The 72,089-nt window shown below is 37.5% G+C and overlaps 3 protein-coding genes and 5 pseudogenes across 3 annotated transcripts; all 8 read left to right on the forward strand.

Annotated features, from left to right (window-relative positions):
* Positions 1–218: 218 nt before the first annotated feature.
* OR51V1 (olfactory receptor family 51 subfamily V member 1) lies at positions 219–1,163 on the forward strand. Its single transcript, NM_001390577.1, has one exon. The coding sequence runs from the start codon at positions 219–221 to the stop codon at positions 1,161–1,163; it is 945 nt and encodes a 314-aa protein (NP_001377506.1).
* A 12,346-nt stretch (positions 1,164–13,509) lies between these two features.
* On the forward strand, positions 13,510–14,469 carry OR52Z1 (olfactory receptor family 52 subfamily Z member 1). Its single transcript, NM_001390580.1, has one exon. It carries the CDS (start codon positions 13,510–13,512, stop codon positions 14,467–14,469), a length of 960 nt encoding a protein of 319 aa, NP_001377509.1.
* On the forward strand, positions 18,508–19,389 carry OR51A61P (olfactory receptor family 51 subfamily A member 61, pseudogene; annotated as a pseudogene).
* Positions 25,849–26,787, forward strand: OR52A1C (olfactory receptor family 52 subfamily A member 1C). The gene has a single exon (NM_001389959.1). It carries the CDS (start codon positions 25,849–25,851, stop codon positions 26,785–26,787), a length of 939 nt encoding a protein of 312 aa, NP_001376888.1.
* Positions 33,161–33,893, forward strand: OR52A35P (olfactory receptor family 52 subfamily A member 35, pseudogene; annotated as a pseudogene).
* On the forward strand, positions 44,942–45,842 carry OR52A25BP (olfactory receptor family 52 subfamily A member 25B, pseudogene; annotated as a pseudogene).
* Positions 55,486–56,378, forward strand: OR52A27BP (olfactory receptor family 52 subfamily A member 27B, pseudogene; annotated as a pseudogene).
* OR52A5EP (olfactory receptor family 52 subfamily A member 5E, pseudogene) lies at positions 70,144–71,123 on the forward strand (annotated as a pseudogene).

The following is a 72,089-nucleotide window of genomic DNA, read 5'->3' on the forward strand; positions in this document are numbered from 1 at the left end:
CCAGTGGATGAATAATGACACTTAAGTGACATCAGGAGACCACCATTCTCTTCCAGCCGACAGATAATATGCCTCTAAAGGACAGAGTTGCTTGACCACATTATGTAAAGTTAGTTAACTTTTAGCATAATTTTGTTTACTTAGAAATTCTACCTCATCTGAGCATTCTCATTGAAAAATACTTTCTGGCTGCCTCGAAAAATTATCTCAGATCCAGAATGATAGCTTTAGTAAGCCCCAGCACTAATTCCTCCTCCTTCCTTCTCACTGGATTTTCTGGTCTGGAGCAGCAATATCCCTGGATTTCTGTTCCCTTCTCCACCATTTATGCTGTTGTTCTTTTGGGTAACTGCCTGGTGCTGTATGTAATCTGGACTGAACCTAGCCTGCATCAACCCATGTTCTACTTCCTGGCCATGCTGGCTATCACTGATTTATGTATGGGACTGTCCACAGTGAACACAGTGCTAGGGATCCTGTTGGGGTTAATTCAAAAGATCAGCCTGGATTCCTGCATTACCCAGGCCTATTTCATCCATGGTCTGTCCTTCATGGAATCCTCTGTTCTCCTAACTATGGCCTTTGACCGGTACATTGCAATTTGCAATCCACTGCGTTATTCCTCTATCCTGACTAATTCCAGAATTATCAAAATCGGGCTCACCATTTTAGGTAGGAGTTTCTTCTTTATTACACCCCCTATTATCTGTTTGAAATACTTCCATTACTGCCGTCCCCACATCCTCTCTCACTCATTCTGCCTGCACCAAGACCTTCTCCGCCTAGCCTGCTCAGACATTCGATTCAATAGCTACTACGCCCTGATGCTGGTTATTTGCACACTATTGTTGGATGCTGTACTTATCCTCTTCTCCTATGTCCTGATTCTTAAGTCAGTTCTGGCAATTGCTTCTCGGGAGGAACGGCATAAGTCATTTCAGACGTGCATCTCCCATGTTTGTGCTGTCCTCGTGTTCTACATTCCTATCATTAGCCTTACAATGGTGCACCGATTTGGCAAGCATCTCTCCCCAGTGGTCCATGTCCTTATGGGCAACATCTACATCCTTTTTCCACCTCTGATGAACCCTATCATCTATAGTGTCAAGATCCAGCAGATTCGTAGCAGAATGCTCAGACTCTTTTCTCTAAAAATATGTTGAGATATTACAGTGTTCAAAAACCAAAATAGCAACAATAAAAATAAACAAGTAAATATCAGTACAAAAATACAGGAATTAAGACTTTAGCCCTGAACCCATGATCCTTGATTTTAAAACACACTTTAAATGTAGATAATCACCTCAAACAAGTTCCATCCTAGCCTATGACTTGGAAGTCAGCTGTTTTTAGGGATGGAGGTAGGAAATTCTATCTGAAGCATTCCATGGATTTCTTCTAAATTTGTGTAAACAAGACAGACATAGATAATGCCATAATTGTGACCATATTCAAAAATGTATAAACCTATTTAACATGCCCAGAATGGCTTTTTGAGCACTTTTTTGCATGGAAACAAAGTCAGATTCAAAAACTTGGTCTTTAAGTTTCAAAAGTGGGTTACTTGAAGCATTTTCGATTATCTGAGATCCAGTTACTTAATCTTTAAAATGGGGGAAATACCAACGGACAGAAATTTTGTAAAGATTGTCTGGACCAGAATTGTCCACTAGTATTTTTCATAGTGAATAGAGGGGGAGGAGATGGAAGCAGTGACAGATTTTCTCTTCTTGGGCCCTAAAATTACTGCAGATGGTGATGGCAGCCATGAAATTAGAAAACAGTTGCTTCTTGGCAGGAAAGCTATAACAAAATGTAGACAGTGTGTTAAAAAGCAAGGACATCACTTTGCCAACAAAGGTCTGCATAGTCAAGGCTATGGTCTTTCCGGTAGCCATGTACGGCTGTGAGAGCTGGACCATAAAGAAGGCAGAGTACCAAAGAATCAATGCTTTCAAACTGTGGTGCTGGAGAAGACTCTTGGAATGCAAGGGGATGAAACCAGTCAACCTAAAAGGAAATCAACTCTGAATACTCTTTGGAAGGACTGATGCTGAAGCTGAAGTTCCAATAATTTGACCACCTGCTTCGAACTGTTGACTCATTGGAAAAGACCCTGATGCTGGGAAAGATTGAAGGCAGGAGGAGAAGAGGGCAACAGAGGATGAAATGGTTGGATAACATCACCGATGCAATGGACATAAACGTGGGCCAAATCTGGGAGATAGTGAAGGACAGGGAAGTCTGGCATGCCACAGTTTATGGGGCAGTGAAGAGTCAGACATGACTTAGTGACTAAACAGCAACAATAATTTTTCTAAAATGATAAAGACGTTCTCTAAAATAGAGTAATAAATACAAACGTAGACTGCTAGCTGCATATGGCTACTGAACACTTGAAATGTAGGTAGTACAACTGGGCAACTACATTTTCAACTCTGTTTTATTGTGGTTAATGTGCTTAATCACTTAGTTGTGTCTGATTGTTCAACCCTTAGGACTGTAGCCCACCAGGCTCCTCAGTCCATGGAATTCTCCAGGCAAGAATACTGGAATGGGTTGCTAATCCCTCCTCCAGGAGATCTTCTTGACCCAGGGATTGAACCATGTTTCTTGTGTCTCCTGGATTGCAGGTGGCTCTTTACCTGCTGAGAGAAAGCTCCATTTTATTGTGTTTTATATATATTTAAATGTTAAAAGGCCATTATATTGGACAATGCAGTGGCTACTGCATTAAACAGTGTAGATCTAGAATGTAAAGAGGGCATATAGCAAAATATGACTTTGGATTTAACTTGTACCATATCTAATTTAAATTGTTTTATATATATATATATATTTATTATTTTATTTTATTTTTTAACTTTACAATATTGTATTGGTTTTGCCATATATCAACATGAATTCGCCACGGGTATACACGTGTTCCCCATCCTGAACCCTCCTCCCTCCTCCCTCCCTGTACCATCCCTCTGGGTCGTCCCAGTGCACCAGCCCCAAATATCCAGTATCGTGCATCGAACCTGGACTGGCAACTTGTTTCGTATATGATACTATACATGTTTCAATGCCATTCTCCCAAATCATCCCACCCTTTCCCTGTCCCACAGAGTCCAAAAGACTGTTCTATACATCAGTGGCTCTTTTGCTGTCTCGTATACGGGGTTATTGTTACCATCTTTCTAAATTCCAAGCATATATGTGTTAGTATACTGTATTGGTGTTTTTCTTTCTAGCTCACTTGTTATTTTTATATGCAGACTTACTTGTTACATTTTATATGCAGACTTCACTGCCTTTGGGTTAGAAGCTGATTTTGCTTTGAATCTTCAAATCTAAAGAGGTGAATGTGAAACTGTCTGTTTACCACTGATTCTGAGTTCAAATGTAAATTAACACAGGTTCCCTTCTAAATAATTTAGTTCTGTTTTCAAAAGAAGGAACACAAGAATCACTTAGATATCTGTGCAGAGACAAAGAGGACGATTAGTTCAATAATTCTATAGTCTCTTAGGAGGGATCAGAGCTATTATTCCATAGAATCTAGAAACCTAGCTTCCAAGGACTAAAAAACCTGTTATCTATGAATTCAGCAGCCCCTCCCTGGGGCTGTTGTCAGTCTGGTAGCCTGAAGAGCCAATGAGAAACAATTACCTTTTAGGAGTTGACATAACTTTATTATAAAGCCTAAAAGATATAATCCAGCTTGGGTAAGAAATACTTCTAAAACAGTGAGTTAAAAAAAAAAAAAATAGGTTCTCTTCTTTTTTCCTTTTGTTATAGGTAGACTGCCATGTCATTGCACTGCTCCCTAAAGTGAAATCATAACAAATCATGAGAAAGCTAAAAGAGCTGGAGTATGGTGACAGAAGTAGGGTGCAGGAAATTAGAAAGTCTCAGCTCAGCTGGTATTCATTTAGTTCTCCTATCAAAAAGTTAAGGTCCAGAATGGGAGAGATCAGTGATTCTTACAAGTGACAGAACATGGCCAAGGATTCAAAATGTGATTTTAGTAAAAAATAATCTGCTATAATAAATCCATAATCAGATACTCACTGTACACTGTACCTCCTAATTTTCCTAAAATGACCTTACTGTTAAATATACAAAGGGTTTTCTACAGGAGGCTATGTTTCTGTTCCCTGGGATCTTTGTGACCATTACTTGAAAAAGGAAAAAAATCTGATAGAGTAACAAATAGAAACTTCCAGAGGAGGAAAATGAAAATGCATCATTTTCTAGAATGTTTCTGATTAAAACTTTAAAAATAATACCAACTCAACCAAGAGCTCTTTTGCAGTGGGAATTTATATCTTAAAACTTTTCTACTAAAAGTGTGGTTTCTAATCCTGTAGCCTCAGCACCATCTGGGAGCTCATAAGAAATGTGGAATCTTGGGCTCTAGTCTTCCTACTTGGAGAAGGCAATGGCACCCCACTCCAGTACTCTTGCCTGGAAAACGCCATGGACAGAGGAGCCTGGTGGGCTGCAGTTCATAGGGTTAAGTCAGACATGACTGAGCAACTTCACTTTCACTTTTCACTTTCATGCATTGGAGAAGGAAATGGCAACCCACTCCAGTGTTCTTGCCTGGAGAATCCCAGGGACGGGGGACCCTGGTGGGCTGCAGTCCGTGGGGTCACACAGAGTCGGACACGACTGAAGTGACTTAGCAGCAGCAATAGCAGTAGCAGTCTTCCTACTGAATCAGAATCTCTATGAGTGCTTGCTTTTGTCTCTTAAAATATGGCTTTATTTGATGAGTTTGGATATATATCAGACACCAATGACACTATCACCACAGTCAAGGTAATAGACATGTCTGTCACCTCCAAAAGTTTCTTTGTATCTTTTGTGTGTTTATTTGTTCATTTTGTTATAAGAACACAATATGAGATTTACCTTCTTAGGCATAAAACAGCATGTTGTAAAACTGCAAACATTAAATATGTGCAGTTTTTGTATAGCAATTATACCTCAATAAAACTGTAAAAAAATGGATTTATTTAAATTTTAGCTGTCCTAACTTCCCCCAGAATCCTATAATGACTTTATTAATTTCTTTGGGAAATGTCCTCTGGTTCTTCTGGTATGCTGTCTTCCTCTTTTCAGTGGGTCGATAAACCTCATTATGTCAGATTACAGTTTGTTTCTGGTGTTTTTTACATTTTCATATATGATATCAAGCCATGTTTTGTTCAATCTTTAAGTTTTATGTATTTATTTCTACCAAATAACATACCAATTATTCCCCATGCTGTATGAACACACTACTATAAATTTGAAAAACTATTAATCAAATATATTTTATATGTGCATTACTTAATAAATGCATTTTTCTTTAGCTGTGATCTTCATTCTCCACCTATTACCATGTCAGTCTATCTTATCTTGCTACTGAAAAACAGCCACCAATGTATTTCATTACATTTTTCTCCCCTGATAACTTTCCCTCATTCAAATCTGAGTACTCAAGGAAAGACAAGTGAAGTGAAACTCACTCAGTCGTGTCTGACTCCTTGTGACCCCATGGACTATGTAGTCCATGGAAATCTCCAGGCTAGAATACCGGAGTGGGTAGCTGTTCCCTTTCCAGGGGACCTTCCCAGCCCAGGGATTGAACCCAGTTCTGCATTGCAGGCAGATTCTTTACCAGCTGAGCCACCAAGGAAGCCCTCATATTGCTTATAAGTGAGCAGTTATGGAGGATCAAAGGCTCAGACTCTCCTCTAGCAGCTTCCTTTGCTTAAGCAAAAAAGAAAAAAGGGAAAGGAACACTCTCATACAGAGGTGGATGTAACCAGAGTGAACCCCACCATTCTGGATGTGAGGCCACTTGGAAATACAAGCAAGCCCGAGTGTCTCAGAGCCCTGCGTTGCTTGGGACAGGACACAGTTAGTTAACATCTAGGAGCAGTGCCAGGAAAACCTGCATTCAAGGAAAGAGAAATAGTGCATAATTTATGTTTGACAATAAATTATCCATACATACATCTGCTTATTATTATGTAACTGTTACAAACAAGGATATAGATCAATATTCATTGATTTAGGGATTCTTAAATCCCAAATTGATTTCTTAATTTAAATCTATGATTTCTTCTGTGAAAAAATAAGATGGTAAATAAGACATGTAGTATCTCCCAACTGGGATAACATGCTTGGATAAAGTTTTCATGTCTCTAAGCACAGACAAAGGGGTAAAATGTCTCCATCCTGATCACATTGGATATCATCGGAAGGAGGAAAAACAGATGACTAACATTTGCTTTTTGATTTGTTATAATGAGCATGCATCACTCTTTTAATTAAACAAAATCTAACAAAACATACTAAATTAAAAAAAGACAAAATAAAGGATTGAAATTTGTTCTTTATAATATAGGCAATTGCACTGGTCCCTATGCTAGTTTGTCTATGTAAAGCCTAAATTTTACGATGTATTTGAAAAAGCACAAACCTCCTTAAGCCTTACAGATAGTCCTTGTATATTTTTCCTCAGAACAAGTTACCTAATAACCTTAAGTTCCTTATCGTAGCAAATCTAAGAGATACTACATTAGTGATTCTTCCCAGATAAAGATCCTCAGGAAAGTGATTTACAAAGAACAAGCGGACAGAATAGTTGCTCAGTAAACGTATTCTTCAATGTGTCAGAACAAATTACTTTGAGAAAAGTTCAAGGCTTCTGAATTACTGCTCCCAATCACTGAGAAATGATACATCCTACTAAGGAAAAGGAAATAGTTATGCTTTTTTGTCTAATACAAACTCCCAGCAGCATTGTCTTAAGAATGAAAAGAAGGAAGGTATCCAGTTATGTCCAAATTAGCTGTCCCAAGTAAGGACTATCTGGGGTTCCTTTCTAACCGTTCCCTTTTTAGGTCCTATAGGAAATTGAAAGCTTAATGAGAATTCTCTCACTTTCTAACTGAGGAACTAGCATTCAGGACTCTATTTTGCCTATCAAACAGCTCCCCAGAATCAGTTTTGAACGTCTTAAATGCTAAAACAGATTTAGGGCTAAAATCCCCATCAGTTCAATATCAACATACGGAAAGCTTAAGCCCAACGAATTTCTATCACTACCTTAGTTACAAAACCATGAACCCTTATCTGTCTCTTGAAATCCACAGAATTTTGATACTTGAAGCTTTTGGCTGCACGACTTGATCTAAAGTGATGGCAAAATCTGACATGAACTGATGTAAGGATATTTATCATCTTTATTTATTCTGCATAGCTAAATATTCATAGGCTCTTTGAAATAATGTCAATCTATTGAATTATGAAGAAATCATCAAGATCCCAGTGATATGATTATGTAACATCAAGAATATGATCTTGTAACTTTTCTAAACTCTGGAAAATTATTTTCTAAAACCCACGGCCCCAAGAGTTCAGGTAACAGACTATAGATACCTGCGTGTGAGTGCTCAGTCGCTCATCGTGTCCGACTCTTTGTGACTCCATGGACTTGAGCCCACCAGCCTCCTCTGTCCATGGGATTTTCTAGGCAAGAATATGGAATGCATTGCCATTTCCTTCTTCAGAGGATCTTCCTGACCCAGGGATCAAATCTGCTTCTTCACCTCTCCTGCATTGCAGGCGAATTCTTTACCACTGAACCATCAGGGAAGCCACATAGATATCTAGGAGAGATTGAACACACTGAAGGTCATTAATAATGATTAATTCATCTGTGTAGGATATTAGTAGAGCTGGATTTTAAACTAGTAAAGGCTCACTGCTATTTTGAGATTATATATCTCTGAAATCATTACTTAAGAAAAGCTTTTGGTCCAAAAATGCATAACTTTTCAAGTAAATGGGACAACTAGATCTATATATTTCCAAAATTTGGAAATATTAAAATAAATTATCAATAGAGCCTATAGCCTCCTCCTCTGGATTATAGTCTTTATTCTTCTGGTCACCACCAGATACTCAGATGCAGAGGCCAATTCTTATGGTCACCTAATTCCTCACTCCTCTTCCTCAATATCTTTTCCTTTAACATGCTTTGGTTCCCTTAATTGGTTTTCCAAGGGCAAGTGGGCAGATAAGTACTGTTCTTTTTTTACATCCAAACCGTCAAGGAGAAACTATTCCGTTAACTGTCATTTATGGTTTCAAAATCTTTTTATGGAAAGTATTTGAAATACAGGGAACATTGAGTGTCTGTCCTTCCAAACAGCATTTACACTTGTGTAATAACATATTTTCAAGCACAAACTGGAATCAAGATTGCCAGGAAAAATATCAATAATCTCACATATGCAGATGGCACCACCCTTATGCCAGAAAGTGAAGAACTAAAGAGCCTCTTGATGAAAGTGAGAGAAGAGCGTGAAAAAGCTGACTTAAAGCTCAACATTCAGAAAACTATGATCATGGCATCTGGTCCCATCATTCCATGGCAAATAGATGGGGAAACAATGCAAACAGTGAGAAATTTTATTTTTGGGCGGCTCAAAATCACTGCAGATGGTGACTGCAGTCATGAAATTAAAAGACGCTTGTGCCTTGGAAGAAAAGCTATTACCAACCCAGACAGCATACTAAAAAGCAGAGACATTACTTTGCCTACAAAGGTCCATCTAGTCAAAGCTATGGTTTTTCCAATAGTCACGTATGGCTGTGAGAGTTGGACTATAAAGAAAGCTGAGCACCGAAGAACTGATGCTTTTGAACTGTGGTGTTGGGGAAGACTCCTGAGAGACCCTTGGACTGAAAGGAGCTCAAACTAGTCAATCCTAAAGGAAATAAGTCCTGAATTTTCATTGGAAGGACAGATGCTGAAGCTAAAACTCCAATACTGTTGCCTCCTAAAGCAAAGAACTGACTTATTAGAAAAGACCCTGATGCCAGGATAGATTGGAGGTGGGAGGAGAAAGGGATGACAGAGGATGAGATCGTTGGATGGTATTTCCAACTCAAAGGACAAGTTTGAGTAAGCTCTGGGAGTTGGTGATGGACAGGGAAGCCTGTCTTGCTGCAGTCCATTGGTTCTTAAAGAGTTGGACACAACTGAGTGACTGAACTGAATGACTGAATAAGATATAGCCTCTCTTAGCCAGTGAGTACAAAATGTCTAGGTAACTTATTAGATGATTCAGGTGCTAGCTTAGCATTGATTGTCCAATTAAAGTCAGCTAATGGTCAGGCATCATATCTATAGGAAATTTACACTTATATAGGTAAAAAATTTTTCCCAGAAGTCCTTGCTAAGTATCAGCATATAATGGTATTGGAAAGATCCACTTGAAGAAGGTAATGAGAAAACATCTTCCTCCACAAATATCTTTTATCTGCATGAAGTCAGTTTTGAGTCCCATCTATCAAGGAATTGTTTTCACCTCTTCTTTCCTCCATCTGGATCCCTCAAAGGGTGAAAGGGATCTCTGCAGTAGCTGAATAGTATTTCTGGACCTGTGATGCTGGCAGATTCTCTGTGATGCTGACAAGTCTTACCATGCGACCAATGAAAGAGGGATGAAGCCAAAGAGCCTTCAATTTTCAAGGTAAATAAGATGACAAAATCCAATTTTAAATGCCTTCTCGAAAGTGTATAGTTCTTCAATATGTGGCATTGACAACTCAAAATTTCAGATGCCTCCATGGAGACAAGATATCATTGCTGTGGTCTGAGTCTCTGATACATAAAGGAAACTCGGATATTTAGCAGTATGTATTAACTAGGGTGTCCAGGAGTTCTTGCCAGAGCAAAAGCCACACAAATTGTAAAGCAAGAGAAAATAAGAGGGCTTCTCCCTGAGGGTTATGTACTAGAGCCAGCTCCAAATTATCTCTGTGACAGGAGTTAAATTCAGTCCCCCGGGGGTGATGATCTTGGGTCTGAGATATGCTTAGAAGGAAATATAAATAGACAGTTCCAGATTTCCTATTTAGATTTGGGGCAACTCAACTAGTTAAATATCTTCAGGAGCTTAGAAAGTATAGGTAAGTAAACTGAGTAATGTTTAGTCAAAACATGTAGAAAAAGATTGAAGGGAAAAAAAGCCAGCAAACTGCAGAAACAGCTCATTCTTTCCAGAACTTAAATATCTTGCATTTCTTTTAACTCTGACCTATGAAATATTAGACATTAATTGTATGTGACCTGCAATTGCAGTTTCTTTGTGTGTGTGTGTGTGTGTGTGTGTGTGTGTTTTATTAAATGGGCACTCTGCAAAGAGCAGAAATATATATTTTTTCTTTTAAAATCTGTTGATGTCATTTTTCTTTGATATGAAGATTTGAATGTTGTGTTTAGAAGATTAAGCTTATATTCCAAAAGTTAAAAACAAGGTTCACTAGTTAAACAAGCTTAGTAATTAACTATAATGTATATATGCACATGCATGTAAATATATGCATAGATTTTTCCATAGAATTTAGTGAATATGTAATATATGTCAGGTTCTGGACTAGGCAGATTAATAAACTGAAAGAGAGATTGTAACTGCCTTCTGTATGTAACAAAGATGTTGCATCAGCGATGGAACAAGAATAAGACTCCATTTCTAAGCCCAAGTGTTCATGACTATGCTGAACGACCTTCACCTTACAAAAGTAAAATGCCAGATTTGGAGTGAAAATTATCAATTGAGACCATATGTCTAGTATAAGAAAATAAGTCTTGGTCTTTCTGGGTACCTTAAACCAGTTGAGTAGCTGTTTAGTGGATCATAAGACTGAAGTCTAGAAAATTAAGCTTCTTCAAAGTAACAATTGTCTTGGTCTTAATGATAATAATTTTGCATGTGCCCTAGTTACATGTTTTGAGGATAAAAATATATCTGAGTTATATATCAACTACCATAAAATACTAGCTACAGAATTTATTCACATTTCTAAAATTGAAGTATAGTTGATTTACAATGCTGTATTATTTTCAAATGGACTGTGAAGTGATTCAGTTTTATATACATATACATATATATTTCCTATTCTTTTCCATCATAGGTTATTATAAGATGTTGAGTATAGTTCCCTGTCCTACACAGTAGGTCTTTTTGGTTTATCTATTTTATATATAGTATTCTGTATATGTTATTCCCAAACTACTAATTTATCTCTCCCCACTCCCCCTCCCCCCACCCCTGCCCTTCATTCCCCTTAGGTAATCATAAATTTTCTGAGTCTGTGATTGACTCATATTTTAATTGATGTTTATTTGTAGATATCTTACTAAACTTCAAATTAAGTAACTTGTTTAATAGTCATGTAGTTGGAATATGACTTCACCAGTACTTGAATACAATTCTATGTGGCCCTAGAACTACACTGTTTCCATTAACCACATGCTGTCTGTGTGCACATGTTCAGGCCCAGTCAGACTATGCCATCAGTAATATTACAGAGTAATACCCTGATCCCCAGACCTACAAATTAATAACTGCAGGTTATAAGACTACAGTTAAAGCAGAGCATGGATGTCCCCAAAGATCACCAGGGCAGTTAGAAGAAAGGAAAATTTGTTTTCCTTCCTTCCCATCTTCATTTCAGTGTTTCCTTCAATCACATTCCTCTTCTCTCCCCCATCTCTAATGTCCTGATGAAGCCCAACTCTAAACCCCTACCCTATAACTATACTTCACTCATATACAGGGCTCTGGCATAGATATGTGCCAGACACACTTCAAAATTAACCTTTACTCTCACTCTCTGAAATATATAAATCTATCTTAAAAGAAATTTCAAGCAGTTAATTTTGGCTATATGTTAAATGGTGGAATAATTGGTTTATTAAATTAAAAAGTAGATCCACAGACATAAGAATCTCAATTTTATTCCAGCATTTTTAAAAAATCACATATCAGTTAAGAAAAGGCCTAATGGGGATGACTATTTGAGTATTTTATCTTCTAAGTTGTAACTCAAGAAACAGGGGTCTGAACATTCTAATCAGTCAGTCACAAAGTTGCTCAGTCATGTCCGACTCTTTGTGACCCCATGGATTGTAGCCAGCTAGGCTCCTCTGTCCTTGGGATTCTCCACGCAATGGAGTGGGTAGCCATTCCCTTCTCCAGGGGATCTTCCCAACCCAGGGATTGAACCGAGGTCTCCCACATTGCAGGCGGATTCTTTACCATCTGAGCCACCAGGGAAGTCCAATAGTTTAAATTGGAACATTCCAATAGTATAAAGCAATAGGTCAGGATATGCAACACTTAATAAACAATAAACATAGTAAAGCATACTGTTCAATGATTAATATACTGAACTGCAGTAGAATCAAGGAGTGAAGAGGAATCTGTTTCTAAAGCTCACATGCCTTCTCGGAAAATAAGAAATTTTACTAACTTTGATTTGAGAATAGGGACTAGGGAAGAGTGTAATCCGCTTATTTTATACATGTGTCTATAACTGTACTTGCAGCTACAGGTTTATGTGTATACACACACAAACACACACACATACTGTGTCTCCCAGCCTGCCTTTTGACTCAGCATCTTCGTTGTTTCTATCGACCCTCCTTTGGAACTAAAGAAAATTTTGATCAATCAATAAATAAGTCAATAAACAAATCAAATAAATTTGATCAATAAACAAATAAGTCCTTCTCTTTTTCTGAAGAACTGTGGACTCTTGCTTTATAATGTGAAATCATTGTGGTTTGCTGCTGTGGTGATATTTAGAAATACAAAATATATAGTCTAATTTTCAAACAGTGATAGAAGTGAGATAGAATATATTTTTTCCTTTACCAAATGCTAGGCAAGTCCATCTAAGAAGCCAACTCAGTCTGGCATTGTACATAGTTTGAGTTTTCAATGTGCATCCTGCAATTTTAAGAAATGTATTGAAGGATCAGGATCACTCTGATTCACTTGTGTATCCTCAGTGCCTGGCATAGGGCTTAGCATCAAGCTGTTGGTTCGTTAATGTTGAAGAGGGCATATACCTTGAAACCTATTTTGTCAAACTCTAGTTCCTTCCCTCCTCCATAAGCTGTATACTTCAATTTAACATCTGTCTATTTTACTCAGAGACATGATCAGTGAATATTTTGATAACATGTTTTTGTAACTAGTTTTATTTTGATAGATTGTGTTAGATGGTGTTTTAGTTCAAAGCTTTCAAATTCACTTTGGCTGATTTTAAATCCAGTGGGACCTAGAGCAAGAGTCTAAAAGCTTTGGAAATTTTTTTTTTCCATCTTATAGGGATAACAACAGCCATGTTATGGATTATCATAAAGGTATTTTCAACAGGTTAAGGTGAAAACTTAATAAGTTAATATATGTAAAGTATTATGACACATATTACACTTTTACTAAATATTAACTGATATCTTTTTCAAGATACAAGATTCAGTTATTCCATGGAGGGAATCAAGAGTGCAATTTTAGGCTAGTTAATCTATCTTGCTGTCCTTTCATAATAACAGATGAGAAAAGAAATCTGATCAGACATCACAGGGACTAAAGTGGTGCACATGAACCTGAGCTCAGCCCTATGGTCTTTCCCTGAAGGTCCTGGGTCTGGAATAAGCAGTCACAGATGGCTCCTTCCTCTTACAATTACACCAGTCCTCAGGATATGTGGTACTTCCTAATTGGAATCCCAGGACTAGAAGATGTGCACACCTGGATCTCCATCCCCATCTGTGTTATGTACATTGTTGCTCTTGTAGGTAACCTCTTCTTGATCTTCCTAATTGTGACTGAGCAGCATCTCCATGAGCCCATGTATCTCTTCCTTTCCATGTTGGCTTTAGCAGATGTCCTGCTCGCCACATCCACAGCCCCCAAGATGCTGGCCATCTTCTGGTTCCACTCCACGAGTATATCCTTTGGTAGCTGTGTATCCCAGATGTTCTTCATACATTTCATCTTTGTGGCAGAATCTGCTATTCTCCTGGCCATGGCATTTGACCGCTATGTGGCCATCTGTTATCCACTGAGATACACTGCGATCTTAACCTCCTCAGCCATTGGGAAGATTGGCATAGCAGCTGTGGTCAGGAGCTTTATCGTATGTTTTCCATTCGTCTTTCTGGTACATCGACTTTTATACTGTGGGAGAAACATCATTCCCCATTCCTACTGTGAGCACATGGGCATTGCCAGATTGGCTTGTGACAATATCAATATCAACGTCATTTATGGCTTGACTGTGGCCCTGCTGTCTACAGGACTGGATATAATGCTCATCATTATGTCCTACACAATGATCCTTTGCACAGTGTTTCAGATACCTTCCTGGACTGGGAGATTTAAGGCCCTTAGCACATGTGGTTCCCACATCTGTGTCATACTTATGTTCTATGCTCCAGCATTCTTTTCATTTACTGCCCATCGCTTTGGGGGTAAAACCATTCCTCATCACATCCATATCTTAGTAGCAAACCTCTACGTGGTGGTGCCCCCAATGCTCAACCCCATTATCTATGGAGTAAGGACCAAACAGATTCAGGACCGAGTGATTTTATTTTTCTCCCCCATCAGCATATGTTGTTAAAAAAAAAAAAAAAAGGCTAAATATTGGTTATTTCTGAATAAAACACTCACTGCCTAAAAGTCTGTTTCAGTGAGGAATGGGAATAAATGAAATTCACAAAAACATTAAAACACACCAAAAACTGTTAGGATCTGCCCAAAAATGGCAATGCCAGTGCATTTTTCCTAAAGTTCTTAAAGAGTTTAAAAAACAATATTTTAAATTAATGTCATTTTCAATTCTCCAAGCTAAACATTCTATTATCATGTCTTTTAACTTATTCTTAAGGACACATAAAGATAACAGTGAACAAGAGAAACATATTTTAGGACTCAACCCAGACGGGCTTTTCCTGTATAGATCGGGGGAGTAGGAGTGGTGAGAGGCTGTACACTTTTTATAAACATTCTGCTGAAATTCTGATAAAATAAATTCAGCTGAAATACAAAACATTCCTGCTAAAGTCAGCAAATACTTGGATGAATAGCATGAAGCCACCATATTATAGTTATTTTTGTCTGTACCCACTTCTTAAGCTAAAACATGAGTTCTGAAATCAGATATTTTCTAATTCACTAATATCCTATAAAGTCCACTATAAAAAATAGGTACATGGTATATTTTGAGTCAATTTTTCTACATATTGGGGATTTTAGGCCCAAATCATCAATGAAGATTTCATGGAGGGACTAGAAGATTGGAAAGGTTTATACCCAGGCCGAAAAAAAAAACAAAAAAAAACAAAGGCAATTAAAGATCAGAATATTTACCCAGAATCTTGTATAAAAAAGGCTTTAAACACACCAAATGTAATTATCTATAAATTGTGTCTGAGTGAGTGAGTGAAGTCACTCAGTTGTGTCTGACTCTTTGTGACCCTGTAGACTGTAGTCTACCAGGCTTCTCCGTCCATGGGATTCTCCAGGCAAGAATACTGGAGTGGGTTAACATTTCCTTCTCCAGGGGATCTTCCCAACCCAGGGATCGAACCCAGGTCTCCCGCATTGGAGGCAGACACTTGTGTCTAGATTTCACCTAATTCTTTCTTTTTTATTAAACATTTTTATAGTCTCTGCTTTTTCAAGACCTAATATCCTGTCATGAGAATATGAAATTTGACATTACTTGGGGCTTCCCTTGTGGCTCAGACAGTAAAGAATCTGCCTGCAATGCAGGATACCTGGGTTCCTTCCCTGGATAGGGAAGATCCCCTGGAGAAGGGAATGGCTACTCACTCCAGTATTCTTGCCTGGAGAAGCCCATGGACAGAGGAGCCTGGTAGGCTACAGTCCATGGGGCAAAAAGAGTCAGAGATGACTAACCAACTAACACTTACACACTTTTTTCAATTTTACACTTAAATAACTAAATAAAAGCTTTGAGGCATTCTTTTGAATATTTGCAAAATTTCCAGTTGTTTTTCCTCTTTTTCTGTAACACACCTATATATAGTAGTCAACATAAGAAATGAAAGGATGTTTCCTTGACCTTTGAAGTCCTGAATTATGATTTGACATATATTATATTTGTTTTAATTTCAGTAAGGGAGTATATTTTAGGGATGATATTTTAGTATCTTTCTTATTGGTTTGATAATTAAATAAATACATCATATAAGGGATTTAGCATTTAATTTTTAATTTGGAGCATGATAATAACTGTTATGAATATAGACACTAAAAACTCAAGTCACCAAACTGAATCTAGCCCTACTGCCAATAATCTATAGAAAAATGACTTCACAGAAAATGACATTAAATAAAATCTTGACAAGAGTTGCAACAAAGACACTTCTGGTTCAGTGGAAAGCTCTTCAAGGAATGAAGGGCAGGAAGAGAATAAACAGATTCCAGCATGATGACAAAATATTTGTTTAAGTGGCATAAATCTTAAAACACAAGGTTTCTTACTTGATTACAGCAGTGGAGAAATAAGAAAATGCCAATTTCACATCTAGAATGTATGAAATATGATAAGAATTAAGAAAAAACACTTGAATAAATATTTCAATGTTAAAGAAACTTTCAGCTTGAGGGTTTGGGTGTTTGTAGATGCTAGAAAGGAATTAGGATATTGTTGTCTGTGCTTCTCTCCTAAATTCATCTCTGAACTGTTGTCTTGGAATGTTTGAAGGGGCCTTTGCTCATTGTATATTGTTCATTATTAGGTTAATAATTCTCTTTGAAATGATCTATAAATTCAATGTAATGTAAGCCCAATTAAGTACATATTGAAATACATAGTTGATGTTTCTAAGAATAGTCATCTTGGCTAATTGCTCCTGGAAGAGTCCTGACTCATCTTGCCTCCCCTGCCAATCAATTAAGCACATATTAGGAGAGGTAGCAACTATACCCAAGGAGAAGGCAAAGGGAGACCACTCCAGTACTCTTGCCTGGAAAAATCCTATGGACGGAGGAGCCTGATGGGCTGCAGTCCAAGGGGTCGCACAGAGTCAGACACGTCTGAAGTGACTTAGCAGCAGCAGCAGCAAATATATCCACAGCCCAGTGGGAAGGAAACAGCAGGAGAGGGATGCATGGATTGATGTGCCTGCTCTCAGTTCCACCTGATATGTGGGACCAGCTGTAGTTAAGCCCAATGTTGTGCTGGTTCTGGTTTGTACCAGTTTGAGGAAGCTGGTTACAAACATATCACATATCGGCTCTGCGTTCAGTGGTACCATGTTGGTTGCTTGAAATTGCTCAGCATGGGAGTATTCAAAGAAGTTGGCAATGGGTACAGGTCAAGGCATTTTTATTCAGAGAAGTGATTGGTAAACATTTACCGTCATTCGAGTGGTTATACTTTACAAAAAGTGCTAGCTCAATAGGAGAGAAAGACTTCATCCTCACTCACCACACCCATCCTTGAGCCAATCCTGAAATCTATCTTTGACCGCTATCTTAATACACAAGGCTCTGTTACAAGTGAGAAGAATTTTAGTGTGTATAAACTTGTTCCTAGATAAAGAACCCTGGTCCTGAGCCCTAGTACCACCATCACACTCAGCTTGTGATATCCTGATAGCTTTGGTGATATTCTCAACTTGGATCCCAGATTTCAACAAGAGACACTGACCCTCCTGCAAAATACAGAGAAGCGCTCCCTGTTGTCCATGGATAGCAGGTGGAGAAGGAATGAAATGGTAAATTTAAAAAAAGACATTGGAAAATATTAAGAACTGGAAGAAACTGTCCCTCTTTTCTAATATATTAAATTGTTTTAATTTATGTGTTGAATATTTAAAAACTGAAAGTGTTAGTCACTCAGTTGTGTCTAATTCTTTGTGACCCCATGGACTGTCCATGGAATTCTCCAGGCAAGAATTTGGGGTGGGTAACCGTTCGTTTCTCCAGGGGATCTTCTTGACCCAGGTATCAAACCCAGGTCTTCTGTATCACAGGCAGATTCTTTATCATCTGAATCATTTAGTATGTTCCAAATAACCCAAATATAATAGTAAACAGCATATATTATGTTGTATTATTATTATTACAGTGTTTATATCACAATGTTGGATCTCAGATAACTTAAGTGACTTTCCCAAGGCCATAAGTCTATTAAAAGAACTATGAATTATCTTTATTATTTTCTTGCATTAATTTTGCTACTAATTCAATCTTGCTCAAACTACAGAAACCTAACAGATCCTTCAGTTATCAATTTCCATGTGAAGCTGTCATCTCTATGCTTATTACCATTGCCTTTCACCGCTATAAATAATCCTGCTTGATATTTCTATTAATGCACAGATTTCTATTAAACAAAGAAGTGTTTAGTTTGTAGTTCATGTAGGGCCACTCTTCCACACATCTAGTCAGATTTATCTTCCATATACTGTGGTTTGCATATGCTCTTGTTTTAGAAATAAGCTTTCCATCTCTTTTGTAAGAAAATACCCTCAGTATGACTGTCAGGAGCTCAGGATTTGATGCATAATAACTAACAACTTATTTTCCAGTGTCCCTGTGCTTCTCAGCATCCTCGGATGAAGTCCCATCATGACATTTACAATAGTTCCACTGAGTTCACACCTGCAACATTCACTCCTGTTGGATCCCAGGGCTTGAAGCAGAGCACATCTGGGTATCTATACCATTCTGCCTGATGTACACTATCATTTTCCTAGGAAATGGCATCATTCTTCACATCGTCCGGTTTGATCCTGCTTTGCACCAACCCGTGTACTTCTTTCTGGCCATGTTGGTCTTTGTGGAACTTGGTGTCTCTGTTTCCGGGCCCACTGTTGTTGGGCATTTTCCTCTTTGGCATTAATAATATAAGTTTTGGTGGTTGTCTGCTACAGATATTTTCCATGCATTCTTTTACCCTCATGGAATCAGGCGTCCTACTGGCCATGTCTGTAGATCACTTTGTGGCCATATACAGCCCACTGCGATATACCATCATTCTGACAATTCTCCGCATCAGCAGGATGGGTGTCACCATTGCCTTTCACAGTGTGGTGCTCGTGTTCCCACTGCTTCTTCTCCTGAAGCGTCTGCTCTTCTGCAGCCACAATACCCTCACACACTCTTACTGCCTCCACTCAGATCTGATCAAGCTGCCCTGTGGAGATACCCACCCCAATAGCATCTTGGGTCTCTTTGTCATTTCCTTTACATTTGGGCTAGACTCATTGCTGATAGTGATTTCTTGCATGCTGATTCTTCATACAGTACTGGGTATTGCTTCTGGGGCAGGACGGTGGAGGGCTCTGAACACCTGTGTGTCACACACTCAGCTGTGCCTGTGTACTATGTGCCCATAATCATTCTTTCCCTGATACATCGCTTTGGGCACCATTTACCTCTATTCCTCCAGACTGTCATGGCCAGTGTCTACCTTTTCTTCCCACCTGTGGCCAACCGCATTGTTTATAGCATCAAAACCAAGGAAGTTCTCAGGAGCATTGTTCGACACTGTCTAAAAAGAGGGGTGTGGTATCTCAGAGGATACTCTGAAAACACAGGAACTTGGATCAGAGCTATTGCCTGGATATTAGACTTTCAAATGGGAAAATTATACAGTTTATGATTTCTTGTGAGTGAACTATAAACTTTAGTAGATGAAGAGACATAGCTCAACTCCTTCCTCCTGATAATAGATATATACCATTACTCTGAAGTATACTACAGAAAGAAGTATGGCATCTGGGTATGTCTTTTTTTTTTTTCCTGTGAGGACATCATTTTACTGTTGAATCCTTGAATATTTTATTCATTTGTTTTTCTCCCTGGAAATAGGTAGATAAGTACTAGGAATTTTGTTTGTTTGTTTGTTTCCTGGTACATGTAATTTAGTTACATGTTTTGTAAGTAAAAAGAATCAAGACACAAGAGTATGAATTGTATTATTTCATTTATATAAAGCTTTAGAATAAGTATAACTAACTTAATATAAAGAAAATCAGAACAGTGGTTACTTCTGATGGATGTAGAGGTGAGAAAATGACTGGGGAAACATATAATGAAATCTCTGGGAAGATATACATGATCTATGTTATGTTTATATAAGTTACATGCATGTACCCATTTGTCAAAATGGTATAGCTAAACTAAGCCTTGTGCACTTTAGTGTATGTCAAAATTACTTGTAAACCTCTAGACAATAATGATAAAAAGATAATAACAATAATAATTGGGTTGCACAGTGGGTGAAATTATGGAAAGGTATGAGAATGGTATATTGTTAATATAACAATGAAAACTTGTTGAAGCTGGTTGATGGGTAGATGAAAGTTCATTATAATAGTCTGTTTACTCTTTATATTTGCAATTTTTATAATTTTTTTTAAATATACTAATGGAGGATTCCTATCAAGATGGTGGAGTGGGAGAAAATAAAATTCACCTCTCTCCCACAAAGAAATCAAAAATATATCTACATGTGGAGCAATTCTTGCTGAAAATTAACTGCAGACTGGTAGAAAGACTCTTGTAGCTATTGAGGCTTTAAGAAAAATTGCATGGAAACATGGAAGTGGGTAATAAGAGAGGACACATGAAATGAAGTCAGGACCTGTGCCACTGTAAGGGACATGGAGGGGGATTAAGTGGGCAGAAGCCCTCCCTGGGGAGTGAGTGGTTTGAGTCATATATTGGGCACTGCCAACTGCAGCCCTGAAGTCTGACACCAGGAGAAAGACAAGTCTCTTTGGCTGGCTGGAGGGCTGGTGGGACTAACAGGATGGCTGTGGGAAGCCTGGACTCTGCTCTTGAGGAGCAAGTGCACACATGCTTGCTTACTCCTGAAGCATGGCAGAGAGAGTGGATTTGTTCACCTGAATTATGTAGTAGCAGGGTGTGTGTCCTCAGCTACCTCTGACTCTTCGCCACTCCATGGGCTGCAGGCCGCCAGGCTCCCCAGTCCATGGAGTCTTCCAGGCCAGAATACTGGAGTGGGTTGCCATTTCCTTCTCCAATTTAGTAGTAGACTGGCTCCTTATCAACAGGAAGGTACATAGAGAAGAAATAAAGTGATGCAGTCCCCTCAGGCAGGGCCTGTATGACTCAGCTTTTATATTTTTCCCTCTAGATGATTTTGACTTTCCACAAACTACAGTGAATACCCGCATATATCATTCAGTCTTGAATGATAATCATCAGTTAAGAGGGGTTACTGTCTTATAACAAAGTGAAGTCGCTCAGTCGTGTCCGACTCTTTGCGACCCCATGGACTGTAGCCTACAATGCTCCTCCGTCCATGGGATTATCCAGGCAAGAGTACTGGAGTGGGTTGCCATTTCCTTCTCCAGAGGATCTTCCCAACCCAGGGATCGAACCTGGGTCTCCCGTATTGTAGGCAGATGCTTTACCATCTGAGCCACCAGGGAAGTCCTTATAACAAAAGTTAAGTGTAAAAGGTGACATGTGGCATCATTTATATATGTATATTTTCTGCTTTTGTATACTTTACTCAATGTATTTTTTCCCATTTTTCAAATATCTGTCTTTAAAAGTACTCAATTCAGTGAAATCATAAAAATGGAATAGGATATTTTTAATAGCTTAGTCCTTACATTTTCAATGTAGTTGAAACAACATTCCACAGTAGTAAATACTGGTAATCCCCATGATAATCCCATAAATTAGATACTATTATTAATCTCATTATACAAATCAAGAATCTAAGAGAATTTACGTAAATTTTTCAAAGCCACACAGTGAAAAATTGTTCTTGCCAAAACAAGTCTGCAATTTTGTGTTAAACAGTTGAATCAGACTTAAGTCCAAAATCTAATTTTTTCACTATTAATATCTATGGAATGTTGCTAGTGACTTGACCTGTTTGAATTTAGTTTTTTTCGTTTGTAAATAGAATATAAAACAGTTTAGCTTTGATGGCTTAAAGATTACATGATTCGTATAAAGCAGTAAGCACAGTTTCTGGTAGAATTTGCTCAAAAAGTACTTAAAATTTATTGTAGTCATTACTTTCCCACCAAATCTGATAAAAGTCTGTGAATCACACAGCCAAAATTCACAATGCCTATATATTCTGATTTTTAGGTTCAGTAATATCACAATGCTGCTGCTGCTGCTGCTAAGTTGCTTCAGTTGTGTCCGACTCTGTGCAACCCCATAGACGGCAGCCCACCAGGCTGGGATTTGCCAGGCAAGAACACTGGAGTGGGTTGCCATTTCCTTCTAGAAGTCATAAATTTGAAAAAAGCTCCATATAGTATACTATACTATGTGATTTACATAGATTAAGATAATTTAATCTATAGAAAAAGATATGAAGCCACTGCTAGTTTTTCTTACATGGTGCAGCTACAAAAATGGAAACATGGACAACAAATATCCCTCATACCACAGAAATAGTAAGTGGCAGAATCCAGATTAAAAACTAGGCAACTCAAAAACACATTCTTTAACCAATCATATAATGAGGAATATCATAAAATAATTAAATATCGTTAAATTCAAGTCCAATTTAAAAATGAAATATGAAGAGTATCAGGAAATTATATAGACCATTTTCTCCTTTGATATTCATAAGAACACCATTTATTGACCTCTGTTTCCTCTAATTATGGTCATGTAATGATCATATCCAAATGATTCTTTAAGAGGATAATTATAAAATGAGTCTCTGCTTAACACCAGTCTATCTGACCAGAAAATAAGTCTAATTGGTTTTACTCTGCTGAAGACCAAGACTGCTGGATTGGTGTGTGTTTGATAATGAATGCATATCTGTACTTTTGGTAAACAAATTAGAATTTATGATCCTTTAAAACATATCCGGTAGCCTAACCACTCCTTAACCACCCCCAAAATCTAGATAGGTATAGACCTAGGCATGAAGATATTTGCAAATATTACAGTAAAGTTGGAAATAACTTTTTTTTTAACCCATCTTGGAGTTAAATGACATGCCCAGGAACAGTTTATCATAGTATGAACTAAAATTTCAATATGAAATTTTGGCCCTATGAACCTGGACTGAGTGAGAACATCTCAGCTGGAGAAATTGTTATATGAGTTGGCATAATGAAGGTGTTAAATAAATTATCTCAAGTAGATAGGATTGCAAACATGTTTGCATAGTTTGAGGCTGAAAAGGATCCAGGATAGAACTGTAGGGAGTATAAAATGGATGAGGGTGGAATAAGTGAAGGAGATGAAGAGGCACCAAGTACCAGTTATAAAGTGAAAAAGCACAAAGACATAAATTACAGCACAGGAAATATCATTCATATTTTATAAAACCTTTGGTGTATAATCTATAAGAATATCAACATGTCTACATTTAAGTGGACTTGAGGTTAATTTGCAGATGAGAACATCAGAAAGAAAGTCAACTAACTGAAAGAAAACTTGTAAATATATAATTTTTTTTGTTTTTAGCCTGTGAGAGAAAAGAGGGGAGTGAGAAGGTATCTTATCTGCAAGTTATAGAAATGATTTCAGGGAATATTACATGTGAATGAACCCAAGAGGAATTAATTAAAATCTGTTGGGTCCCTTGTGGTTACTCTAGTGGCTAATAAATCCCTGATTCCAAGTTCCCAACTCTGCTTTCTCCAAACATTTATTAGGGGGTATTAAAATTGGTGGCTAGCAATTTTCCTCCCCAATTTGAATCAATAAATTTACGCTGTACCCAAGAATAACTCAGACTTTGCTCAGAGTTTGGTTGGGCAATGAGCACACAAACATCATCTCAGGCAGAAATGGAGAAGAAGAGTGTCTGTATCCAGAGTGAAAATAAAATATGAAGAAATATTCCGGTTTTTCACATGTTACATATGGCCCCAGCACCAAATCGATTAGAACGCATGACAGTGACTTTGTGCTGATGTAGAGGGGACAGATATAAGAGGAACTGCAGAACAGAACACGAGGGCATGAGACTTTCTTCCGTCTCAGGTGGAAGAAAGAATTGAGCAATGAGAACTCGTGGGTGAAGAACAAACAGTACTTTTCAGGTGTCAGGCAAGAGCAGCAACGCGTTCCAATAGCTATTGACAAGTAAGTCCTCCTATTTCTAAATTAACTTTCATAATATTCCATTATCAGCTTTTTCACAATAATCACTGCATCCCATCAGTCCTGCACTCACTTATGTATACCCGCCTGTCATCCCACTGTCCATACTATCATGTGATGGTCACATGACAGTTCTTTACCTTTGAAAAAGTCAGATACTATGTTTATACTTAAAGGAGTCCTATTCTCATTTTGATCATTTCTGAAGAAAATGATCCCTTTACCCTTATTAGACTCCTTTACCCTTATTAGAAAGGAGTCGGCCATCTATGGGTTGGAGAGTCACTGAACTAAGCATTGGGGATGCTGCTGCTGCTGCTGCTGCTAAGTCACCTCAGTCGTGTCCGACTCTGTGTGACCCCACCAGGCTCCCCCATCCCTGGGATTCTCCAGGCAAGAACACTGGAGTGGGTTGCCATTTCCTTCTCCAATGCATGAAAGTGAAAAGTGAAAGTGAAGTCGCTCAGTTGTGTCCGACTCTTAGCAGCCCCATGGACTGCAACCTACCAGGCTCCTCCATCCATGGGATTTTCCAGGCAGAGCACTGGAGTGGGGTGCCATTGCCTTCTCTGAAGCATTGGGGATAAAACTTGCCAAAATCAAAGTAGTTAATTCATTAAGTCTATTCCAGCTATTTGTCAGCAAATACATGGTTTCTGCCATAAAATGGCCCGACTGACATCATTCTTTCACTTGATGTTTAGCAACATAAATCACAGCTGTCCTAGCATTTACTGGTATGTTTATTGATGTTAAGTATATGGTTAGATGATACCTTAGGAGCTTGCTGACATAAAGTAACTAGCTTTACATCTGACTCTTTTTAAAAATCCTGTCCTTTCATCCTTTATTTTCTAATTAATATACTTTGCTTGAACAAAAAAAAAAAAAAAAAGACTCCTCTTCCAAGTTATCCATACTGCATTAAGAGTTAATGAACCTAAAGTGGACAAATCTCATGCTTATGGGAGCTCTGACCAGGGTAAACGCAAGACATTAGCCTCAATTCGGCTATGTTACGCATTTACTCATTTTCTCATATGTTGTAGTCAAGAATGAGCCCTCCTGTCCCAATCATTTCTGCTGCTGATTTTCTTGAGTCCCAGAGATTCCTCCTTCTGCACTAATGTGTATTATAGAACTTCAACTATTTTGAGCACACAACTAATTTTAATGATTTCAGCTGAAGAAATATAAGCAAAATATAACACAGCTTTATGAGAAATGTAGAAAGTAGCAAAGAACTTTGACCAGGATTGCCACAAATATGTGAATCTGAATGGTCTTTTCTAACTCTTTACATTCTTTTGAAAAATCATCCAGTCTTATACAGAAGAGATAATATAAATAACTAAGTACATTATGCTCATTGATGTCAACTGTTTTTATCTCTATTTTTCTTTCACAAGGAGCCATTTAAAATAAAATACTAATCAGAGTCTGAGAATCTGTTCACGCAAACTGTTCCTGACTTAAAGACAACTGAGAATAATAGAGTGATTGAGCAGTAGCTAGAATGTACAGTATGGAGGGATTCATCAAACTGATTAAAATGCAATCTACAAACAAAATGAACAAGTCTATTATTTTTTCTTTGTCCACAGGTCTGGAAAGAAAAAAACAAGTCAGCAATTTATTCCATTACCCATGTGATTTGGTTGGTGCTACTGAGGTTGGCTGGCCATGAACATAACGTCTTATTGTGGTGTAGTGTTTGTGGATGGACTTCCTAAACAGTGATGTGGCTTGTGAATCTGTATTTTCCCTTCACTTATATGAAGGAGATGGATGATATGATCTCAGAGTTCAGCTAAAATCAGAAAATCTGAAGACTTGGCATAAAAATAGATAGTACAATAGCACAGACTAATTTGTTTGCATCTGGAAATGCAAAGACACTATGTCCATTTCCAACATCACAGTCTTCATGCCTTCTGTGTTCATGCTAATAGGGATCCCAGGCCTGGAGTCTGTGCAGTGCTGGATTGGGATTCCATTCTGTGCCATGTATCTCACTGCTGTAATTGGAAATGCCTTGCTTCTGATCATCATCAAATCGGAGCCCAGCCTCCATGAACCCATGTACATTTTCCTGGGCATGCTAGGAGTCACAGATATTGCTCTTAGCACCAGCATTGTGCCCAAAATGCTTGGAATCTTCTGGTTTCATATACCAGAGATATATTTTGACTCTTGCCTGCTTCAAATGTGGCTCATTCACACATTTGAAGGCTTTGAGTCAGGCTTCCTCCTGGCCATGGCCCTGGACCGCTATGTGGCCATCTGTTATCCACTGAGACATGCTTCCATCTTCACCCCCCAGCTAGTCACCCAAATAGCAGCTATGGTAACACTCAGGGCTACCATTTTTGTGACCCCCAGCCTAGTACTGATAAAACACCAGCTGCACTTTTTTCATACAAAAGTTATCTCCCACTGCTACTGTGAGCATATGGCCATTGTGAAACTGGCTGCAGAAGATGCCAGGGTCAACAAAATCTATGGTTTGTTTGTGGCTTTCACTGTTGCTGGGTTTGACCTCATATGCATCTCATTGTCCTATGTACAGATATTTACCACAGTTTTTCGTTTGCCCCAGAAGGAGGCTAGGTTGAAAGCATTCAATACTTGCATCGCTCACATCTGTGTCTTCCTCCAATTCTACCTCCTTGCCTTCTTCTCTTTCTTTGCACATAGGTTTGGTTCTCACATCCCCCCTTACATCCACATCCTCTTTTCTAGCATTTACTTGCTGGTCCCTCCATTTCTCAATCCACTTGTCTATGGTGCAAAAACCAAGCAGATTCGCATTCATGTGGTAAAAATGTTCTCTTCTTAAAATTCACCATAATTTATAGTTTTGTTGTTTCCTCTTTGTACCATCAGTTCAGTTCAGTCGCTCAGTCATGTCCGACTCTTTGTGACCCCATGAATTGCAACGCGCCAGGCCTCACTGTCCATCACCAACTCCTGGAGTTCACTCAGACTCACATCCATCGAGTCAGTGATGCCATCCAGCCATCTCATCCTCTGCTGTCCCCTTCTCCTCTTGCCCCCAATCCCTCCCAGAATCAGGGTATTTTCCAACGAGTCAACTCTTCGCATGAGGTGGCCAAAATATTGGAGTTTCAGCCTCAGCATCAGTCAGTCCAATGAACACCCAGGACTGATCTCTTTTAGGATGGACTGGTTGGATCTCCTTGCAGTCCAAGGGACTCTCAAGAGTCTTCTCCAACACCACAGTTCAAAAGCACCAATTCTTCAGCACTCAGCTTTCTTCACAGTCCAACTCTGACATCCATACATGATTACTGGAAAAACCATAACCTTGCCTAGACAGACCTTTGTTGGCAAAGTAATGTCTCTGCTTTTTAATGTGCTATCTAGGTTGGTCATAACTTTCCTTCCAAGGGGTAAGCGTCTTTTAATTTCATGGCTACAATCACCATCTGCAGTGATTTTGGAGCCTCCAAAAATAAAATCTAACACTGTTTCCACTGTTTTCCCATCTGTGTTACTTCAAATAAAAATAAAACAAAAGCATGTAATTTGAGATGCTTAAGTTTTATCAAAAGTTGTCTTATGAAATCTGCCAGGGTGACAGCTAGTTCTCACATCTTCAGAGCCCATGAAAACTATCAATGAATAGGATTATGGATCCTATCAGGGTAGTAAGAATGAGAAGTGTAGAAAGTGCAAAATAATGAACAATATTTTACTTCCTTTTCTTTTTTCTTTTTTTCCTTTTAGACTCTGGATGAGGTTCCTCCTCTAAGAAGTCTTCTCCAGATAATTCAAAAATTATGCATTTATCACAGAATTTAAATACACCCAAGTATTAGTGTTCTATAGTGTCTAGGTACTCAGTGAAAACAAGTTGTCTACTCTTGTTTCTTGAAGATGTCGGTCATAAAAAATCAGAGAAAGTGTATCTTAACATGTTCTTTACCAAAAACAAAATAAAAACAAATTTTATGGATATGATGAGATTATGATGTTTAAAATTTCAATGAATTTTCAGAGTTACTCAGGAGTGATGAAAAACATGAAAACTCAGGGGTTATATTTTACATATCAATCATTTTTCTGAGCCCTCTAAGGTTATCTTTTAATTCACTGGATTATCCAACACCTACCATATGATAAGTATTATGGTAGAGAAGAGTGGCATAATGGTAAATTTACACTGTGCTTCAGTTTCGTGAATTTGTAATTGGCATTAATATTTTTATGGGTTTTGTTACTCAGGACTCCACAAGAGACAACATTTCTAGTAGGCCCTGGGTATTTTCTGGTAGGATTGACTTCAGATAGAGGAAGAGATCTGATGATGGTGATTTTTCAGCCATCAGTGGCAAGAATTGCTTCTTCTGTCACTTGGTGGAGGCTTTCAGGTAAGGTAGCAAAATACATTGACCCTTCTGGCTATTTGCAGTTCCTCAGCTAAATGTTCAGTTTGGGAATAATAATATTTGGCATGTCTCCTCCCTCTTCTTCTTCTTGGTAGAGAACCGTCCATAGGCTTCAGATCTTTTGTGTTGACCCTCTTGGCATGGTATGTACTCCAAAGTTGTCCTGACAACTTGGGAAAGTTGTCAGGGAAAGTTGTCCTGACATTCATATCATCCTGGTTTGATGGGAAAATCAGCCTCTTTTGGGATTTAGTGAGCAGGTCCATTTTGCTTTCATACTAAGCTATATCCTTACACTTAAACAGTGTAAAGATACAGACAAAAAAAAAAAAAAAATGCAGTCTTGCTAATTGTGACAACATGGCTGGACCCAGAGAATATTATGCTAGATGAAATACAGTCAGAGAGACAGATATCTGCTGTATAATTTCATTCATATGTGGAATCAAAAAAGCATCAGAAATGTACAAACAGAACAGAACAATAACAGACTCACTCATAGATACAGAGAACAAACTGGTGGTTGCCAGAGGAGATGGATTAGGGGGTTGGATGAAATAGATAAAGGGAATAATGAAATAGAAACATCCAGTTATAAATGAATAAAGTCATGGGATGTAATATAGAGTGTAAGGAATATAATCAGTAGCACTTTAATAATTTTATATGGGGACAGATGATTACTAGATTTATCATGGAGGTCATTTCACAATGCATTTAAATATCAAATCACTAAATTGTACACCGTAGTGTTATATGTGAGTTATACGTCAATAAAAATTGAGATAACATTTGGTCTTCCATCTCCATTTCTATGTATAATTTCTAAAATTGCCGAAAGACTATATTAGAATTCTCAAAAAAACAAAATATGAGGAGACATCAGGAAGGCACTAATTCTACACTCTCTTGTATATGAAATAAACACTAATATCAGCCTTAAAATGTCCATCCTATCATAGTAAAGAACCATTATAAAACTGTTCCAGAACAGTTTTTATGTCAGAGTAAGTGAAATCATTTGACTTTTGATGCTTGATATTTTATGGTTCCAAATTTGCTGTTTTCAGCCAAATCCAGAGGCGAACAACTATCATTCATCTGCATACAGAAACATTATAATCAAACAATTTCTCACAATAAGAGCCTAGATGGACTTTGACAAGACTATTTGAGATGAACTCAGCCAGTCCATCTTGACTCCATTAACTCTGAAAACTTAAGTAAGTCACAAAACTATGATCTTCTGTGGAATCATTCCTGAGATAGTGTCTCCTGAGCTGTTAGAGGGTAATATACAATAATGTTTAAGTCAGGGCTTGCATTGTTCTTAAACAGTTGCCATTAATTTTTACATTATCTTCTGATAGTATTAGAATTCCTGGATTATTTTAGGGCCTTTACCTGTAGGAGGAGGAAACGTTTAAGGAAAGACTTGACAGACTGACCTGTTAACATTAACGTGACCATTTACTGCACACACTACCCATCCTCTGCATGCCTCCTCTCTCATTGATGCACTGTGCTTCCCACTGCTGTTTTTCCTACCTTCACGTTATTTTTGGTATACTAATCCTTTTCTATTAAAGTCAGATTCCCATGTAACATTTGTCATTTATTAATTGCTTTGTCTATTTGTTCAACCCCTGAGACCAACTGCTTTTTCAATGCATATCCCTATACAGTGCTGCGGTAAGAGGGAAAACCACAAAGATTCAGATCACTTACTTTCACATAAAAACAAATTTAATACTTAGAAAGGCCTCATGTCTAAATGTTTACGCCTCTAACCCACTTTTGTAAAAATACTAAGGACAAAGGGACATATTTCCACCAAAATAAGTAATGAGAAGCAAAATCTTATTTTAAAATATTTGAGTAAAAATTAAAAATTTAAATTCTTGTTAAAGTGGCAAAAGCCTTTGAATGTAGTTATTTCTAAGGGCAACTCTGTTACTTTGGTGGGTGGTTGACACTGTGATACACATTGTTTTTTTCCTGTTCGCTGATATCAATCAGCTGACCTGAATCACCATGGGCCCAGCTGGGAAAAGATGCACACAACCAGCTCTCTAATGCAGGGTGAGCTAGCCTCACATGTAAATGTCCTCAATGCTACACTATTTCAAGGACGGATTATGGATAAGATGGGGTCAGAGCGTTTGTCAATGGAAACAGAACAGGACTATGAAACATGGCCAGACCCAATTACACAGAACAAATCCAGTGTGACTTCAAGAAAAATCACACTGGCCCCCAGGTAAACACAAATAATACAGTCTTGTGAGACTTTTCTTTGTATGAAATAGAGAACGGGAGGTTTCCCCCTTTATCTTCTAGCTACTAAATCTTAAAATCCTTTATCTAAGGCACACTCTTTTGTGCCTTAACTCAACTAAATAAATACCTGCCATGAACAATAGATCCCAATGGGAAGTTACTATAGATATTGCAAATGATCTTAAAATCCTTGAAAATGTATATCAACATTTCATGATAATTCTGAACATAACTGAGGCAATTGGATGAGGGCTGGTTTGAATACAGGAACGACTCGTTTCAACAAATTCACATGGAAGATTCTCAGAAAACAACAGATGATTGAGGGTTCTGAGGTGAAATTTCCCAAGTCATCCCTTTTCATGGGTCCAAAACTTAAAAATGAGTGCTTCTCAGATTGGAATTAAATTACAGAAATATTCCTTTTTTCTCGGTCAGCAGGTCTATACTGAGTAGTCTGTATATCTCAAGATGTTTTTATGTTCCTATATTGGTTTATTATTTTTATAAATAAGTACCATTGACTTGTTTTGTCCTCTCCTGGGGCACTGTCTTCTTTTAGAAAATTTTAAAAGGGGGATCATTTTGGTTCCCAGTTCCAAAGTGAAAGCAAAGTTTAAGAATTTCTTTTTTAGAGACACAAACACTGAAAATGAATCTTGTATATTCTGAACCATAAGATGCTTTTCTTTTTTTCACCCTGTTCACAGGTGAACCTAAGAACTCACCAGGAATTTGTGAAACGAATTGTCCAGGTACACCATGTACTATGAAATATTCATCTTTACTAGCTGAAGCAGCAAAAAGTTTCTGACTCTATTACTTCTATGGGTATTACCACAGGTGATAATTGGTAAGTCTTTGGGCTTGAAACTCTGCACTGAGTGTTGGGAAATGGAGAACACAAATACCATGTGATCCAATAAAAAGCCAAGATGATTTTAAAATATCTGTAGAATCTTACAGTTCAGTTGAGTGTTCAAACCTAGGAAGACTGAGTCTCCTGATTTCCAGAAGGTTTCTAAATCAGTTAATGACATAATGGGTGTTACATTTTAATGAGGTTGACAACTGGGAGGACCTCTAGAAAATATTCTGGGCAGATAAATGGATGAAAAGCTTATTTGTTAACAGGTTAGCAAATAATACCCATTTAGGCCAGGAAAGATTCACGGGGAAGGAGGCCCTTGAAGTCATTCATGTGACATGCTCATCAGGTATCTAAAGTTATGGGAAAGAGAGGATGAACTTCTATGGATTAGCATTTGGCATTTAGTGACAGAAAAATACATTCTCCTATATATTTTACAAATTATTTACATGAACTAAGTCATTGATTCCTTGTAATCACATTAGAATGTATTTCAATCTGTGAGCATTGTTTTAGCAACAAAAAAATGGAGACAATTTGAAGTTAAGTTCTATAACTGGCTGTAGATTTTGCAAAGTAAGTAGTGGCATCCAGGATTTAAACTCTCTTGACTAATTTCAGATCCCATTCAATAAATCATCATGATCCATGGTTGATGGTATTTTCTGGAAGATGGATTCTGGATTTTTATGAAAAATTAAGAAGGAGACATTTTGGTACTCAATGTAAAGACAGCCTATGTGATATTTGGAGTTCTTGCCACGTGGCAAGCTATCTCAGGAAACAGAGTTCTCTATCAGTGGAGGACTTGAGCTCAATGAGGGAATGTCAGAGAATTCATAGAGGGAGAATATTTGTGGGTGTTTGTAGTTTGGATTTGCTGCTGCTGCTAAGTCGCTTTAGTCATGTCCGACTCTGTGCGACCCCATAGGCGGCAGCCCACCAGGCTCCCCCATCCCTGGGATTCTCCAGGCAAGAACACTGGAGTGGGTTGCCATTTCCTTCTCCAATGCATGAAAGTGAAAAGTGAAAGTGAAGTCGCTCAGTCGTGTCCGACTCTTAGTGACCCCAAGGACTGCAGCCTGCCAGGCTCCTCTGTCCATGGGACTCTCCAGGCAAGAATACTGGAGTGAGTTGCCATTTCCTTCTCCAGGGGATCTTCCTGAACCAGGGATCGAACTCAGGTCTCCCACATTGTAGGCAGACTCTTTAAAGACTGAGCTACAAGGGAAGTATAACCCTAATCTTAAGTATGTTCAGCTAAAATAAATGAATTTCTTCTTCTCTTTAATTCATCACTTTTTGACAGGAATTAGAAGATGACACACCATGCTGCTCCTTCTGCTAAGTACCATATCACTTCTTAAATCTACTAAACAAGTCATTATGCTCATATTTCATATCCAATGGCTCAGTCTGAATGCCCTCTGTACTAACACTCATTGGGATTCTTGGCCTGGAGTCAGCGCACTGTTAGATCGGGGTTCATTCTGTGTTATGTACCTTGTGGCTGTGATTGGGAATTTCCTAATTACAGTGATAATCAAATATAAAAACAGACTCTCTCTCTCTCTCTCTCTCTCTCTCTCTCTCTCTCTCTCTCTCTATATATATATATATATATATATATATATATATATATATTAGCCATGTTGGGAGCCACAGGCATGCACTTAGCACTTTATTCTCCCCAGTGTTAGGCATCTTCTGGTTTCAGTTGACAGAAATTTCTTTTGAAACCTGTCTTCTACAAATGTGGCTTCTTCATTCATTCCAGGGAAGTAAATCAGGTGTCTTACTGGTGATGGCCCTAGATCACTATGTGGCCATCTGTAACTTCTTGAGACATGCCAATGTCTTCTCCCAACAATCCTTGACTCACATTAGAGTTGGGGTGACACTCAGGGCTACTATTCTTATACCACTATGCACAGAGCTTATCAAATATTGATAAATTCTACTGAACAGCATTCATCTCCCATGCTTATTGTGAGCACATGGCCATTGTGAAGCTGGTTACAGAAGATGTAAGGATCAACAAGATACATGGTCTATTTGTTGCCTTCTGTGTCTTAGGATTTTACATAATCTTTATGTTGTTTTTTACTCAAATCTTTATTACTATCTTTCAATTTTTCCTGAAGTAGGCAAGATTCAAAGCCTTTAATATATTCATCACCCACATTTGTGTCTTCCTACAGCTCTATCTCCTTGCCTTTTCTTTCTTCACACACAGGTTTGGTTTTTACATACTGCCATATGTTCATATCCTTTTATCTAAGCTTTACCTGTAGTTGACCTTTTATCAACCTAATCATCTATGGAGTGAAGAACAAACAAATCTGTGACTATGTATTAACAATATTTGTATACCCCAAATATCTTGGTCACAGTGGATCTTTCTAAAGAGAATTTAGGTTAGTTCTAAGTAGAAATTTCAATATGATAAAAGATAGATATTGTACAAACTTCTATGTTCAAAAAATACTTTAAATCCCAGATGGTCATATTGAAGGGGATATTTTCAAATCATAAAATACTTAAAACATTAGCTTACTATTATTAGAAGAAGTAAAATTCATTTAGGTTCGTATTTTAAGTGGTTGCCATTATTCTTCTGATTTTAGACTGGGCTTCTCTTGTGGCTCAGCTGGTAAAGAATCTGCCGCCAATGCAGGAGACCTGGGTTCAATCCCTGGGTTGGTAAGATTCCCTGGAAAAGGGAAAGGCTACCCACTCCAGTATTCTGCCCTGGAGAATTCCATGGACTATATAGTCCATGGGGTCACAAAGAGTTGGACATGACTGAGTGACTTTCACTTTCTCTTGGGGCTTCCCTCCTAACTCAGTTGGTAAAGAATCTGCCTGCAATGCAGGAGACCCTATTTAGATTCCTGGGTCGGGAAGATCCTCTGGAGAAGGGATAGGTTCAGTTCAGTTCAGTCGCTCAGTCATGTCCGACTCTTTGCTACCCCATGAATTGCAGCACGCCAGGCCTCCCTGTCCGTCACCAACTCCCAGAGTTCACTCAAACTCATGTCCATCGAGTTGGTGATGCCATCCAGCCATCTCATCCTCTGTCTTCCCCTTCTCCTGCTGCCCCCAATCCCTCCCAGCATCAGAGTCTTTTCTAATGAGTCAACTCTTCGCATGAGGTGGCCAAAGTTTTGGAGTTTCAGCTTTAGTATCAGTCCTTCCACTGAACACCCAGGACTGATCTCCTTTAGAATGGACTGATTGTATCTCCTTGCAGTCCAAGGGACTCTCAAGAGTCTTCTCCAACGCTACTGTTCAAAAGTTCATCAGTTCTTCAGCGCTCAGCTTTCTTCACAGTCCAACTCTCACATCCATACATGACTACTGGAAAAACCATAGCCTTGACTAAATGGATCTCTGTTGGCAATGTGATGCCTCTGCTTTTTAATGTGCTATATAGGTTGGTCATAACTTTCCTTCCAAGGAGTAAGCATTTTTTAATTTCATGGCTGCAATCACCATCTGTAGTGATTTTGGAGCCCCCCCAAAATAAAGTCTGACACTGTTTCCACTGTTTCCCCATCTATTTCCCATGAAGTGATGGGACCAGATGCCATGATCTTCATTTTCTGAATGTTGAGCTTTAAGCCAACTTTTTCACTCTCCTCTTTCACTTTCATCAACAGGCTTTTTAGTTCCTCTTCACTTTCTACCATAAGGGTAGTGTCATTTGCATATCTGAGGTTATTGATATATCTCCCAGGAATCTTGATTCCAGCTTGTGCTTCTTCCAGCCCAGCGTTTCTCATAATGTACTCTTCATATAAGTTAAATAAGCAAGGTTGTCACCTTACAGCCTTGAGATATTCCTTTCCTGATTTGGAACCAGTCTGTTGTTCCATGTCCAGTTCTAACTGTTGCTTCCTGACCTGCATATAGGTTTCTCAAGAGGCAGGTCAGGTGGTCTGGTATTCCCATCTCTTTAAGAATCTTCCCCAGTTTATTGTGGTCCACACAGTCAAAGGCTTTGGCATAGTCATTAAAGAAGAAATAGATGTATTTCTGGAACTCTCTTGCTTTCTTGATGATCCAGTGGATGTTGGCAATTTGATCTCTGGTTCCTCTGCCTTTTCTAAAACCAGCTTGAACATCTCGAAGTTCATGGTTCACGTATTGCTGAAGCTTGGTTTGGAGAATTTTGAGCATCGTTTTACTAGCGTGTGGGATGAGTGCAATTGTGCTGTAGTTTGAGCATTCTTTGGCATTGCCTTTCTTTGGGATTACCCACGCCAATATTCTTGGGCTTCCATTATGGGTCAGCTGGTAAAGAATCCACCTGCCATGCAGGAGACCTGGCTTTGATCTCTGGGTTGGTAAGATCCCCTGGAGAAGGGAAATGTTACCCACTCTAGTATTCTAGCTTAGAGAATTCCATCCGACACCACCAAGCGACTTTAACTTCTACTTTAAAACATAGAACATTCTCTCTAACAACACTTAAACCTGCATAGATAAGGAATGACAAAAAACAGCAGTTGATTCAAGATAAATTCTGAAGACCATGCCACACTTTAATATTATTAGGTGGGCCAAAAGAATCATTAGGTTTTTCATCAGATTGTATGAAAAAATCCAAATGAACTTTTTAGCCAACCCAATATTTCAACATGTTAACCCAACACATAGCTGTAATTCTGGCCATATCTGATTTTCTAATATCTACTTGTAAATCTATATTTAAAAAATTTTAATCACATCTATTTATAGATATGTCTCTTTATAGATGTCTGCTTTTTATAAAATACTGATACACATTAAAATAATATAAAATCAATAATACCAATATCAGCAACATAAAAACTGTAAAATATTAAATAGAGTCTATAAACATTGAATATTTTGGATAAAAAAGATAGCAAAAAATTGATTAAAATTAATTAGGTCTATTCACAATTGTTGCTGTTGTTCAGTCCCTCAGTCATGTCTAACTCTTTGTGATCCCATGGACTGCAGCACGCCAGACTTCCCTGTCCATCAGCAATTCCTGGAGTTTGCTCATGTCCATCAAGTTGGTGATCCCATCAAAACATCTCATCCTCTGTCATCCCTTTCTCCTCTTGTCTTCAGTCTTTACCAGCAAAAGGCTCTTTTCTAATGAGTCAGTTCTTCACATCAGAGGGCCAAAGTATTGGAGGTTCAGTTTCTGCATCAGTTCTTCCAATGAATATTCAGGATTGATTTCTTCTAAAATTGACTGGCTTGATCTCCTTGCAGTCCAAGGGACTCTCAAGAGTCTTCTCCAACACCACAGTTCAAAAGCATCAATTCTTCAGTGCTTAGTCTTCTTTATGATCCAACTCTCACATTGATACATGACAAATGGAAAAACCATAGCTTTGACTATATGGATCTTTGCACAGTCATGTTTCTGTTTTGTAATACATTGTGTAGTTTGTCATATCTTATCCTACAAAGAGAAAGTATCTTTTAATTTCACGGCTGCAGTCACCATCAGCAGTGATTTTGGAGTCCAAGAAAATAAAATATAAAACTGTTTCCAATGTTTCCCTATCTATTTGCCATGAAATGATGGGACCAGGTGCCATGATCTTCATTTTTTGAATGTTGAGTTTTAAGCCAATATTTTCACTCTCTTTTTTCACTTTCATCAAGAGGCTCTTTAGTTCCTCTTTGCTTTCTGCCATATAGGTGGTGTCATCTGCATATCTGAGATTATTGATATTTCTCCAGGCAATCTTAATTCTGGCTTGTGCTTCATCCAGCCTGGCATTGCACATGATGTACTCTGCATATAAGTTAAATGATCAGGGTGACACCATACAGCCTTGATGTATTCCTTTCCCTATTGGAACAAGTCCATTGTTCCATGTCTGATTCTAATAGTTGCTTCTTGACCTGCATACAGATTTCTCAGAAGGCAGGTCAGGTGGTCTGGTATTCCTGTATCCTTAAGAATTTTGTACCGTTTGTTGTGATCCACACAGTCAATGGCTTTAACATAGTCAATGAAGCAGAAGTAGGTGTTTTTCTGGAATTTTCTTGCTTTTGCTATGATACAGTGGATATTGGCAAGTTGATCTCTGGTTCCTCTGCCTTTTCTAAATCTAGCTTGAACATCTGGAAATTCTTGGTTCATGTTCTGTTGAAGCCTAGCTTAGGGAACTTTGAGAATTGCTTTGCTAGCATGTGAAATGAGTGCAATTGTGTTTGAACATTCTTTGGCTTTGCCTTTCTTTGGGATTGGAATGAAAACTGATCTTTTCCAGTCCCATGGTCACTGCTGAGTTTTCCAAATTTGCTGGCATATTGAGTGCAGCACTTTAACTGCATCATCTTTTAAGATTTGAATCCTAGCTCAACTGGGATTCCACCACCTCCACTAGCTTTGTTTTTAGTGATCCTTTCTAAAGCCCACTTGACTTCACACTCTAGGATATCTGACTGTAGGTGAGTCATGGTTTTCTGGGTCATTATCTCATTTATATAGTTCTTCTGTGTATTCCTGCCACCTCTTCTTAAAGTCTTCTTCTTCTGTTAGGTCCATATCATTTCTGTCCTTTATTGTGCTCATCTTTGCATGGAATGTTTGCTGGCTATCTCTAATTTTCTTGAAGAGATTTCTAGTCTTTCCTGTTCTATTGTTTTCCTCTATTTCTTTGCATTGATCACTTAAGAAGGCTTTCTTATCTCTCTTTGGTATTGTTTGGAACTCTGAATTCAGATAGCTTTATCTTTCCTTTTCTCCTTTGCCTTTGGCTTCTCTTCTTTTCTCAGCTATTAGTAAGTCCTCCTCAGAGAGCCATTTGCCTTGCAGTTCTTTTTCTTGGAGATGGTTTTGATCACTGCCTCCCATAAAATGTTATGAACCTCCGTCTATAGGTCTTCAGACACTCTGTCTATGAGACCTAAATTCTTGAATTGCTTTCGCACTTCCACTCTATAATCATAAGGAATTTTATTTTGGTCATACCTGAATGGCCTACTGTTTTTTCCCTACTTTCTTCAATTTAAGTCTGAATTTTACAATTAGGAGTTCATGATCTGAGCTGCACTGAGCTCCCAGTCTTGTTTTGCTAACTGTATAGATTAAGAACAAAAACAGCATTCATAGTTAATTAGAACACACCCCCAGAGGAATATATTTTAATATTCTTACCCAGTTTGAATTTTACCTATATTTGAATGTTTACTATAGAACTGAAAATATCAACAAATAAATTCTACTGCATTTAAAAATCAGCTACTGCAAGTGTCTATAGGAAAGTAACTGTGTCTAATTTACACTTGTATTAATGATACATGGGCTTCCCTGGTGGCTCAGCTGGTGAAGAATCTGTCTGCAATGCAGGAGACCAAGATTCCATCCCTGGGTTGGAAAGATCTGCTAGAGAAGGGAATTGCTCACTCTGGTATTCTTGCCTGGAGAATTTCAGGCAAGACAGAGGAGATTAACAGGTTGTAGTCCATGGGGTCATAAAGAATTAGAAATGACTGAGTGACTAACACTGATAATACATAGGATAATTCCTGAGACTTTCTAGAACTTCAGTAAAAATGGTATTGTATAATGACAAATTTAAATATTTCTCTGGTGTTTATCAATGGTATTCAAGAGCAACTAACCTGGAGGCTTTAAAGCAACATGTAGCACCATATTACAGAGAATCAGTGTACTAGAGACTTTATTCCAATATTATTAATGTAAACAATGATGGTTGGCTTCCCTGATGGCACTAGTGGTAAAGAATCCACCTGCCAATGCAAGAGACTTAGAGCTGAGGGTTCAGTCCTTGGGTAGGGAAGATTCCTTGGAGAAGGGCATGACAACCTGCTCCAGTATTCTTGCCTTAAGAATCCCATGGACAGAGAAGTCCTGTGAGCTACAGTCCATGGGGTTGCAAAGAGTCAGACAAGACGGAAACAATTTAGCATGGTACAACATGGCAGACAATGATGGTGCTTGAATGAATTAGTATACCATCTTAAAATAAAGTATGGCCTTCAGTCAAAGATGTCATGTGATAAACTGACTACTAAAACAAAGACCAGATTTTTTTAATTTAATTTATTTTAATTGGAGGCTAATTACTTTACAATATTGTAGTGGTTTTTGCCTTCAGATGTTTTTTTCAGTCTGTGCTATTCCTCTGCCCACACAACTTCATATTCTCAGAATTTTGTCCCTGTAGAGATCTGGTTTAAATTTTCTTCGATCAACCTTTAAGACTGAGGACTAAGAGTTTTTAAGAAAAACTTAGTACACAGGGAGAGATATCTGGTCTCTAATTTTAGACTGATGTTTAATTCTCAAAAGAAATAATCCAAAAAAAAGTCCACTTTAATAAAAGGAAGAGAGCATATTATTAAAGATGTGTAGGTAGAAAAAAATTTGGAATGACTTCTTATTAATTAACACATAAATGGAAATGAACCATAATGTATTTGGGTTTAATAAAATTTTGTAACATGAACTATATGAAGCAAGACATGAAAATATACCATGTAAGAAGGAATAAAAAATGTATTAATGGATAATCAGACATACATAACAGATACATGACTAAATAAAAGCAAAAATTGACTATATGTTTTCTACTGTATTGTCATAGGATTTAAGATTTAAGAACACACATAAGCTGAAAGTGAAGGCATAGAGGAAGAAATTTCATGCCAGTGGTAAACAAAAGGAGGCAAGAGTGGGCATAATTTTATTAGTCAAAACAGGCTTTTAATTAAAACTATCACTGAGAATTCCGTGGTGGTACAATGGTTAGGACTCTGCACTTTCACTACCATGGACCTGGGTTTGATTCTGGTAGGGGAATGAAGATTCTGAAAATCTTGCAGGAAGACCAAAAAAAAAAAGTCACAAAAAGCAAGTTAGTTAGTGTTAGTTGCTCAGCTGTGTCCGAGTCTTTGAAACCCTTCAGGCTCCTCTGTCCATGGGAATTCTGCAGGCAAGAATACTGGAGTGGGTTGCAATTCCCTTCTCCAGGGGCTCTTCCCAATCCAAGGTTTGAATCTGGACCTCCTACATTGCAGGCAGATTCTTTACTGCCTGAGCCACCAGGGAAGCAAAACATCACATAATATTAGAAGACTGAATTCATCTTGAAAATGCATAACATGTATTAGACAACCCAAATATATGAAGCAAACTAAAGGGAGACTTAGACAGCACTACAAATATAGTAGGAGACTTTGATACCCCATTTTAAGTAGTGGATGGGACTTGCAATTCATATCAGAATTTGCCTCATTGAAAGGAAATGTCACAGAATACTTACTTAAGTAGAATCCATTGGGGTAGAACATGTTTATATTTAAATAGACTTTTAGACTTATTTGCCAATGAGGGCAACAGAAATGGAACTCAGCCTAAAAAAAAATGCTGTGTATAATCTCTGTACTTAGCCTGTGGAAAAAAGGAAAAGGAAGAATAAGGAGGTATAAGCAAGTTTTAGTAAAGACTTCAGGGATATTACATGTAGATAACCCAAGCGGGTATAATTAAAAACTCCTGGACCTCTTGTAGTTTAGCTAGTGGCTAATAAGTCCCTTATTTCATGTTCATAACTCCTCCTTCTCCACAAATCCATTCAGTTCAGTTCAGTTCAGTTGCTCGGTCGTGTCCGACTCTTTGCGACCCCATGAATCACAGCATGCCAGGCCTCCCTGTCCATCACCAACTCCCGGAGTTCACTCAAACTCATGTCCATCGAGTTGGTGATGCCATCCAGCCATCTCATCCTCTGTCTTCCCCTTCTCCTGCTGCCCCCAATCCCTCCCAGCCTCAGGGTCTTTTCCAATGAGTCAACTCTTTGCATGAGGTGGCCAAAGTACTGGAGTTTCAGCTTTAGTATCAGTCTTTCCACTGAACACCCAGGACTGATCTCCTTTAGAATGGACTGATTGGATCTCCTTGCAGTCCAAGGGACTCTCAAGAGTCTTTTCCAACGATACAGTTCAAAAGCATCAATTCTTCAGCGCTTAGCTTTTTTCACAGTCCAACTCTCACATCCATACATGACCACTGGAAAAACCATAGCCTTGACTAGACGGACCTTTGTTGGCAAAGTAATGTCTCTGCTTTTTAATATGCTATCTAGATTGTTCATAAGTTTCCTTCCAAGGAGTAAGCGTCTTTTAATTTCGTGGCTGCAATCACCATCTGCAGTGATTTTGGAGACCCCCCAAAATAAAGTCTGACACTGTTTCCACTGTTTCCCCATCTATTTCCCATGAAGTGATGGGACCAGATGCCATGATCTTCGTTTTCTGAATGTTGAGCTGTAAGCCAACTTTTTCACTCTCCACTTTCACTTTCATCAAGAGGCTCTTTAGTTCCTCTTCACTTTCTGCCATAAGGGTGGTATCATCTGCCTATCTGAGGTTATTGATATTTCTCCCGGCAATCTTGATTCCAGATTGTGCTTCTTCCAGCCCAGCATTTCTCATGATGTACTCTTAGGAAACATTAAAATTGGTGACTAAAGTCTTTCTTCATTATCATGGGGGTTATGACCACTGTAAACCAAGAAATTAGCCTCAATTTGCCCGTTACCCACATATTCATTTTCACATATTCAGTAGTTATCAAGAATGAGTCCTCCTGTCCCTATTATTTCTGCTGCTGATCTTCTTAAATCCTAGAGATTCCTCCTTCTGTACTAATATATATTTCAGAATTGCAACTATTTTGAGAATACAACCATTTTTAACATTTCAGGTGAATAAATATAGGCAAACCAAGAAACTTTGACCCAGGCTTGCCAAAAATATGTGCATTTGAATGATCTTTTCTTGCTCTTATTTTACATTTTTTTGAAAAGTCATCCAGTCTTATACAGAAGAAATAACATAAATAAATATGTAAGTATATTATTCTCATTGATGACAAATGTATCTTTTTCTCTATTTTCTTTCATGGGGAGCCTATATTAAATTATGCATCAGAGTCTGAGAACCTACTGGTCCAAACTGATTGTATCTGATTTAAAGACAAACTCTTGCCTAGAAAATTCCATGGATGGAGGAGCCTGGTGGGCTACAGTCCATGGGGTCACGAAGAGTCAGACATGACTGAGCTGACTTCACGACAAAGAATTAACAGTCTTGAACAGTAGCTAAAGGATGCTCTATGGAGGGATTCATCAAACTCTGATTAAAATACAATTTACAAGCAAAATAAACAAGTCTAACTGGTTTGATGTTAGAGAACCCCCCAAATACTTTAAAAGTTTAGGTTCTTGTAATCAGGCTAAGTAGAACTGGAGTCATAAGTAATACTAGTGTTTCAGGGTTTATGCTGCACATGAGGTAATGTGGTTTCCACAGCCTATGAATTCAAAAAAGGAAGCTATTTGTCAACTGGCTATCTTACTGCATTTTTAAAAGGCAGAAGGGCTGTTTTGCCACCTTAGATTTTGAAATTATTTGATTTAAAATAATACCTTTATGTTTTATATTCTTCCCTTTTCAATATCTTCCACAATCATCATTTCTGCTTAGGACACAATTTTTCAGTGAAAACTATTGATTCACAATTTCACCATATGTCTCATTTATGTAATTTTGTACTAAGTCTTTCTTTTTTGGAGTGCCCTTCTTCATCTCCTTTATCTGGCTACTACTTACTGAAAAATGATTCACCTTAATAGCCAGATTTATTCTGCCCATTTTGATTAAAGGTACATAAATATTCATTCTTATTCAGTTAAAGGCTATTTTCCCCAATGTAAGAGTCTAGAATAATGGTTAGCAACCAGGAGTGGTATGCCCCACCTTCCATATCTAGGGGATACTTGGCAATGTATGATATATATTTGGTCATTATGACAAGAGAAAGCAATCAACATCTTGTGGGTAGGAGCTAGGGATACTGCTTAAACTTCCACAAAACAGAAAATCCACAACACAAAAATCTATCTGACTTAAAATGCCAATTTTGCTGTGACAGAGACTTAGCTCAAGAAAAATATCAATTAGATAAGGTAAAGAAGATAAAGACTCTGATGCTGGGAGGGATTGGGGGCAGGAGGAGAAGGGGATGACAGAGGATGAAATGGCTGGATGGCATCACTGACTCTATGGACATGAGTCTGAGTGAACTCCGGGAGTTGGTGATGGACAGGGAGGCCTGGCATGCTGTGATTCATGGGGTCGCAAAGAGTCGGACACGACCGAGCGACTGAACTGAACTGAACTGAAGGAAGATAAAATATTTTAAAATTCTTAAAGATCTCATATATTCATATATAACATGCAATATATATATATTTATGTGTGTGTGTATATATATAAATATATTTATGTGTGTGTATATATAAATAAATGGTATATGCTAAATTTGAATCCCAGTCTCTAAGCAGCAGATAGAAGGTTAAAGAGCCGTAGTTAGACTGGAAACAATAGTTGCATATTTCATCTTGTTTATCTTCTTTATCATTTATTCATTCATGGGTACTAAGGTTGTTTCCACCTCTTGACTATTGAAAGTGATACTACAATAAACATAGATGAGCTGGGTCTGCATATGTCTCTTCACTATCATATTTTTACTTCCTTTGGACATACAAACAAATGTGGAAATATTGGATCATACACTAGACCCTTTTCTGAATTTTTTTATGAACTTCAAAATTGTTTTCTATAGGTTGAAAAATTTATGTTCCCACGAACAGTGAGCAAATGTTCCCTATTCTCCATATCTTCATCAACACTTGTTCTCTGTTGTCTATTGATGGAAGATCTGTAGCAAAGTGATATCTCATGGTAATTTTGATTTGCATTTCCTGGATAATTAATTTGCCTAGCTATCAGGAAGAAGAAACTCCTGACATTTGTTACAATAATAATAGACATTAGAGATATTATGTTAAGTCAGATAAGTCAGACAAAGAGAGACAAATACTACATTATAAGATTTATATGCAAAGTCTTTAAACAAATGAACCCAAAGAGTAAAATGGTGGTTACCTGGGAATGAGTGCTCAGAGAACAGTGGGCATATTGTTTCAGGTTACAAACATGCAGATAGATAAGTAGATAAATAACACCTGAAGATCTAATGCATGGTATAGTTTTATAGACATTATTATAAACATCAAACATGCTAAGAATCTATTTCTTATTTATTATCACCATAAAAAAGAAAATATAATTATATGACATGGTAGAGATGCTACCTACACTACAGTGGAAATCATATTCCAATATATGAGTGTATCAAGTCACTGTATCATGCACATTAAACTTACAAAATGTTATCTGTCAGGTATATTTCAATAATAGAAAAACGATAAAGTGGTATCACCCAAATCTAAAGTATATTTAGCTAAAATAAATGAATTTCTTCTTTGACTTATAAACTCTTGACAGGAATCAGAAGATGACACAACATACCACTCCTTGATTCTACTAATCAAATCAACATGCTCATATCCAATGGCTCAGTCTTCATGCCTTCTATATTAACACTCATCAGGATTCCTGGTTTGGAGTCAGTGCAGTGTTGGATTGGGATTTCATTGCGTCTCATGTACCTTGTAGCTGTGATTGGGAATTCCCTAATCATAATGATAATCAAACATAAAAACAGCCTGTGTAAACCTATGTACATATTTTTGGCCATGTTGGGGGCCACAGACATTGCACTTAGTACCTGTATTCTCCCCAAAATATTAGGCATCTTTTGGCTTCATTTGACAGAGATTTCTTTTGAAGCATATCTTCTGCAAAAGTGGCTTATTCACTCCTTTCAGGGTGTTGAATCAGGTGTCTTGCTGGCGATGGCCCTAGATCACTATGTCGCCATCTGTAACCACTTGAGACATGTCCCTGTCTTCTCAGGACAACTTTTGACTCACATTGGAGTTGGGGTGACACTCAGGGTGACCTTACTTGTAGCACCATGGCTGGTACTTAGTAAATGTCATCTTAAATTCTACCAAACCACGGTCATCTCCACACTTATGGTGAACACATGGCCATTATGAAGCTGCCTACTGAAGATATATGGATCAACAAGATATATGGTCTATTTGTTGCCTTCTCTATCTTAGGATTTGACATAATTTTTATTATTCTGTCCTATGTTCAAATCTTTATCACTGTCTTTCAACTGCCCCAGAAGGAGGCGAGATTCAAAGCCTTTAATACATGCATTGCCCACATTTCTGTCTTCCTACAGTTCTGATCCTTGGCTTCTTCTCTTTCTTCACACATAGGTTTGGTTCTCATAAACCACCATACATTCATATCCTTTTATCTAACCTTTACCTGTTAGTTCCACCTTTTCTCAACCCAATCATCTATAGAGTGAAGACCAAACACATCTGTGACCATGTACTAACAATATTTGTATCCGCCAAACATCTTGATCACTAGTGGATCCTTCTAAAGAGAATTTGTGTTAGTTTAAATAGCAACATTCATGTGCTAAAAGCCAAATATAAAACTTCTACACTTGAAAAAATATGTTAATTCTCAGATGCTTATAATTGAGATATTTAACAAATCATCAAATACTTAAGAAATTTGGTTTATTATTCTTACAAAGAATAAAATTCTCTTGAATTGTGATTTCAAATTGTTTCATTTATTCTTCTGTTCTTGGCCTGTCCCTTGAAATCTAGAGCTTTTCTCTAGACCTACATAAATAAGTGAATTGCAGAAGACACTTATTCTAGGTAACTCCCAAGGACCATGTCACATATTCATATTTTCAAACTGTTAATACAACCCATAGTTGTCTTTTGGTCATATCTTGTTTTCTAATATTTGTTTCTGAATCTATATTTTGACAATTTTTAATAGCATCTACTTTTGTTTTGTTGTTCTTGTTGTTCAGTTGCTAAGTCATGTCTGACCTTTTGCAGTCCCATGAACTGCAGCATGCCAGGCTTCTCAGTCCTTCACTATCTCCTGGAGTTTGCTCTAATTCATGTCCATTGAGTCGGTGATGCCATCCAACCATCTCATCCTCTGTCATACCCTTCTCCTCTTGCCCTCAATCTTTCCCAGCATCAGGGTCTTTTCCAATGAGTTGGCTCTTTGTATCAGGTAGCCAAAGTATTGGAGCTTCAGCTTCAGCATCAGTCCTTCCAATGAACATCCAGGTACTTTTTCTGAAATACTGAGATATATATATATATATATATATATATATATATATATATATATATGATATAAAATCCATAATACCACATATGATCAACATAAAATCTATATGATATAAACTAAAGTCTGTAAACATTGAACTTTTTGAGGAAGAAATATAGCACAAAATAGGACTGATGAAAATAAATTAGGCTTATTCAGAAGTAAATACTCTTAAGGAAATAAAATTATCATCAGTACTTAAATAAAACACACACTTCAGAAGGCACACATTTTAATACTTTTTCCAGTTTGAGGTTTGCCCATATTTGAACGTTTAAGTTATAGAATTGAAAACATAGACAAATAAATTCCACTGCATTTAGAAATCTCCTACTGCAAGTATCTAGAGGACAATAATTGTGTCTTATTTACACTTTTATTAACAATGCATCAGACTTATTAGAAATTCAGTAAAAATGGCATTGTATGATAAACAGTTTAAACATTTCTCTGGTGTTTATCAATGGTATTAAAGAGTAACTAATCTGGAGACTTTAAAGTAACATGTAATGCTATCTTACACAAAATCAGCATACTAGAGGGCTTATTCCAATATTATTAATGTAAACAAAGATGGTGCTTTGAATGAATCAGTATATCATCTTAAAATAAACTATGGCCCTCAATAAAACCTGCCATGTGAGAAATTGACTGCTAAACAAATACTTCAAATATTTCTTCACTCTTTGCTATTCCTCTGTCCATGCATTTTAATCTTCACCCAGGATGCTGTACCAGTAGTGATCAGGTTTAAATTTTCTTCAATCAAACTTTAACACTGAGGACTCATAACAATTTCTAAGAAAAATCAAGTACACAGGGAAAGAATATGGTCTCTAATTTTAGACTGATGCACAGTTCAAGAAAGGAGTTACCCAAGAAAACATCCCATTACAATAAAATGAAGAGAGCACAATATTAAAGATTCAGAGGTAGAAAAAAAATTGGAATGGTATCTTGTTAAATAATGCAGAAATAAATTTGAGTCACAATGTATTTGAGTTTAGTAAAATTTTGCAAACATGAATTATGTTGAGTGACAGACTTTATTTTCTTGGGCTCCAAAATCACTGAAGATGTTTCTGCAGCCATGAAATTAAAAGATGCTTGCTCCTTGGAAGAAAAGCTATGACAAACTTAAACAGTGTGTTAAAAAGCAGAGACATTACTCTGCTGACAAACATATGTATAGTCGAAGCTATGGTTTTTCCAGGAGTAATGTATGGATATGAGAAAGTGAAAGTGAAGTCACTCAGTTGTGTCCAACTCTTAGCGACCCCATAGACTGCAGCCTACCAGGCTTTTCCACCCATGGGATTTTCCAGGCAAGAGTACTGGCGTGGGTTGCCATTGCCATGTGAGAGTTGGACCATAAAGAAGACTAAGTGCCAAAGAATTGATACTTTTGAACTGTGGAGTTGGATAAGACTCTAGTGCATCCCTTGGACAGCAAGAAGATCAAACTAGTAAATTCTAAAGGAAATCAGTCCTGAATATTCATTGGAAGAACTGATGCTGAAGCTGAAGCTCCAATACTTTGGCCACCAGATGCGAAGAGCCAATTCATTAGAAAAGACCCTGATGCTGGGAAAGATTGAAGCCAAGAGGAGTAGGAGACAACAGAGGATGAGATGGTTGGATGGCAGCACTGACTCCATGGACATAAGTTTGAGGAAGCTCTGGAAGATGGTAAAGGACAGGGAAGCCTGGCGTTCTGCAGCCCATGTGGTCACAAAGAGTAGGACACGACTTGAGCGACTGAACAACAACAGCAAAAGACATGAAAAAATCCAGTGAGAGAATGAATAATAGTAATAATAAAAACTTTTAAAGGATAATGAGTCATATGTAAAAAATATAAGTAACTGAAAATTAAAGTATATGTTGTCTATAAGAATGCCATAGGATTTAAGACTTAAAACACGTGTAGAGGGAAAGAGAAGAAATAGAAGAAGAAATTTCAAGCCAATGGTAAGCCAAAGAGGGAGTAGTGGATGTAGTTTTTTTAGTCAAATAGGCTTTTAATTAAACTGTCACTGGGAATTCCCTGGCAGGTCAGGGGTTAGCACTCAGTGTTTTCACTGCTGTGGGTCAGGTCAGGACACTAGGATTCTGCACACCCCATGATGTTGCAAAAAAAAAAAAAAGTTGTCACAGAAAGCAAAGATATCATGCAATATTTAAAGGTTGAATTCATATTCAAATTTATTATAAACATTAGAGTGTCAAATATATGAAGCAAACATTAATGTTACTAAAAGGAGAAATAAATAGCAACACAAAAATAGTAGGGGTGTTCAATATCCCAGTTTTAATAGCAGATATAACATATCAGAATTGCCTCATTGAAAGGAAGGATCATGGGATATTTATTTAATAGAATTTATTGGCACCAGAGCATATTTACATTTAAGTAGACTTTTGACTTATTTGTCAATGAGAACAGAAGAAGGGGAACTCAGTCTTTAAAAAAAATTGGTGTACATAATTATTTCCATATTTAGCCTGTGGAAAAACAAAACAAAGGAACAAGGAAACTGTACTAAGGATTTCAGGGATATTAGTATGGATGAACCCAAGTGGGAATCATCAAAACTTGCAGGACCCCTCGTGGTTTAGCTAGTATCTAATAAATCCCCATTTTGTGTTCATAACTCCTCCACAAATCCATCAGGAAACATTAAAATTGGTGGCTGGCAACTTTCTTCTATTTAAGCTGAATAAATTGAGGCTATGCTCCAGAATAATACGGATCTTATTTTGAGTTTTGTTAGAGAATGAACACAAAAGCTTGATCTCACATAGACTTATAAAAGATGAAGAACGTCTGTAATGCACAGACAACAGAAAGGCATGAAAGATTTATCTCACTGATATCCATCCATTGCAGATGGCCCAGCACCATATGACTTAGAGTTCCTGACACTGACTGGGTGCTGTTACAGAAGATGCAGATAGAAACAAGGGGCATTCCAGGACTCATAATGGAAAATAATAGGAAGAATTACGAATTCTAAACCATAGGTGACAGTGATCTGAAGCTGACTGCATGCTTCAGGCATCTGGCAAGAGCAGAACCAGCTCCAACAATTGTCAAGTGAGTCTCACTGTTCTCAAGTTTATCTCCATAACTTTTCAATACCAGTTTTTAAAATAATAATCACCCCATCTCATCAACCTTTACTCACTCATGTACTTCCCACCTGGTACCCAACTCTCTCTACTTGTCTGATCATGCTCAAATGTTGCTCCTTCCTCTTGAAAAAGTCAGACACAGTGTTTGTTCTCAAAGGACTCCTATTCTAATTCTGATTATCCTTTTTGTCTGATAATCTAAGAAAGAAAATTTGACTGCTATTATAGTCAGTGATGTAAAGCTTGATCATAAAATTAGTCACTGGGGAGCAAACCTATGGGTATTCAACAGCTTACTTTAATGACTAGTCTATTCTAAATATGAAAACAGATACAGGGATTCTACATTAAAATTATCTCTCCATTCTTTTACTTGAGATTTAGCATCACGAATCACAACTTCTTCCTGCATTACCATCCTACCTGTTGACTTTCAATATAGGATTATTTTATCATGAGATTACTGATTTACAGAAACTTTAGAGGAGAATCTCTGAGAGATTACCTGAGTTTATATTTACAGAATTACGAACATGCCTCTAATGTGTTGTTTTGAGAATTTCCTGATTCTAATTACATAATATTTAACAACTGATGCTTTCAATTAGAAAAGAACATTAACATAAGGCACGAACCCAGGTTCTCAGAAAAATTAGTTCTCAGTGAATTGAGAAATAATGAAAATTTTCTCAGTTTCTCTGTAGCCTCTGCTGAGTTACCTCTGGTGCCCCAACACCACCCCTCTGCCTTCCATTTCTAATTCTATGTTTAACTCCTTTTAAGGAACATATTCACCCCTTCAGTCTTTCACTCCTTCACTGTTAATTTCTTATGTCTGGGTTCACAAAAAAAATGATGCAAGGATTCCAGATTATCTATTTCATTAAGAATTGATGAGGCTAAATTAGCCAGATCATATGGTAATGGTAGCTGTGAATAAAGTAAAAACAAGGCTTTATCCAATTAAGTAACACATTTACCTATGTTTCTATATTCTTTAGTTGTTAAAAATGATGTGACAAAGGTTTAGATAGATAATAAATGATCATAAAATGACAAATGATAAAGGTTTAGCTAAATACATACCAATACTATCCCCACCACTGCAGAGGAAGACATTCATTTTCTACTGCTTAGTTTATGTTTGCCTTTTCTTATCAACTTTGTAGACTATCAGCTGATCATATAGATGTGGATATTCTTCCAAGAATTCCATCCTGAATCACTAATCTAACCTTATATCCATGATGATCCCAAAATGTCTTGATTATTATGGTTTTATATTGAGTACTAATTGAAGATATTGTAATAACTCAAAACTTATACTTTTTTAAAGATTACTTTGGATCTGTCACCTTGAGTTTCCTTATAAAATATAGAATCAGTCTCTGAATTATTGGCAAAATATGTGTTGGGATTCTTATAGGATAAATTGAAAGGAACTGACATCTTAACAATATTCCAAGATATATATATAGGTGACATAGGTCTCTGTTGCTTTAGTTCTTATCTACTGTCTCTCAACAATGTTTGTAATTTTCAGTACAGAATTTTGTGTTTTATTTTATCATACACAGAATTGTATCTTAATGTAACATGTTTTTATTCTCTATTACTAATTATTATTTTTTACTTTCCAGTTATTTTTTCCAGTAACAAGAATTATTATATAACAATTATATGATACAAAACACTTTTCATATGAAACTTATATCTTATAACCTTGTTAATATCACTTATGACAAAGGCCATTACTTTTATTAATATACTCTTTAAGACTTTTCAAATTAAAAATTGTGCCCATTACAAATAAAGTGTAAATTTGGCATCATGTGTGTCAGCCTTGCACACAAATGAAAATATTACCATTCTCTGATCCAATATTCGATTCTTCTGGGAGTTATGAACCCATTCCAGTATTTTTGCTGGAGAAATCCCATGGACAGAGTTTAAGACTAGTGGGTTACGATCCTTGGGGTCGCAAACAGTTGGACATGACTTAACAACTGAGTACATCAATTCATAAAATAAGAGTTATAGCGATTTATCAGAACCTTATCATAACTTTTAATTTCTAATTGAGCTCTTTTAAACCACTGGATTAGTGAAGATTCTCCAAAGTAGCAGAGCCAATAGGATGTAGATGGATAGACAGATTTATTGATGGATTTAGAGACACAGAGAGATTGACTGGGCTTCCCTGTTGGTTCAGCAGTAAACTATCTGCCTGCAATAAAGGAGATGGGGGTTTATTCCTTGGGTGGGTAAGATCTCCTGGAGGAGGGCATGGCAACCCACTCCCATATTCTTGCCTGTAGAACTTCACGTACAGAGGGGACTGGTGGGTTACAGTCCATAATATCTCAAAGAGTAGGATACGACTGTTAGCATGCATGCACACATGTAATGAAAGAACATTATAGGTTCAGATTTTTCTTTCCAGAATTCCTTCATTGAAAGGAAGAGTCAAATATTTAAAATATTTATTTAAGAAAAATTAAAAACATTCATTTTTATTACATTTAATTAAAAACATTTAAAAACTGAATTCATTGGCAAAGGAGCATGTCTATATTTAGTTAGACTTTAGACATTTTTTTGTTAATGAAAACAGTAGAAAAGGAACTCTATATGAAGAAAACTGATGTATATAAATGTCTCTTATTTAGCCTTTTAGGAAAGAGAAGAGTAAGGAGGTGTCTGCAAGTTGTGGTAATGATTTCAGGGATAATAGGTGTGGGTGAACCCAAGATGACATAACTAAAATCTGCTGGGTCTCCTGTGGTTTAACTGCTGCCTAACAAATCCCTCACTTAAGGGTTATAAATTGTCTTTCTCCACACATTCATTAACGATGTTAAAATTGATAGCTAGCAGCTTTCTTCTTCAAATCAAACTGAATAAATTGATGTTATGCCTCCAAATAATACAGATCATGGTTTTACTGGAGGAAGAACACAAAAACATGATCTCAGACAAACGTATAGAAGATGAAGAAGGTCTGTATTACAGAGATAAGAGAAAAGCATGAAAGACTGTCCCTGAGATGTCCACCCATTGTGGATGGTTCCAGCACCAAATGTATGTGGGATGTTGACATTGGCCAGGTGCTGTTACAGATGGTCCGGATAGAAAGCACTGCAGAATATATAATACAAAAATATTAAGAAGAGTTGGTGTTTGATAAGAGTTTAGTGTGGTTGATATGAAGGATGGTGCTCTTCAGATATCTGGTAAGAGCAGAACCAGTTTCCAACTTTTGACAAGTAAGCTCACTATTTCCAAGTTTACCTCAGTAACTTTTCGTTACCAGCTATAATCACTCCATCCTATCAACCCTGTGCTCACTTACGTACTTCCCACCTGCCATCCCACTATCTGTACCTGTCAGACCATGCTCAAATGTTGCCTCTTCCTCTTGAAAAAGTGACACCCTGATCATTCTTAAAGGATTCCTATTCGATCCCTGATTATCTTTGAGACAGTAAAACTTTACTACTGTTAGAGTCAATGATGTATGAATTTACCATCAAATGAGTCATTGGGGTGCTAACCTACAGGTATCCAACAGCTTAGTTTAGTCACCAATCTATCCTAAAATACATGGCAACTGATACAGACTTCCTGCATTAAAGTGATTCTGGCTGACTTGTTTCTTTCACTTAAGGTTAAGCACCACGAACCACAGCTGCTTCCTGCCTTGCTGCCCTATTTGTTGACACTCAGTATAGTGTTAGCTGATCATGAGTTTACTGACACAAACCAATTTTACTGAAAAGTCTATGAAAGAATGAAATAACCTAACCTTAGTTTAACAGCTTTACTAATATTTCTCTAATACATGGTTTGAGAACTTCTTGATTCAAAATATATAATGGTTAACCGGTCATGATTTTGATCAGATAGCTTTCATATAACACATAAGATCAAAAGCTTTCAGAAAAAATTAAATTATCAGTGAATTGAGTATGATTAAATTTCTTTGCTTATTTTAAATTTGTCTTAAACATTTCCTCTCTCAGCTCTCTGTCTTCCATTTATAGTTCTATATTTAATTTCTTTTAAGGAACATGTCCTTCCAAGCCTTCATTTTCTATCAACTTCTTATGCCTGAGCCCACAAAAATGACCCACGTTCCAGATTATCTATTTCTCATTAAGAATTAATGAGCCTAAATTAATCAAGTCTCATGGAAATGATAGCTCTGGAGAGTTTAAATGCAAGAACAAAGTCTCTATTCTGATTGATTTACCCATTTACTGATGTTCCTTGGCTTCCCTGGTGGCTGGGACATCAAGAATCTGCCTCCAATATAAGAGACCTGGGTTCAATCCCTGGATCAGGAAGATCCCCTGGAGAAGGGAATGGCTAACCACTCTAGTATTCTTGCCTGGAGAATCCCATGGACAGAGGAGCTTGGTGGGCTACAGTCCATGGGGTCACAAAGAGTCGGACATGACTGAACAACTAGCACACACACAACAGATGTTCCTATATCCTTTAGTCATAAAGGATGAGTCCCTCTTTACCTCTACATTTGTCTGCTCTTCTCTTGCTTCCTCAAGGTCCCTCCACTCTAATTACCTTGTTATGTGTATTCCAGAATTTATTTTATATATTTTAGCCACAGAAATTTAAGTATTTCCACTATTAGAAACATAGCAAAAACTTACCACAGTTTTATTAGAAAAGTAAAAATGTAGCAAGAAATCTTGACCCAGATTCTGCAAACGTACACAGATTTGAATGACCTTTCCTAAAACTCTTCCTCACATTCTCCTGAAAAGACATCTCATCTGAAGCAGAGGCAGACAACATAGATCCATACATAGACAAAAACAGTTTGCTTTTAAGTAACAAAATGTATGTTTACTCTCTTTCTTAGAGAGCATTCTGCACTAATGTAACAGTTGAACTCTTACTAGCTCAGACCAGCTGTTTTTAACTGAGAGACAACTGAGAATAACAGAATACTGAATGATACCCCACTCCAGAACTCTTGCCTGGAAAATCCCATGGATGGAGGAGCCTGGTAGGCTGCAGTCCATGGCATAGCTGGGAGTCAGACAAGACTGAGCGACTTCACTTTCACTTTTCACTTTCATGCATTGGAGAAGGAAATGGCAACGCACTCCAGTGTTCTTGCCTGAAGAATCCCAGGGACAGGGAGCCTGGTGGGCTGCCATCTATGGGGTCGCACAGAGTTGGACATGACTGAAGCGACTTAGCAGCAGCAGCAGCAGAAGCAGTAACTGGAATGTGAAATATGGAGAGAATCACCAACCTCTGACTAAAACATAATTGCCAAGTAAAATAAACAAAATATACTTTTTTGGTCCACAGTTCTGAAATGAAATAACAGACAAGACAGCAGTTGATTCCCTTACTTAGGAATTTAGCCGGTTCTACGTAACATAGTTGCACATCATATTTTTTGGTCTTGTGGATGCCTTTCCTAAAAAAAATGATGTGTCTTTATGGATCTTTCTTTTACCTTCTATATATGAATGAGGTGGATGATGTGTTTTGAGCTCTACCAAAATCATATACACTCAGTACAATGACTTTGGATGAAAATAGGAAGTAGCAGAGGGAGTAGCACTGACAGAGAAATGTTTTTTTGTTTGCGTCAGGAGACCCAAGGACACTGACTATTTCCAACATCATAGTCTTCATGGCTTCTGTGTTGACACTAATAGGGATCCCAGGCCTAGAGTCTGTGCAGTGTTGGATTGGGATTCCATTCTGTGTCCTGTATCTCATTGCTATGATCAGAAATGCCTTGCTTCTGATCATCATCAAATGAGATCCCAGCCTCCATGACCCCAAGTACATTTTCCAAGGCATGCTAGGAGTCAGATATTGTACTTCTTACCAGTATTGTGCCCAAGATGCTGGAACCTTCTGGTTTCATGTACCAGAAATATATTTTGATTCTTGCCTGCTTCAAATGTGGCTCATTCACACATTTCAGGGCATAGAATCAGACATCTTGCTGGCCATGGCCCTGGACCACTATGTAGTCATCTGTTATCCACTCAGACATGCTGCCATCTTACCCACTTTCTATTCACCCAAATAGCAGCTGCAGTAACACTCAGGACTGCCATTCTTGTAACCACATCCTTAGTACTGATAAAGTTCCAGTTTCAGTTTTATTATAGAGCAGTCATCTCCTACTCCTACTGTGAGCATATAGCCATTGTGAAACTTGCTGCAGAAAATATCAGGGTCAACAAAATCTATGGTATGTTTGTGGCTTTCAACATCACAGTGTTTGAGCCCACATTCATTACATTGTCCTATATGCAGATATTTATCACAGTTTTTTGATTTCCCCAAAAGGAGGCCAGGTTGAAAGCATTCAATACTTGCATCACTCACATCTGTGTCTTTCTCCAGTTCTACCTCCTTGGTTTCTTCTCATTCTTTGCACATAGGTTTGGTTCTCACATCCCACCTCATATCCTCTTTTCTAGCACTTATCTGTTGGTCCCTCCATTTCTCAATCCACTTGTCTATGGTGCAAAGACCAAGCAGATCTGTATCCATAGGGTAAAAATGTTCTGTTTATAAAGTTTACCATGAATAATACTTTCAGGCTTTTCCTTTTGTGCAATAGTAACAATCTTTCAAAACAAAACAACAAAAATCCGTGTTATTTGTGAATCCAGAATATTCTAATTGTTATTTTTTACTGTTCTTATCTTTAATTTGCCAGCATGTAAGCTGGTTTCCAGATTCTATTTGCCCGTGACAATTATCTGTCAGAAGGATTGGTGATTCTACTTGGTTAATGAGAATAAGAAACATAAAACAATACAATAGTGAATGTGTGTCTTTTCCTTTTCTTGCAGAAATTATGATGTAATGAAAAATTCAGGAAGGGGTTTGTAGGTGCAAATAGTGTTATATTACTCAAATAGATTGTTACATATTTATGCTTATATTGTGAAAAATTATTTAAGCTTTAAAACAAATGATTTGTGTACATGTGTTAGACTTCAACATAAAGCTTTAAAATAGTAAGAAAATAAATCCTTAGAAATGAAAACAAAAGATAGAAGAAAGTCTGAGGAATTCCTGTAGGTTAAAGAAGTTGAAAGAGATATGAATATTAAATGCACTGTGTTGATCCTGAATCAGATTGTGGACAGTTAGACTGTCTGCAGAAGGAAATGGCAACCTACTCCAGTATTCATGCTTGGAAAATTCCATGGACAAAGGAGCCTTGTAGGCTGTAGTCCATGGGGTCACAGAAGGACTGAGCAACAAACACTTCACTTTCCCTCTTATGAAAAATAAAATGGTTTCTTTCTCATCTTCCATTTGCTTGGGTTTTTTGTTGCTCAGTCACTAAGTTATGTCCAACTGTTTGTGACAACATGGACTGTAGCCCATCAAGCTCCTCTGTCCATGAGTTTCCCAGGCAAGAATACTGGAGTGCGTTGCCATTTCCTTCTCCATGGGAAGCCTGACCCAGGAGCTGAATATACATTTCCTGTGTGTCTCCTGCATTGTAAGAGGATTCTTTACTGCTGAGTCACCAGGAAAGCACCTGGCATTTTCACATAAACACTGTTGTATTTTCAACATAAAGTATAAAATTTGTTGATTCTATATCTTATTCCTAATATTACATATGCAAATGTGCATTCCCCCCCCCACCCCACCCCACTTGACTGCTTTCTTGCTTTTAGATTCTAGTTAGGCATTTCCTTTAAGGAGTTTAGCCATTTTCCTTTTTTTTTCTCTTCCCCTCCTAGTAGCACTCATGCTGTGTATAATATAGATCACTCTAATTTATTTGTATATTCATGACCTACACATACACGACACACTTTAATTATGAATAAATGCATAATGAATGGAACATTCAGAAACTAAATACATAAAAATGCTACCAAATTTTCATAATAAGCATTTATTCTCAGAAGAGTAATAATAATAATGACAATAATTTACATGATTTCCTAATGAGGGAATGTAGAGGAAGAGGTGTTCCAAACTCAAAAAACTTATTTTCACAGCTATAAAATGATATTTCCTGTTTTTTAATTATTTTTAATTTATTTTTAGAACAGTTTAAGGTGTTTACCAAAAAGTTGAGTAGAATGCCAAATTCCAATATAAACTTTTTCCCCAGGATAAATATTTAACAACTATATTTGAGCTTAGCTGCCATCTTGATCATTGAATCACATCACCACAATTATTTTATGTATTCTAAATTTAAAAGCATATATCTGATATATTTTTTTAGTATGGCTTCTGTATACTATAATGAATCTTTTCTTAAATTTATTGAGATATAATTTACATACCATGTAGCACAATCTTTTAAGAGTATACAACTCTGGTTTTTGAATGTCCAAAAAATTGGACATTCATCACTATTATCAAACCCCTGAACATTTTCATCATCCCAATAAAGATTTTCCATCCCCCTTTAGCAGCCACTCCCCATTTCAAGGCACACATTAATTGACTTTCTGTGTCTGTGATTTCATTTCTCTGGACATCTCATATAAGTGAAATGAAACAATATTTGGCCTTTTATGACGGGCTGCTTTCACTTAGTCTAATGTTCCCAAGGTTCATTTGGATTGTAGCATAAATAAGAGTTTCATTTATCTTCATATTTGAATGACATTCTAATGCATGAGATACCTGAGTCTACTCTTGCACCAAGGAAACAGAGCTCTGCCGGGGTCCAGCCCCGGTGGATCCAGGGAATTCGAAGGGGAGACGGCTTCGGTGATCAGGATACGATAGAATTAAAGATATAAAGAGTGATCAAATAAGGATAGCTCAGTGAGAAAATTTAGTGCAGAAAAGAGGCTGAATAACTTGGTTTACGTGGAAAGCTAATAAAATTCCAAAATAAGGAATTTGTGTCACCTACGTAGGCCGCAGGCATCCTCCCATTCTCCCGAAGGAGAGGAGACACTAAGGCCTCCCTGGTCAGATCTTAGAAGCCCAGGCACAATTAGTAGGCTTGACGAGCCTCCATGGTCTGAATTCTGGCTGGGAATTCAGCCAGAAGGTGAGAGAAAGAACGACTTGAGGAGACCAAGCTTCAGTGAACAAGGCCCACACTTTATTTTCCAAAGTAGTTTTTATACCTTAAGTTGTGCATAGATGATAATGGGGGAAGGTCAGCAGTCCTTGATCCTTATCGAAGAAGCCAGGCTTTCAAACTTATCATATGCAAAAGTTTAGGTGATTTACATCATCTTCTGGCCAGGGGGCCTGTCAATATTTTAAGATCCTTTCTTCAGAAAACTTATTTTTCTCTAAAGGTGATTATTCTAAAGTCAGGCACCACCCTCTGAAAGTATTAGATAAAGTTGCATTCCTATAGGGCAAAGGTGTGGTGGGCTATAACAAGAAAAGAATTAACTCAAGGGTCCAAGGTTACAAACATTAAAGCTACTACTTACATTCCTGTACACCAATTATATTAATCAATACACTGCCAGGGACACAGTAGGTAAGGGATATGGAAACTTAGCAGCAAACATTGGCCCAACAAGTGAAAAACTCTTCACCAATACAATTTCTTATCTACCTTTTAACTGCTCAAAGGAATCTGTATTTAGACAGTTTAGAACATCTCATGTCTCTCATGATTGGGAGGCTCTGAACAATCATATGTAGCTGGAAGAACCTGTTCAGGCAGGCTAGAGGACTTCTAAAGGAGTTTGTAGGTTGAAACACTCTTGTCATGCCCAGGAATTTTATTAACTGGAGCTGTAAGTTAACTCTTTTTCAGAGTGAGGTGGTGGGGGACAGCCCCCCGTAAAGTCAGAGGTGTAGGTGAGAGCACAAAGCAGTAAAGTAGGCAGATTCTGGTTTTGGGGGGTAGATGCTTGAGAATTTCCAGGAGGACTCCTGAGGCTTGATCCTGCCTTTGCATATGCCGAGCCTCCTTCCTCATGATCTTTGCCATGGGTGGAGTTCCTCACGCTGGCTCCCGGCAGATCTCTCTCCAAATAAGCTTTGCTATGATCCCTCTCTCTCTGCCTGGTAATGACATCCATTTTCACTCAGAAAACTCCACAAGGGATGTCCAGGCTTGTTTTTATTTTTCACATTTCACTTAAACTTATTTCTTTTTATTTGATTATGTGCACTGGTTTTGGGTTTTATTTCTCCGGTGCAGATACTCAGCTGTGGCTGATTTCAATCTACTGATGTGAATCACTGAGTGCCCAGGTGTGAAGACATGCACATACCCTGATCCAGGCTGATCTGGCTTATCTGTATATCTGCCTTCAATCCTATACCATTGCTTTTTCTAAGATGATGATGATTTTATTGCTGTTTAATAAGAGGATGTGGTCAGTGAGTCTCCTAATTCAAAAGGAATAGAGCTTCTAAATAGGACCTGACCCAATGACATAGGGCAAAACCAGTGTGATTTTAATTAAGGCCTTTAGGTAATCCAGGGTTGATAACTTCTCTCTTGTACTTTTCAGAAAATTGAAATGTTTTCCTTCCTCCTTTTGATGCTAAAGTTTAAAATCCCTACTGTGAGTCATAAACCTTGATTAAACCAAGTAAGTATAATACCTGACATAAATAACAGTTTCAGGTTGGGAAATTGATATAAATTTTAGAAGGACACTAAAAATTTTGAAAATGTATACTATTTTTTCATGATCACTCTGAACATAACTGGGACAGTTTGGAGAGAGATGGTTTGGAATCAGAAAAGATTTATGTCACCAGATTTTGCCCAGAAGAAGATCAGAAACTGACTGGTAACTGAGGCTCTGAGGTGAACATTCCCAGTCAGTCCCAACCATGTGCATAAAGAAGAAATATTTGTACCCCAACTAGAATTAAATTACAAAAATACATATTTTCACTTCTCTGCCAGCATGTCCACGCTGATCAATCTGAGTATCTCAAGATGTTATTGAAAGGTTGTTGTTGAATCACGCGAATACACCGGGATTCTTGGCCCCCGGAGGAGAAGAATTCAATCCGGGGCCAGAGACGAGGCTTGATCGCTCAGAGCTTTTGTGTAATAAAGTTTTATTAAAGTATAAAGGAGATAGAGAAAGCTTCTGACATAGGCATCAGAAGGGGGCAGAAAGAGTACCCCCCTGGTAGTCTTCAGCTGGATGTTATATAGTCACTAGCAGTCTGTTAATGAAAGAAAGGAATGTCTTAAAATTCAGAATGGCACCAGGCCCCTCACCCATAAGATGCATTTTGGGATAATCTTGGCACCAAATGGTTTATCCTGGGCCATAAAATGATTAACTTGAATCTTGAAGAAGGGCAGACCACCATACAAATAGTTTCATTTACATAGATTAAAGGAACAATATCTGAGTATAACATACTGGTTTGTCAAGTAGGTTCTGGGCCAAGAGGCGGAACCAACTTGGAGACAGAGTTTGGGGTAAAGGCATAGTACATTAGCATAGCTTAAGACAAACATTTCCATAAGAAAAAGGCATTGGTTATCTCTAGGCTCAAGAATAGCTAACTTCAGGCGAAACCAGGTGTCATTATGGCAACACAGTATTTTAAGAGAAACCTCCCTTTAAATTTGTATAGAGAAGGAAAAAATATTGCTAGTTTGTTTCCTCCTGCCCCTTAAGAGAGATAAAAATGTCTGACCCTTGTAGGCTATTTCCTCCATTTGGAGACCCCTGGACTTCCTGCCTGTTACCCTCTCATTTTCATCGACTCCAGTCCCTAGGTCCTGGTCTACAAAGACCGTGAAAAGTTTGTCCTTTCTTCCTCCTTGAGAATTCCAGACCCCTCTCTCCTTGGGGACCCCTAGATTTCCTATCAACCTGCCTAGGAAATGACTCTCTCATTATTGCCTACCTTTATTATTTCATTATTTTTTTAATAAGCATCATTGATTTTTGTGTGTGTGTGTGGTCTTGGGACACTGTCTTCTCTTTTAAAAGGAGGCTCATTTTATTTCCCAGTCCCAGAGTGAAACCAAAGTTTGAGAAATTTTTCTAGGTGAAAAACCATTAGAGAATAAATCTTGTATGTTCTGAACAACAGTGTGCCTTTTTCATTCTTGTCTCCAGTGAACCCAAAAGCTCACCAGGGACTGGTAAAAACCAGTCCCCCAGGTGCATGCTACAGTACAAAACATTCATCCTTCACTATCTGAAACGTCAGATCATTTTCTGCTTTATGGTTTCAACCTGTTTCACCACAGAGGATTCCTGGTAAGTCTTTGGGTTTGAAATTCTGCACTGAGTGTGGGAAACTGGAGGCTTGCTATTATATACATATATATATATACACACACACACACACACACACACACACAACTTGATCATATAATTCCAGGATAAAAAATATATAATCTTACAGTAATTAAGTGATGAAATGCTAGGAAGACGTGTCCTATGCTTTTCACAGCATTTCAGAATCAATTAAGCTATGATTGGTGCCAAACTGTTAAGTGAGGTGGACAAAATGAAGGACCTTTAGAGAATAATATGCATGCTGATAGATGAATGGAAAGCTTATTTTTTAAGAGATCAGGAAATTATACATGTTGAGACTAGAAAAGATGCAAGAAGAAAAGATACCCTTCAAGTAATTCAGTAGAAATTCTCTTTAAGATAAAATGCTCTTTTAATATCTGGAGTGATTTGTGAGAAAAAGGTAAAAGTTCATTTATTAAATACTGGCATTTATTGACAGATCAATACATCTTATGTTTCCTTCCAAATATTTAGATGGATTATGTCATATAATACTCACAATCACACTGTAATATGTCTCTATCCACGAATATGTCCTTAGTAATGAAATCCAGACCATGTAAAGTTTCATAACTGTCTGTGTCAGATTTAAAATCTGTTGACTGACTTCAGATCCTGTGCAATTCACTGCCGTGACTCATAGCTAATGTGCGTCGTTGGATTGCATATTTGGGAATTTAATAAGGAATTTAGGAGGAACCCATTTAAGGATGTTGTACAGAAGATCTGTTTGACATTCAGAGCTGACCTGAAATGTGGCAAGCTATCTGAGAAAACAGAGAGTCCTCTGTCACTGGAGGACTTGAGATAGAGCTTAGTGGGTGAATGTCAGAGAGTTCATTGAGGAAAAATTCCTGAGATTGTAGGGAGTGTGGATTTAGAGCCCTGAATTCCTTAAGTCTTTTAGATCCTGAAATTCAGTTTGAATCAAAATTGGACCTGTATGTAACACTAATAATTCAAGTTTTATGCTATAAAGATGACCAAAGTATATTTACCCTAGCTTATGAATTTCAGCATTTAAGATATCTTTTTTCTCTTTCTCTGGGGCTGCGATTGCCCCCTTCCGGCTCTGGCTGTAAGACCAGAAACTATAAAACTCCTAGAGGAGAACATAGGCAAAACACTCTCTGACATACATCACAGCAGGATCCTCTATGACCCACCTCCCAGAATATTGGAAATAAAAGCAAAAATAAACAAATGGGACCTAATTAAACTTAAAAGCCCCTGCACAACAAAGGAAACTACAAGCAAGGTGAAAAGACAGCCTTCAGAATGGGAGAAAATAATAGCAAATGAAGCAACTGACAAACAACTGATCTCAAAAATATACAAGCAACTCCTACAGCTCAATTCCAGAAAAATAAATGACCCAATCAAAAAATGGGCCAAAGAACTAAATAGACATTTCTCCAAAGAAGACATACAGATGGCTAACAAACACATGAAAATATGCTCAACATCACTCATTATCAGAGAAATGCAAATCAAAACCACTATGAGGTACCATTTCACGCCAGTCAGAATGGCTGTGATCCAAGAGTCTACAAGCAATAAATGCTGGAGAGGGTGTGGAGAAAAGGGAACCCTCTTACACTGTTGGTGGGAATGCAAACTAGTACAGCCACTATGGAGAACAGTGTGGAGATTCCTTAAAAAACTGGAAATAGAACTGCCTTATGATCCAGCAATCCCACTGCTGGGCATACACACTGAGGAAACCAGAATTGAAAGAGATACATGTACCCCAATGTTCATCGCAGCACTGTTTATAATAGCCAGGTCATGGAAGCAACCTAGATGTCCATTAGCAGATGAATGGATAAGAAAGCAGTGGTACATATACACAATGGAGTATTACTCAGCCATTAAAAAGAATACATTTGAATCAGTTCTAATGAGGTGGATGAAACTGGAGCCTATTATACAGAGTGAAGTAAGCCAGAAAGAAAAACACCAATACAGTATACTAACGCATATATATGGAATTTAGAAAGATGCTAACAATAACCCTGTATTCGAGACAGCAAAAGAGACACTGATGTATAGAACAGTCTTTTGGACTCTGTGGGAGAGGGAGAGGGTGGGATGATTTGGAAGAATGGCATTGAAATATGTATAATATCATATATGAAATGAGTCGCCAGTCCAGGTTTGATACACGATACTGGATGCTTGGGGCTGGTGCACTGGGACAACCCAGAGGGATGGTATGGGGAGGGAGGAGGGAGGAGGGTTCAGTATGGGGAACACATGTATACCTGTGGCAGATTCATTTTGATATATGGCAAAACCAATATAATATTGTAAAGTTAAATAAAATAAAATTAAAAAAAAATAGGCATGTAGGATATTATAAAATAGTGGTGAAGTAACAACTGCGGCTTTTGAAACCAGTTTTGTAACAAAATATACAAAATAGATGAAAAAAAAGATATCTTTCTTCTCTTTCTAAACAAACACATCTATACATACAAAGTTTCTTGCATCTTGTCTTTTGTCATTCATTGCTATAATTCTCAACCAAAGAACACTCAGCCTCATCCCTTCCAATTTCTGTTACATAAAGACAATGAGTCCAGCAGATTTTGCATTCTTTTTATTCTTTTGTAGACCACATCTCCTCATAATATAATGTATGGACTGTCACAAATATCTTTCTGACTTAGTCTCCCATCCAAGTCTCATCACACTGAGCTGCCATGTCTTTCAAGCCATTCATCAAGCTGCTAGAAGATGAATATTTTTACCTTCCAAAAAAAGATGATCTTAAATCCTAAAATGTTAAATCATTTGGTTTAAAACATTAACTTCACTTTTTGTATTCTTTGCTTGTTATTATCCATCATTTCTGCTTATGAAATATATTACATATGAAACACATTTTTTTATATACAGCCCTGCCATAGCTCACAATCTTCTGTGGTTTTTGTACAAACTATTTTCTCTTTGAGTGCCCCCCACATCTCTTTTATCTGATTATGATTCCACTGAAAAATGATTCCACTTCCTAGGCAATTTATTCCCCCAATTTGATTAAAGGCACATAACTGTTAATTCTTAATCATTAAAGACTGTCATTTTTTTTTTTTTTTCCTGCCCTGTAAGAAAACAGGAGAAGGCAATGGCAACCTACTCCAGTACTCTTGCCTGGAAAGTCCCATGGATGGAGGAGCCTGGTAGGCTGCAGTCCATGGGGTCGCAAAGTCAGACCGAGCGACTTCACTTTCACTTTTCACTTTCATGCTTTGGAGAAGGAAATGACAACCCACTCCAGTGTTCTTGACTGGAGGATCCCAGGAACAGAGGAGCCTGGTGGGCTGCCGTTTATGGAGTCACACAGAGTCGGACACAACTGAAGCAACTTAGCAGCAGCAGCAGCAGTAAAAAAGCATTTAATAACCAAGGAAGCCTTACTATAGAAGAATGTTAGGACTCATAAAGTTAGTGTCAATGAAAAAAACTAATCTAAGAAATAGAAAGGGCTACAACATAGTAAAAAGCAAAGACATTGCTTTGCTGACAATGATCCATATGGTCAAAGCTATAGTTTTTCCAGTAGTCACATATGTATGTGAGAGTTGGACTGTAAAGAAGACTGAGAGTCAAATAATTGATGCTTTGGAACTGTGGTGTTGAAAACTCTTGAGAGTCCCTTGGACTGCAAGGAGATCAAACCAGTCCATCCTAAGGAAATCAATCCTGAATATTCATTGGAAGGACTGACGCTGAAGCTGAAGTTCCAATACTTTGGCCACCTGATGCAAAGAACTGACCCATTGGAAAATACCCTGATGCTGGGAAAGATTGAAGGCAGGAGGAGAAGGGGATGACAGAGGGCTAGATGAGTGGATGGCATCACTTACTCAATGGACATGAGTTTGAGCAAACTCCAGGAGACAGTAAAGGACAGGGAAGCCTGAAGTACTGAAGTCCATGTGGTTACAAAGAGTCAGACATGGATGAGAGACTGAACAACAACAAGAAACAGAAAATGTTATTTGAGCCAAATTGAGGGTTATAACTCAGGAATAGCATCTTAAAAAGCTCTCAGAACTTTCCCTCCTATTAGAACTCAAAGCTACTGCTGCTAGGTCACTTCAGTTGTGTCCAACTCTGTGTGATCCCATAGACAGCCCACCAGGCTCCCCCATCCCTGGGATTCTTCAGGCAGGAACACTGGAGTAGGTTGCCATTTCCTTCTCCAATGCATGAAAGTGAAAAGTGAAAGTGAAATCCCTCAGTCGTGTCTTGACTCTTAGTAACCCCATGGACTGCAGCCTACCAGGCTCCTCCATCCATGGGATTTTCCAGGCAAGAGTACCGGAGTGGAGTGCCATTGCCTTCTCTGAGAACTCAAAGCACAGTTATATAAATTTTTTGAGACAGACAACTGTACCTTAAAAGATGTATTTTTAACCCTTTACATGATCCAGATCTACAAGTACAAAGTGGTGGGTTATTCTGAGCCCTTACAAGATCAAAGAGTTTTAAGGAGTTGTCTTACTGGTTCCAGGAGAGTATTGCTGTTTTTAGTGGAGAAGGTATGTCTGCAGATGGGAGCAGTTTGGTCAATGCATACTTCATATAAACAATGCATAGTAGGAAAGAAGGGAGACAAAAGGACAGAGGGTATGTTTTCATGTTTAAATTTTTTGTCTTATGTATATAATACGAATTTTATTTCACATTAGAAATGTAAAACTATCACCTGTAAAGGAAACTACTTTAGTACTTTCTTCATAAGAGATATAATCTTTCAGACAGAAGACACTCTTATCTATTTTACATATCTGCTTGTTTGTTTACTGCAGTCTTCTCTTGTTGCTCAACTTTCTCTAATTATTCACAATATTTACTTCTGTAGAGCTTTGACTTCATGGTATTCAGATTCTATTGAACAAATATTCCTTATATGACGAAGTTAAATCTCTCAAATTAACATTCCAGATCAAGAGAATAGCACACATTTTTTTGAGAAAAATCACAGAGATTGTTGGAGTGTATGTGGAGGAATGATATTGCAAGTGGGGTTCTATGTCAGACATGTAGCATCTGATAAACATACTATATTGTACGTGTTTTGTGGTGAATTAAGAAGTTAATATAGGAGATATTTTCTTTCAGATTCTGAGGAAGAGCAAACTGATTGAAATATTTAGTGTATTTTCATTAAAAACCCATTCCATTATGATTTAGTTACACTCTGATGTCTATCTCAAAATATTTACTAAATTAGATCTGTAAAATCTTGGAGGACACAAACTACCTTTTTATTTTTTCTGGGTCAATAGTCCATAGAATTTAGATCAAAGTATTATTTATAATAGCAAAATGTCTTGGTTTTCACTAAAAAATAAGGTAATGATGTAAATGGCTTCTCTGGTGGCTCAGTGATAAAGAATCCATCTGCTCATGCAGGAGATGTGGGTTTGATCCCTTGGTCAGGAAGATCCCCTAGAGAAGTAAATGGCAACCCACTCCAATATTCAGACATGACTTGGCAACTTAAAAACAACAAAATGATGCCAGTATCTTAATCCAAGGAAAATAAAGTAATTTAAAAGTTAAAAACCTTAAAAACAGAACAACACAAAACATATTCGATAAATGGTCGTTACTTTTTGGACATCACTTTTTGAATTCCAAGCACTCTGCACAATATAGTTACTTCATATGCCTACAGTAAATAAGTTGATATTTGTTTCCCATTTTCTACAAATAATACTTGGATCATAGTGGATGTTTAATTAACATGTATTGAATAAAATCGCTAGGAAATAAACTTTTCAAATGTGTATAGTAGTGTTACATTCTAATTTGCAAAGCATCTATTCTGGCATATTATGTATTTGCTCAATGGAGAGATCCTGAATATAGGTCTCCAAAAGGAAAACCTTGACAGCAGATGAATAAATTAAAAAAAAAAAAAAAAAAGAAAGCAATAAATGCTCTTGCAATTGACCTGAGATAGGTCATAGACATCATTTTTTGTCTCAGAGATAATCTACCAGGGAGAAAACTTGAAAGATAACAGAAAGGACAAGAACGTGAGATTTTTCTTGTTCCAAATCTGTTGTTTTAGGACTTCTCCTTGTCTTTATGTTTTATATGTTGTCTTAATAGTTCCAAAAATGAGCTGTACAATTAATCAAAGGAAATATTTACAATTAGCAAATTCAGATTTTACTTTTACTGGGGTTAAAGACACACACATATGAACATATATTATATGCTATTCAGGAAGAAATATTAGGGAATTGGTGAGAAGATGTGCTGGAGAAGGGATAGACTACTCACTCCAGTATTCTTGGGCTTTCCTTGTGGCTCAGCTGGTAAATAATCCTAATGCAATGATGGAGACCTGGGTTTGATCCCTGGGTTGAGAAGATCCCCTGGAGAAGGGAATGGCTATCTACTCCAGTATTCTGGACTGGAAAATTCCATGGACTGTATGGTCCAAGAGATCACAAAGAGTCGGACACGACTGAGCAACTTTCATCAGCAGGCAAGAAAAACCCTGAAGACTTTGGAAAATGATAAGACAAAGCCACTCATAGGAGGCCCTGGAAGCATACAGTGTTATGGGTGAAGTAATCACTGAAGGGCAGAGACTAAGAGATGATTCTGCTCCTATGAAAAACAGCTGTATAAAATAAAAAAGTTTACCTTGATAGAAATTGTAGTTTTAGTGGCTATAAGATGCCCAAGGCTTTAAGTAAAGGAAACATTAAATTTCATAGAAAGTTGTATGTTACTGCAAATAGTTAAGAAAAACTAAATATTCAGGCTTAATGTTTATTGATAATGAAAGGGAAGCATAGGAGGTATAGGTTGGTATTTGAAATTGAATACAAGTGATGTGCACACAACAGGGCATAGTGAGAAAAGATCTAAAAGGGAGATCTTCAAGCTAAGGATAAAGAGTAACTTGAAGGATGATGGAGAGGACAAGAACATGAGATTTTCCTTCAAGCTATCCTTCAAGCTAAGGATAAAGGGTAACACCCATTATCTAAAAAGAAATTATATAAATGAATTTATGTACAAAACAGAAACAGACTCATAGACTTTGAGAATGAGATTAGGGTTGCTGGGGAAAAGGAAGAGGGAAGGGAGTTAGGGAGTTTGGGAACAATGTGTACAGACTATTATTTTATAATTGATAACCAACAAGGACCTACTGTATAGCACATGGAACCCTGTTCAATGTTTTGTGGATGGAATTCTGTTCAATGTTATGTGGCAGCCTGGATGGGAGGGGAGTTTGGGGGAGAACGGATACATATATATGTATGGCTGAGTCCCTTCACTGTTCACCTGAGACTATCACAACATTGTTTGTTAATTGGCTATATCCCAATACAAAATAAAAAGTTTTTTAAAAATCAAAAATAAAATAAAAGTAATGGATTTATCTTATCAGAGTTTAAGAAACGGAAGGTAAAGATGTAGAGCTTGTCTTTAGGAAAATACTGAAAATTTGAAAAATTAGATTTAAAGCAGTCTGAGAGTCTATTGCAGAGGGATCCAATCATGAAGAGACTAACCTAGAAAAAAAAAAGTGAGTTTCAAAATGAAAAAAAATTCTCATTAAACTTGTTTTCTGATTATAATCAAGCAGAATGATTTACCACTGGTATAGATCCTTCATGTCTAATCTAGGTACAGTTTAGTTTTTGAAATTCTTTACTTTGAATTAAATGAATTGTTCCCTCAATTTGAATTGGCGGGTCATAAAGACAGCACTGAGGGTGATTAGCAAACACAAACTAAAGGGAATTTATTTGTTCCAATAGTCAAGGACTAGAAAGAAGTTATCCAGTCCACTTAATTTTTCTCATTGAAAATGATAAAGGCATGCAAAAACATAGAATCTCATAATTGACCATTGAAAGACATTGGGAAAAGAGATGGAAAATTAGAGAGGAGCCATTGGGACCGATAAAATGGTATCCTCCTAATTGAACTAAAGTATGTTTTACTTAAATAATTTATCCTTATTTTTAATTTTTGAGACTTAACAGGGAATAGGAGATGAAACAGCGGTATCCCTACTTGAGTCTACTGACCAAATCGCCATGCTTGGACCCAATGGCTCAGTCTTCATGCCCTCTGTATTAACACTCATCGGGATTCCTGGCCTGGAGTCAGTGCAATGCTGGATTGGGATTCCATTCTGTGTCATGTACCTTATGGCAGTAATTGGGAATACTCTAATTTTGGTGATAATCAAATATGAAAACAGCCTCCATAGTCCTATGTACATTCTTCTCGCTATGTTGGGGGCCACAGACATTGCTCTTAGCACTTGTATTCTCCCCCAAATGTTAGGCATCTTCTGGTTTCATTTGATGGAGATTTCTTTTGAAGCATGTCTTCTACAAATGTGGCTTCTTCACTCATTCCAGGGAATTGAATCAGGTGTCCTGCTGGCGATGGCCCTAGATTGGTATGTGGCCATCTGTAATCCCTTGAGACATGCCAGCATCTTCTCCCAAAAACTCTTGACTCACATTGGGGTTGGGGTGACACTCAGGGCTGCCATACTTGTAGCACCATGCCTGGTACTAATCAAATATCATCTCAAATTCTACCGAACCACAGTTGTCTCCCACTCTTACTGTGAGCACATGGCCATTGTGAAGCTGGCTATTTGGCCATTGTGAAGCTGGCTATTGAAGATATACGGATCAACAAGATCTATGGTCTATTTGTTGCCTTCACTATCTTAGGATTTGACATAATCTTTATCACCTTGTCCTACATTCAGATCTTTATCACTGTCTTTCAACTGCCCCAGAAGGAGGCAAGATTCAAAGCCTTTAATACATGCATCACTCATATTTGTGTCTTCCTGCAGTTCTACCTCCTTGGCTTCTTCTCTTTCTTCACACATAGGTTTGGTTCTCACATACCACCATACGTTCATATCCTTTTATCTAACCTTTACCTGTTAGTTCCACCTTTTCTCAACCCAATCATCTATGGAGTGAAGACCAAACAAATCCGTGACCATGTGCTAACAATATTTGTATGCTCCAAACATCTTAATCATTAGTGGATCTTTCTAAAGAAAATTTAGGTTAGTTCAAAGTAGCAACATCAATATGCTAAAAGCTAGGTCTTCTATACATTTCTACATTTGAAAAAATATTTTAAATCTCAGATACTCATAATGGAAGGAGACACTTAATGAATCATCCAATACTTAAGAACTTTGGTTTACTACTCTAAGAAACTCTTATATTGTGATTTCCAATTGTTTCCATTATTGTTTTTGCCGTGTCCTTTACAACCTAGAGCTTTCACTTGAGTAACACTTAGACCTGCACAGATAAGTAACTTGTAGAAAACAGCAGTTGATCCCAGATAACTTCTAAGGATCATGTCAAACATTCATATCTTCAAACTGTTAATCCAACTCTTAGCTGTAATTCTGGCCATGAGTCATTTTCTGATATCTCCTTGTGAATCTATATTTTGAAAATTTTAATGACATCTAGTTTTGTCTACTTTTTTCTGAAATACTGATATAAAAATAATGTAAAATCAATAATACCAATGACAACAACACAAAACCTATAAGATGGAAACCAAATTCTGTAAACATGGAATAAGTGGTATAAGAAAGATAGCACAAAAAAGATTTATAAAAATAAATTAGGTCTATTCACAGATAAAATGTTTTTAGGAAACAAAATTATTATAGGACTTAAATAGAGCACATCCTTCAAAAGGCATTTTAATATGTTAACCCAAATTTGAGTTTTACCCAAATTTGAAGGTTTAAGTTGTAGAATTAAAAATAGAGACAAATTCCAATTCTTAAAAATCATCTACCACAAGTTTGTAGAGGACAGTAACTTTGTCTTATTTACACTTGTGTGAACAAGGATAATACCTGAGACTTCTTAAAACTTCAATAAAAATGGCATTGTATAATGAACAATTTAACATTTCCCTATTTTTTATCAATTGTATTCAAGATCAATTAATCTGAAGGCTTTAAGATAACATATAACAT

The sequence above is a fragment of the Bos taurus genome, chromosome 15, assembly GCF_002263795.3.
Source record: "Bos taurus isolate L1 Dominette 01449 registration number 42190680 breed Hereford chromosome 15, ARS-UCD2.0, whole genome shotgun sequence".
Lineage (NCBI taxonomy): Eukaryota > Metazoa > Chordata > Mammalia > Artiodactyla > Bovidae > Bos > Bos taurus.

Bases quoted from the DNA above. Each gene is read 5' to 3' on its own strand.
- OR51V1 (NM_001390577.1), top strand. From the start codon at position 219: ATGATAGCTTTAGTAAGCCCCAGCACTAATTCCTCCTCCTTCCTTCTC.
- OR52Z1 (NM_001390580.1), top strand. From the start codon at position 13,510: ATGGCTCCTTCCTCTTACAATTACACCAGTCCTCAGGATATGTGGTAC.
- OR52A1C (NM_001389959.1), top strand. From the start codon at position 25,849: ATGTCCATTTCCAACATCACAGTCTTCATGCCTTCTGTGTTCATGCTA.